Source organism: Mesoplodon mirus (genome assembly GCF_964341445.2).
Source record: "Mesoplodon mirus genome assembly, chromosome: 8".
In the NCBI taxonomy this organism is placed as follows: Eukaryota; Metazoa; Chordata; class Mammalia; order Artiodactyla; family Ziphiidae; genus Mesoplodon; species Mesoplodon mirus.
In genome coordinates, this window is record NC_138984.1 from 115,382,899 (window position 1) to 115,454,629 (window position 71,731).

Here is a 71,731-nt window from a genome sequence, read left to right on the forward strand (position 1 = left end):
GTCATTCCAGGTTGCATCCGAGACCCTGAAGGAATTGTAAAGAATTTCCCTGTTTCTTTGTTCTGTTTTTGAAATTCCTTTTTAGAGTGGGTTTGAGCTGATTCTCGCTGCCATGTTTATGCCAGTCTAGACACACTTGATTCCCTTACGGAGACATATCAATACATAGGTTTTAAGATTCTTACTAGTCAGATCTATTCCTCTGCGGGAAATATGGGGTTTTGAGTCCCTTTCACTGAGGAAGGTGGAGGTCTTGTCTATTCCATAGTTGGTTTTTGGAACGGTACCTGTGCTTATATCCAACTCGGGTTTGATGCATCACCCCACCTCTCCTTCCCCCTTAAGCAGGCATAAGAGTGTTTTCTAAATGTGAGACTCTGTTCTCTTGCCTAACTCAGTTCATGTGTAGCCATGTTTACAGGATCTTCCTAAGTGATATCTTATGATAAGTTTCTTTTCCTGTGTGACTTCTTTCACTTAGAATCATCGTACCTGAATCCACTCATTTTGCTGCTACTGGTCTTATGACATTGATTCCGTGGCTGAGGGATATTCCATCGTACGTAAGTTCCACAATGTTTGGAACCATTTTTATATTTCCTGGGATATTTCAGGTGTACCCAGGTTGAGGTTCTTGTAAGCAGTGCAGCCCTCAATTTGGGGGTGGCTCTGTCTTATGGATTTTCAGTTTTCCCAAGGTATATTCCCTAGACTGGAAGTGCCCTTGGCTCTGTAGCTCTGTTGTTTACTTGTTTTAGGGAACACAATGCACTCCTCCAGTGAGGCAGTTGGCAACTTACATCCCGCCCAGCAGCATAACAAGGCTCCCTGTTCTCCAGGGCCCGTCTTGCCTTTCTGGTTTTTACACATTTTGTGGATGTCCCTTTTGACCGGTGGGAAGTGATACTTCTTTGTAGTGCAGATTTGCATTGCCCGCTTGCTTGCTTGGCCAAAAAGGGCGTATGCGTTTTCTCCTGAATATATTCAGGAGAAAACGCATACGCCCTTTTTGGCCAAGTGCATCATTGTCGAAGTTGTGCCCCTCTTCCTGTGCTTTACAGGCGAGTCCAACGTACCTCTTGAAATCTGTTTCCTGCTATTCTGCCTCGCTTTCAAGTCCGCCTCGTTGCCTTCCCTCAACAGATTTTTGGACGATAGTTGGCCTTGATTACTCTGCCAGTTTGTGAATTGCTGTGCCCCTGAGCTCCATTTTTCAACTCGTTTTATGTGAGCTGAACGCAAGTCCAAACTTTTGGTTCAGGACCTATACTGGTTCCCGGTGGGTGGCTGAGACTTTGGTTAATTCTTCTTCCTGCCGGGAAATTAGAGTGACATGTGCCCATCCAAATGCCTAGCAGCTACTCTCTCATTGGTTCTCCCTCTTCCCTTTCATCCTCTGCCAAATTGGCAACCTGTGCGAACCAGGAGCTTAAAGGGGCTGTCTCTCCAAGTTGGGAGATTGATAGGAAAGCAGTTGGAAAGTCAAACCGGAGCACCAGGAGAGGGGCTCTTCGTTGAGTTTTAGAAACCTGTCGTATTCACAGTGTGTCCATTCTCTAGGTTTCCCGTACACGTTATAGCTGTAGTAATATTCCCTCCAACCTGGAGAGCTGGGACCCATGGAATGGGTGCCATGCATTATTGCTTTAAAGGGTCTGCATTTGCTCACCCAATCTCACCAATCCTCTCAGTCCCAAGTGTCCAGCCTTATGCCACATCCAGCTGTCATTGTAGATAGGGTCATTCCAGGTTGCATCAGAGACCCTGAAGGAATTGTAAAGAATTTCCCTGTTTCTTTGTTCTGTTTTTGAAATTCCTTTTTAGAGTGGGTTTGAGCTGATTCTCGCTGCCATGTTTATGCCAGTCTAGACACACTTGATTCCCTTACGGAGACATATCAATACATAGGTTTTAAGATTCTTACTAGTCAGATCTATTCCTCTGCAGGAAATATGGGGTTTTGAGTCCCTTTCACTGAGGAAGGTGGAGGTCTTGTCTATTCCATAGTTGGTTTTTGGAACGGTACCTGTGCTTATATCCAACTCGGGTTTGATGCATCACCCCACCTCTCCTTCCCCCTTAAGCAGGCATAAGAGTGTTTTCTAAATGTGAGACTCTGTTCTCTTGCCTAACTCAGTTCATGTGTAGCCATGTTTACAGGATCTTCCTAAGTGATATCTTATGATAAGTTTCTTTTCCTGTGTGACTTCTTTCACTTAGAATCATCGTACCTGAATCCACTCATTTTGCTTCTACTGGTCTTATGACATTGATTCCGTGGCTGAGGGATATTCCATCGTACGTAAGTTCCACAATGTTTGGAACCATTTTTATATTTCCTGGGATATTTCAGGTGTACCCAGGTTGAGGTTCTTGTAAGCAGTGCAGCCCTCAATTTGGGGGTGGCTCTGTCTTATGGATTTTCAGTTTTCCCAAGGTATATTCCCTAGACTGGAAGTGCCGTTGGCTCTGTAGCTCTGTTGTTTACTTGTTTTAGGGAACACAATGCACTCCTCCAGTGAGGCAGTTGGCAACTTACATCCCGCCCAGCAGCATAACAAGGCTCCCTGTTCTCCAGGGCCTGTCTTGCCTTTCTGGTTTTTACACATTTTGTGGATGTCCCTTTTGACCGGTGGGAAGTGATACTTCTTTGTAGTGCAGATTTGCATTGCCCGCTTGCTTGCTTGGCCAAAAAGGGCGTATGCGTTTTCTCCTGAATATATTCAGGAGAAAACGCATACGCCCTTTTTGGCCAAGTGCATCATTGTCGAAGTTGTGCCCCTCTTCCTGTGCTTTACAGGCGATTTCAACGTACCTCTTGAAATCTGTTTCCTGCTATTCTGCCTCGCTTTCAAGTCCGCCGCGTTGCCTTCCCTCAACAGATTTTTGGACGATAGTTGGCCTTGATTACTCTGCCAGTTTGTGAATTGCTGTGCCTCTGAGCTCCATTTTTCAAATCGTTTTTTGTGAGCTGAACGCAAGTCCAAACTTTTGGTTCAGGACCTATACTGGTTCCCGGTGGGTGGCTGAGACTTTGGTTAATTCTTCTTCCTGCCTGGAAATTAGAGTGACATGTGCCCATCCAAATGCCTAGCAGCTACTCTCTCATTGGTTCTCCCTCTTCCCTTTCATCCTCTGCCAAATTGGCAACCTGTGCGAACCAGGAGCTTAAAGGGGCTGTCTCTCCAAGTTGGGAGATTGATAGGAAAGCAGTTGGAAAGTCAAACCGGAGCACCAGGAGAGGGGCTCTTCGTTGAGTTTTAGAAACCTTTTGTATTCACAGTGTGTCCATTCTCTAGGTTTCCCGTACACGTTATAGCTGTAGTAATATTCCCTTCAACCTGGAGAGCTGGGACCCATGGAATGGGTGCCATGCATTATTGCTTTAAAGGGTCTGCATTTGCTCACCCAATCTCACCAATCCTCTCAGTCCCAAGTGTCCAGCCTTATGCCACATCCAGCTGTCATTGTAGATAGGGTCATTCCAGGTTGCATCAGAGACCCTGAAGGAATTGTAAAGAATTTCCCTGTTTCTTTGTTCTGTTTTTGAAATTCCTTTTTAGAGTGGGTTTGAGCTGATTCTCGCTGCCATGTTTATGCCAGTCTAGACACACTTGATTCCCTTACGGAGACATATCAATACATAGGTTTTAAGATTCTTACTAGTCAGATCTATTCCTCTGCGGGAAATATGGGGTTTTGAGTCCCTTTCACTGAGGAAGGTGGAGGTCTTGTCTATTCCATAGTTGGTTTTTGGAACGGTACCTGTGCTTATATCCAACTCGGGTTTGATGCATCACCCCACCTCTCCTTCCCCCTTAAGCAGGCATAAGAGTGTTTTCTAAATGTGAGACTCTGTTCTCTTGCCTAACTCAGTTCATGTGTAGCCATGTTTACAGGATCTTCCTAAGTGATATCTTATGATAAGTTTCTTTTCCTGTGTGACTTCTTTCACTTAGAATCATCGTACCTGAATCCACTCATTTTGCTGCTACTGGTGTTATGACATTGATTTCGTGGCTGAGGGATATTCCATCGTACGTAAGTTCCACAATGTTTGGAACCATTTTTATATTGCCTGGGATATTTCAGGTGTACCCATGTTGAGGTTCTTGTAAGCAGTGCAGCCCTCAATTTGGGGGTGGCTCTGTCTTATGGATTTTCAGTTTTCCCAAGGTATATTCCCTAGACTGGAAGTGCCCTTGGCTCTGTAGCTCTGTTGTTTACTTGTTTTAGGGAACACAATGCACTCCTCCAGTGAGGCAGTTGGCAACTTACATCCCGCCCAGCAGCATAACAAGGCTCCCTGTTCTCCAGGGCCCGTCTTGCCTTTCTGGTTTTTACACATTTTGTGGATGTCCCTTTTGACCGGTGGGAAGTGATACTTCTTTGTAGTGCAGATTTGCATTGCCCGCTTGCTTGCTTGGCCAAAAAGGGCGTATGCGTTTTCTCCTGAATATATTCAGGAGAAAACGCATACGCCCTTTTTGGCCAAGTGCATCATTGTCGAAGTTGTGCCCCTCTTCCTGTGCTTTACAGGCGAGTCCAACGTACCTCTTGAAATCTGTTTCCTGCTATTCTGCCTCGCTTTCAAGTCCGCCTCGTTGCCTTCCCTCAACAGATTTTTGGACGATAGTTGGCCTTGATTACTCTGCCAGTTTGTGAATTGCTGTGCCCCTGAGCTCCATTTTTCAACTCGTTTTATGTGAGCTGAACGCAAGTCCAAACTTTTGGTTCAGGACCTATACTGGTTCCCTGTGGGTGGCTGAGACTTTGGTTAATTCTTCTTCCTGCCGGGAAATTAGAGTGACATGTGCCCATCCAAATGCCTAGCAGCTACTCTCTCATTGGTTCTCCCTCTTCCCTTTCATCCTCTGCCAAATTGGCAACTTGTGCGAACCAGGAGCTTAAAGGGGCTGTCTCTCCAAGTTGGGAGATTGATAGGAAAGCAGTTGGAAAGTCAAACCGGAGCACCAGGAGAGGGGCTCTTCGTTGAGTTTTAGAAACCTTTTGTATTCACAGTGTGTCCATTCTCTAGGTTTCCCGTACACGTTATAGCTGTAGTAATATTCCCTCCAACCTGGAGAGCTGGGACCCATGGAATGGGTGCCATGCATTATTGCTTTAAAGGGTCTGCATTTGCTCACCCAATCTCACCAATCCTCTCAGTCCCAAGTGTCCAGCCTTATGCCACATCCAGCTGTCATTGTAGATAGGGTCATTCCAGGTTGCATCCGAGACCCTGAAGGAATTGTAAAGAATTTCCCTGTTTCTTTGTTCTGTTTTTGAAATTCCTTTTTAGAGTGGGTTTGAGCTGATTCTCGCTGCCATGTTTATGCCAGTCTAGACACACTTGATTCCCTTACGGAGACATATCAATACATAGGTTTTAAGATTCTTACTAGTCAGATCTATTCCTCTGCGGGAAATATGGGGTTTTGAGTCCCTTTCACTGAGGAAGGTGGAGGTCTTGTCTATTCCATAGTTGGTTTTTGGAACGGTACCTGTGCTTATATCCAACTCGGGTTTGATGCATCACCCCACCTCTCCTTCCCCCTTAAGCAGGCATAAGAGTGTTTTCTAAATGTGAGACTCTGTTCTCTTGCCTAACTCAGTTCATGTGTAGCCATGTTTACAGGATCTTCCTAAGTGATATCTTATGATAAGTTTCTTTTCCTGTGTGACTTCTTTCCCTTAGAATCATCGTACCTGAAGCCACTCATTTTGCTGCTACTGGTCTTATGACATTGATTTCGTGGCTGAGGGATATTCCATCGTACGTAAGTTCCACAATGTTTGGAACCATTTTTATATTTCCTGGGATATTTCAGGTGTACCCAGGTTGAGGTTCTTGTAAGCAGTGCAGCCCTCAATTTGGGGGTGGCTCTGTCTTATGGATTTTCAGTTTTCCCAAGGTATATTCCCTAGACTGGAGGTGCCCTTGGCTCTGTAGCTCTGTTGTTTACTTGTTTTAGGGAACACAATGCACTCCTCCAGTGAGGCAGTTGGCAACTTACATCCCGCCCAGCAGCATAACAAGGCTCCCTGTTCTCCAGGGCCTGTCTTGCCTTTCTGGTTTTTACACATTTTGTGGATGTCCCTTTTGACCGGTGGGAAGTGATACTTCTTTGTAGTGCAGATTTGCATTGCCCGCTTGCTTGCTTGGCCAAAAAGGGCGTATGCGTTTTCTCCTGAATATATTCAGGAGAAAACGCATACGCCCTTTTTGGCCAAGTGCATCATTGTCGAAGTTGTGCCCCTCTTCCTGTGCTTTACAGGCGAGTCCAACGTACCTCTTGAAATCTGTTTCCTGCTATTCTGCCTCGCTTTCAAGTCCGCCTCGTTGCCTTCCCTCAACAGATTTTTGGACGATAGTTGGCCTTGATTACTCTGCCAGTTTGTGAATTGCTGTGCCCCTGAGCTCCATTTTTCAACTCGTTTTATGTGAGCTGAACGCAAGTCCAAACTTTTGGTTCAGGACCTATACTGGTTCCCGGTGGGTGGCTGAGACTTTGGTTAATTCTTCTTCCTGCCGGGAAATTAGAGTGACATGTGCCCATCCAAATGCCTAGCAGCTACTCTCTCATTGGTTCTCCCTCTTCCCTTTCATCCTCTGCCAAATTGGCAACCTGTGCGAACCAGGAGCTTAAAGGGGCTGTCTCTCCAAGTTGGGAGATTGATAGGAAAGCAGTTGGAAAGTCAAACCGGAGCACCAGGAGAGGGGCTCTTCGTTGAGTTTTAGAAACCTGTCGTATTCACAGTGTGTCCATTCTCTAGGTTTCCCGTACACGTTATAGCTGTAGTAATATTCCCTTCAACCTGGAGAGCTGGGACCCATGGAATGGGTGCCATGCATTATTGCTTTAAAGGGTCTGCATTTGCTCACCCAATCTCACCAATCCTCTCAGTCCCAAGTGTCCAGCCTTATGCAACATCCAGCTGTCATTGTAGATAGGGTCATTCCAGGTTGCATCAGAGACCCTGAAGGAATTGTAAAGAATTTCCCTGTTTCTTTGTTCTGTTTTTGAAATTCCTTTTTAGAGTGGGTTTGAGCTGATTCTCGCTGGCATGTTTATGCCAGTCTAGACACACTTGATTCCCTTACGGAGACATATCAATACATAGGTTTTAAGATTCTTACTAGTCAGATCTATTCCTCTGCGGGAAATATGGGGTTTTGAGTCCCTTTCACTGAGGAAGGTGGAGGTCTTGTCTATTCCATAGTTGGTTTTTGGAACGGTACCTGTGCTTATATCCAACTCGGGTTTGATGCATCACCCCACCTCTCCTTCCCCCTTAAGCAGGCATAAGAGTGTTTTCTAAATGTGAGACTCTGTTCTCTTGCCTAACTCAGTTCATGTGTAGCCATGTTTACAGGATCTTCCTAAGTGATATCTTATAATAAGTTTCTTTTCCTGTGTGACTTCTTTCACTTAGAATCATCGTACCTGAATCCACTCATTTTGCTGCTACTGGTCTTATGGCATTGATTCCGTGGCTGAGGGATATTCCATCGTACGTAAGTTCCACAATGTTTGGAACCATTTTTATATTTCCTGGGATATTTCAGGTGTACCCAGGTTGAGGTTCTTGTAAGCAGTGCAGCCCTCAATTTGGGGGTGGCTCTGTCTTATGGATTTTCAGTTTTCCCAAGGTATATTCCCTAGACTGGAAGTGCCGTTGGCTCTGTAGCTCTGTTGTTTACTTGTTTTAGGGAACACAATGCACTCCTCCAGTGAGGCAGTTGGCAACTTACATCCCGCCCAGCAGCATAACAAGGCTCCCTGTTCTCCAGGGCCTGTCTTGCCTTTCTGGTTTTTACACATTTTGTGGATGTCCCTTTTGACCGGTGGGAAGTGATACTTCTTTGTAGTGCAGATTTGCATTGCCCGCTTGCTTGCTTGGCCAAAAAGGGCGTATGCGTTTTCTCCTGAATATATTCAGGAGAAAACGCATACGCCCTTTTTGGCCAAGTGCATCATTGTCGAAGTTGTGCCCCTCTTCCTGTGCTTTACAGGTGATTTCAACGTACCTCTTGAAATCTGTTTCCTGCTATTCTGCCTCGCTTTCAAGTCCGCCTCGTTGCCTTCCCTCAACAGATTTTTGGACGATAGTTGGCCTTGATTACTCTGCCAGTTTGTGAATTGCTGTGCCTCTGAGCTCCATTTTTCAACTAGTTTTTTGTGAGCTGAACGCAAGTCCAAACTTTTGGTTCAGGACCTATACTGGTTCCCGGTGGGTGGCTGAGACTTTGGTTAATTCTTCTTCCTGCCTGGAAATTAGAGTGACATGTGCCCATCCAAATGCCTAGCAGCTACTCTCTCATTGGTTCTCCCTCTTCCCTTTCATCCTCTGCCAAATTGGCAACCTGTGCGAACCAGGAGCTTAAAGGGGCTGTCTCTCCAAGTTGGGAGATTGATAGGAAAGCAGTTGGAAAGTCAAACCGGAGCACCAGGAGAGGGGCTCTTCGTTGAGTTTTAGAAACCTGTCGTATTCACAGTGTGTCCATTCTCTAGGTTTCCCGTACACGTTATAGCTGTAGTAATATTCCCTTCAACCTGGAGAGCTGGGACCCATGGAATGGGTGCCATGCATTATTGCTTTAAAGGGTCTGCATTTGCTCACCCAATCTCACCAATCCTCTCAGTCCCAAGTGTCCAGCCTCATGCCACATCCAGCTGTCATTGTAGATAGGGTCATTCCAGGTTGCATCAGAGACCCTGAAGGAATTGTAAAGAATTTCCCTGTTTCTTTGTTCTGTTTTTGAAATTCCTTTTTAGAGTGGGTTTGAGCTGATTCTCGCTGCCATGTTTATGCCAGTCTAGACACACTTGATTCCCTTACGGAGACATATCAATACATAGGTTTTAAGATTCTTACTAGTCAGATCTATTCCTCTGCGGGAAATATGGGGTTTTGAGTCCCTTTCACTGAGGAAGGTGGAGGTCTTGTCTATTCCATAGTTGGTTTTTGGAACGGTACCTGTGCTTATATCCAACTCGGGTTTGATGCATCACCCCACCTCTCCTTCCCCCTTAAGCAGGCATAAGAGTGTTTTCTAAATGTGAGACTCTGTTCTCTTGCCTAACTCAGTTCATGTGTAGCCATGTTTACAGGATCTTCCTAAGTGATATCTTATGATAAGTTTCTTTTCCTGTGTGACTTCTTTCACTTAGAATCATCGTACCTGAATCCACTCATTTTGCTGCTACTGGTCTTATGACATTGATTTCGTGGCTGAGGGATATTCCATCGTACGTAAGTTCCACAATGTTTGGAACCATTTTTATATTGCCTGGGATATTTCAGGTGTACCCATGTTGAGGTTCTTGTAAGCAGTGCAGCCCTCAATTTGGGGGTGGCTCTGTCTTATGGATTTTCAGTTTTCCCAAGGTATATTCCCTAGACTGGAAGTGCCCTTGGCTCTGTAGCTCTGTTGTTTACTTGTTTTAGGGAACACAATGCACTCCTCCAGTGAGGCAGTTGGCAACTTACATCCCGCCCAGCAGCATAACAAGGCTCCCTGTTCTCCAGGGCCCGTCTTGCCTTTCTGGTTTTTACACATTTTGTGGATGTCCCTTTTGACCGGTGGGAAGTGATACTTCTTTGTAGTGCAGATTTGCATTGCCCGCTTGCTTGCTTGGCCAAAAAGGGCGTATGCGTTTTCTCCTGAATATATTCAGGAGAAAACGCATACGCCCTTTTTGGCCAAGTGCATCATTGTCGAAGTTGTGCCCCTCTTCCTGTGCTTTACAGGCGAGTCCAACGTACCTCTTGAAATCTGTTTCCTGCTATTCTGCCTCGCTTTCAAGTCCGCCTCGTTGCCTTCCCTCAACAGATTTTTGGACGATAGTTGGCCTTGATTACTCTGCCAGTTTGTGAATTGCTGTGCCCCTGAGCTCCATTTTTCAACTCGTTTTATGTGAGCTGAACGCAAGTCCAAACTTTTGGTTCAGGACCTATACTGGTTCCCGGTGGGTGGCTGAGACTTTGGTTAATTCTTCTTCCTGCCGGGAAATTAGAGTGACATGTGCCCATCCAAATGCCTAGCAGCTACTCTCTCATTGGTTCTCCCTCTTCCCTTTCATCCTCTGCCAAATTGGCAACCTGTGCGAACCAGGAGCTTAAAGGGGCTGTCTCTCCAAGTTGGGAGATTGATAGGAAAGCAGTTGGAAAGTCAAACCGGAGCACCAGGAGAGGGGCTCTTCGTTGAGTTTTAGAAACCTGTCGTATTCACAGTGTGTCCATTCTCTAGGTTTCCCGTACACGTTATAGCTGTAGTAATATTCCCTCCAACCTGGAGAGCTGGGACCCATGGAATGGGTGCCATGCATTATTGCTTTAAAGGGTCTGCATTTGCTCACCCAATCTCACCAATCCTCTCAGTCCCAAGTGTCCAGCCTTATGCCACATCCAGCTGTCATTGTAGATAGGGTCATTCCAGGTTGCATCAGAGACCCTGAAGGAATTGTAAAGAATTTCCCTGTTTCTTTGTTCTGTTTTTGAAATTCCTTTTTAGAGTGGGTTTGAGCTGATTCTCGCTGCCATGTTTATGCCAGTCTAGACACACTTGATTCCCTTACGGAGACATATCAATACATAGGTTTTAAGATTCTTACTAGTCAGATCTATTCCTCTGCGGGAAATATGGGGTTTTGAGTCCCTTTCACTGAGGAAGGTGGAGGTCTTGTCTATTCCATAGTTGGTTTTTGGAACGGTACCTGTGCTTATATCAAACTCGGGTTTGATGCATCACCCCACCTCTCCTTCCCCCTTAAGCAGGCATAAGAGTGTTTTCTAAATGTGAGACTCTGTTCTCTTGCCTAACTCAGTTCATGTGTAGCCATGTTTACAGGATCTTCCTAAGTGATATCTTATGATAAGTTTCTTTTCCTGTGTGACTTCTTTCACTTAGAATCATCGTACCTGAATCCACTCATTTTGCTGCTACTGGTCTTATGACATTGATTCCGTGGCTGAGGGATATTCCATCGTACGTAAGTTCCACAATGTTTGGAACCATTTTTATATTGCCTGGGATATTTCAGGTGTACCCATGTTGAGGTTCTTGTAAGCAGTGCAGCCCTCAATTTGGGGGTGGCTCTGTCTTATGGATTTTCAGTTTTCCCAAGGTATATTCCCTAGACTGGAAGTGCCCTTGGCTCTGTAGCTCTGTTGTTTACTTGTTTTAGGGAACACAATGCACTCCTCCAGTGAGGCAGTTGGCAACTTACATCCCGCCCAGCAGCATAACAAGGCTCCCTGTTCTCCAGGGCCCGTCTTGCCTTTCTGGTTTTTACACATTTTGTGGATGTCCCTTTTGACCGGTGGGAAGTGATACTTCTTTGTAGTGCAGATTTGCATTGCCCGCTTGCTTGCTTGGCCAAAAAGGGCGTATGCGTTTTCTCCTGAATATATTCAGGAGAAAACGCATACGCCCTTTTTGGCCAAGTGCATCATTGTCGAAGTTGTGCCCCTCTTCCTGTGCTTTACAGGCGAGTCCAACGTACCTCTTGAAATCTGTTTCCTGCTATTCTGCCTCGCTTTCAAGTCCGCCTCGTTGCCTTCCCTCAACAGATTTTTGGACGATAGTTGGCCTTGATTACTCTGCCAGTTTGTGAATTGCTGTGCCCCTGAGCTCCATTTTTCAACTCGTTTTATGTGAGCTGAACGCAAGTCCAAACTTTTGGTTCAGGACCTATACTGGTTCCCGGTGGGTGGCTGAGACTTTGGTTAATTCTTCTTCCTGCCGGGAAATTAGAGTGACATGTGCCCATCCAAATGCCTAGCAGCTACTCTCTCATTGGTTCTCCCTCTTCCCTTTCATCCTCTGCCAAATTGGCAACCTGTGCGAACCAGGAGCTTAAAGGGGCTGTCTCTCCAAGTTGGGAGATTGATAGGAAAGCAGTTGGAAAGTCAAACCGGAGCACCAGGAGAGGGGCTCTTCGTTGAGTTTTAGAAACCTGTCGTATTCACAGTGTGTCCATTCTCTAGGTTTCCCGTACACGTTATAGCTGTAGTAATATTCCCTTCAACCTGGAGAGCTGGGACCCATGGAATGGGTGCCATGCATTATTGCTTTAAAGGGTCTGCATTTGCTCACCCAATCTCACCAATCCTCTCAGTCCCAAGTGTCCAGCCTTATGCCACATCCAGCTGTCATTGTAGATAGGGTCATTCCAGGTTGCATCCGAGACCCTGAAGGAATTGTAAAGAATTTCCCTGTTTCTTTGTTCTGTTTTTGAAATTCCTTTTTAGAGTGGGTTTGAGCTGATTCTCGCTGCCATGTTTATGCCAGTCTAGACACACTTGATTCCCTTACGGAGACATATCAATACATAGGTTTTAAGATTCTTACTAGTCAGATCTATTCCTCTGCGGGAAATATGGGGTTTTGAGTCCCTTTCACTGAGGAAGGTGGAGGTCTTGTCTATTCCATAGTTGGTTTTTGGAACGGTACCTGTGCTTATATCCAACTCGGGTTTGATGCATCACCCCACCTCTCCTTCCCCCTTAAGCAGGCATAAGAGTGTTTTCTAAATGTGAGACTCTGTTCTCTTGCCTAACTCAGTTCATGTGTAGCCATGTTTACAGGATCTTCCTAAGTGATATCTTATGATAAGTTTCTTTTCCTGTGTGACTTCTTTCACTTAGAATCATCGTACCTGAATCCACTCATTTTGCTGCTACTGGTCTTATGACATTGATTCCGTGGCTGAGGGATATTCCATCGTACGTAAGTTCCACAATGTTTGGAACCATTTTTATATTTCCTGGGATATTTCAGGTGTACCCAGGTTGAGGTTCTTGTAAGCAGTGCAGCCCTCAATTTGGGGGTGGCTCTGTCTTATGGATTTTCAGTTTTCCCAAGGTATATTCCCTAGACTGGAAGTGCCGTTGGCTCTGTAGCTCTGTTGTTTACTTGTTTTAGGGAACACAATGCACTCCTCCAGTGAGGCAGTTGGCAACTTACATCCCGCCCAGCAGCATAACAAGGCTCCCTGTTCTCCAGGGCCTGTCTTGCCTTTCTGGTTTTTACACATTTTGTGGATGTCCCTTTTGACCGGTGGGAAGTGATACTTCTTTGTAGTGCAGATTTGCATTGCCCGCTTGCTTGCTTGGCCAAAAAGGGCGTATGCGTTTTCTCCTGAATATATTCAGGAGAAAACGCATACGCCCTTTTTGGCCAAGTGCATCATTGTCGAAGTTGTGCCCCTCTTCCTGTGCTTTACAGGCGATTTCAACGTACCTCTTGAAATCTGTTTCCTGCTATTCTGCCTCGCTTTCAAGTCCGCCTCGTTGCCTTCCCTCAACAGATTTTTGGACGATAGTTGGCCTTGATTACTCTGCCAGTTTGTGAATTGCTGTGCCTCTGAGCTCCATTTTTCAACTAGTTTTTTGTGAGCTGAACGCAAGTCCAAACTTTTGGTTCAGGACCTATACTGGTTCCCGGTGGGTGGCTGAGACTTTGGTTAATTCTTCTTCCTGCCTGGAAATTAGAGTGACATGTGCCCATCCAAATGCCTAGCAACTACTCTCTCATTGGTTCTCCCTCTTCCCTTTCATCCTCTGCCAAATTGGCAACCTGTGCGAACCAGGAGCTTAAAGGGGCTGTCTCTCCAAGTTGGGAGATTGATAGGAAAGCAGTTGGAAAGTCAAACCGGAGCACCAGGAGAGGGGCTCTTCGTTGAGTTTTAGAAACCTGTCGTATTCACAGTGTGTCCATTCTCTAGGTTTCCCGTACACGTTATAGCTGTAGTAATATTCCCTTCAACCTGGAGAGCTGGGACCCATGGAATGGGTGCCATGCATTATTGCTTTAAAGGGTCTGCATTTGCTCACCCAATCTCACCAATCCTCTCAGTCCCAAGTGTCCAGCCTTATGCCACATCCAGCTGTCATTGTAGATAGGGTCATTCCAGGTTGCATCAGAGACCCTGAAGGAATTGTAAAGAATTTCCCTGTTTCTTTGTTCTGTTTTTGAAATTCCTTTTTAGAGTGGGTTTGAGCTGATTCTCGCTGCCATGTTTATGCCAGTCTAGACACACTTGATTCCCTTACGGAGACATATCAATACATAGGTTTTAAGATTCTTACTAGTCAGATCTATTCCTCTGCGGGAAATATGGGGTTTTGAGTCCCTTTCACTGAGGAAGGTGGAGGTCTTGTCTATTCCATAGTTGGTTTTTGGAACGGTACCTGTGCTTATATCCAACTCGGGTTTGATGCATCACCCCACCTCTCCTTCCCCCTTAAGCAGGCATAAGAGTGTTTTCTAAATGTGAGACTCTGTTCTCTTGCCTAACTCAGTTCATGTGTAGCCATGTTTACAGGATCTTCCTAAGTGATATCTTATGATAAGTTTCTTTTCCTGTGTGACTTCTTTCACTTAGAATCATCGTACCTGAATCCACTCATTTTGCTGCTACTGGTCTTATGACATTGATTTCGTGGCTGAGGGATATTCCATCGTACGTAAGTTCCACAATGTTTGGAACCATTTTTATATTGCCTGGGATATTTCAGGTGTACCCATGTTGAGGTTCTTGTAAGCAGTGCAGCCCTCAATTTGGGGGTGGCTCTGTCTTATGGATTTTCAGTTTTCCCAAGGTATATTCCCTAGACTGGAAGTGCCCTTGGCTCTGTAGCTCTGTTGTTTACTTGTTTTAGGGAACACAATGCACTCCTCCAGTGAGGCAGTTGGCAACTTACATCCCGCCCAGCAGCATAACAAGGCTCCCTGTTCTCCAGGGCCCGTCTTGCCTTTCTGGTTTTTACACATTTTGTGGATGTCCCTTTTGACCGGTGGGAAGTGATACTTCTTTGTAGTGCAGATTTGCATTGCCCGCTTGCTTGCTTGGCCAAAAAGGGCGTATGCGTTTTCTCCTGAATATATTCAGGAGAAAACGCATACGCCCTTTTTGGCCAAGTGCATCATTGTCGAAGTTGTGCCTCTCTTCCTGTGCTTTACAGGCGAGTCCAACGTACCTCTTGAAATCTGTTTCCTGCTATTCTGCCTCGCTTTCAAGTCCGCCTCGTTGCCTTCCCTCAACAGATTTTTGGACGATAGTTGGCCTTGATTACTCTGCCAGTTTGTGAATTGCTGTGCCCCTGAGCTCCATTTTTCAACTCGTTTTATGTGAGCTGAACGCAAGTCCAAACTTTTGGTTCAGGACCTATACTGGTTCCCGGTGGGTGGCTGAGACTTTGGTTAATTCTTCTTCCTGCCGGGAAATTAGAGTGACATGTGCCCATCCAAATGCCTAGCAGCTACTCTCTCATTGGTTCTCCCTCTTCCCTTTCATCCTCTGCCAAATTGGCAACCTGTGCGAACCAGGAGCTTAAAGGGGCTGTCTCTCCAAGTTGGGAGATTGATAGGAAAGCAGTTGGAAAGTCAAACCGGAGCACCAGGAGAGGGGCTCTTCGTTGAGTTTTAGAAACCTGTCGTATTCACAGTGTGTCCATTCTCTAGGTTTCCCGTACACGTTATAGCTGTAGTAATATTCCCTCCAACCTGGAGAGCTGGGACCCATGGAATGGGTGCCATGCATTATTGCTTTAAAGGGTCTGCATTTGCTCACCCAATCTCACCAATCCTCTCAGTCCCAAGTGTCCAGCCTTATGCCACATCCAGCTGTCATTGTAGATAGGGTCATTCCAGGTTGCATCAGAGACCCTGAAGGAATTGTAAAGAATTTCCCTGTTTCTTTGTTCTGTTTTTGAAATTCCTTTTTAGAGTGGGTTTGAGCTGATTCTCGCTGCCATGTTTATGCCAGTCTAGACACACTTGATTCCCTTACGGAGACATATCAATACATAGGTTTTAAGATTCTTACTAGTCAGATCTATTCCTCTGCGGGAAATATGGGGTTTTGAGTCCCTTTCAGTGAGGAAGGTGGAGGTCTTGTCTATTCCATAGTTGGTTTTTGGAACGGTACCTGTGCTTATATCCAACTCGGGTTTGATGCATCACCCCACCTCTCCTTCCCCCTTAAGCAGGCATAAGAGTGTTTTCTAAATGTGAGACTCTGTTCTCTTGCCTAACTCAGTTCATGTGTAGCCATGTTTACAGGATCTTCCTAAGTGATATCTTATGATAAGTTTCTTTTCCTGTGTGACTTCTTTCACTTAGAATCATCGTACCTGAATCCACTCATTTTGCTGCTACAGGTCTTATGACATTGATTTCGTGGCTGAGGGATATTCCATCGTACGTAAGTTCCACAATGTTTGGAACCATTTTTATATTTCCTGGGATATTTCAGGTGTACCCAGGTTGAGGTTCTTGTAAGCAGTGCAGCCCTCAATTTGGGGGTGGCTCTGTCTTATGGATTTTCAGTTTTCCCAAGGTATATTCCCTAGACTGGAAGTGCCCTTGGCTCTGTAGCTCTGTTGTTTACTTGTTTTAGGGAACACAATGCACTCCTCCAGTGAGGCAGTTGGCAACTTACATCCCGCCCAGCAGCATAACAAGGCTCCCTGTTCTCCAGGGCCTGTCTTGCCTTTCTGGTTTTTACACATTTTGTGGATGTCCCTTTTGACCGGTGGGAAGTGATACTTCTTTGTAGTGCAGATTTGCATTGCCCGCTTGCTTGCTTGGCCAAAAAGGGCGTATGCGTTTTCTCCTGAATATATTCAGGAGAAAACGCATACGCCCTTTTTGGCCAAGTGCATCATTGTCGAAGTTGTGCCCCTCTTCCTGTGCTTTACAGGCGAGTCCAACGTACCTCTTGAAATCTGTTTCCTGCTATTCTGCCTCGCTTTCAAGTCCGCCTCGTTGCTTTCCCTCAACAGATTTTTGGACGATAGTTGGCCTTGATTACTCTGCCAGTTTGTGAATTGCTGTGCCCCTGAGCTCCATTTTTCAACTCGTTTTATGTGAGCTGAACGCAAGTCCAAACTTTTGGTTCAGGACCTATACTGGTTCCCGGTGGGTGGCTGAGACTTTGGTTAATTCTTCTTCCTGCCGGGAAATTAGAGTGACATGTGCCCATCCAAATGCCTAGCAGCTACTCTCTCATTGGTTCTCCCTCTTCCCTTTCATCCTCTGCCAAATTGGCAACCTGTGCGAACCAGGAGCTTAAAGGGGCTGTCTCTCCAAGTTGGGAGATTGATAGGAAAGCAGTTGGAAAGTCAAACCGGAGCACCAGGAGAGGGGCTCTTCGTTGAGTTTTAGAAACCTGTCGTATTCACAGTGTGTCCATTCTTTAGGTTTCCCGTACACGTTATAGCTGTAGTAATATTCCCTCCAACCTGGAGAGCTGGGACCCATGGAATGGGTGCCATGCATTATTGCTTTAAAGGGTCTGCATTTGCTCACCCAATCTCACCAATCCTCTCAGTCCCAAGTGTCCAGCCTTATGCCACATCCAGCTGTCATTGTAGATAGGGTCATTCCAGGTTGCATCAGAGACCCTGAAGGAATTGTAAAGAATTTCCCTGTTTCTTTGTTCTGTTTTTGAAATTCCTTTTTAGAGTGGGTTTGAGCTGATTCTCGCTGCCATGTTTATGCCAGTCTAGACACACTTGATTCCCTTACGGAGACATATCAATACATAGGTTTTAAGATTCTTACTAGTCAGATCTATTCCTCTGCGGGAAATATGGGGTTTTGAGTCCCTTTCAGTGAGGAAGGTGGAGGTCTTGTCTATTCCATAGTTGGTTTTTGGAACGGTACCTGTGCTTATATCCAACTCGGGTTTGATGCATCACCCCACCTCTCCTTCCCCCTTAAGCAGGCATAAGAGTGTTTTCTAAATGTGAGACTCTGTTCTCTTGCCTAACTCAGTTCATGTGTAGCCATGTTTACAGGATCTTCCTAAGTGATATCTTATGATAAGTTTCTTTTCCTGTGTGACTTCTTTCACTTAGAATCATCGTACCTGAATCCACTCATTTTGCTGCTACTGGTCTTATGACATTGATTCCGTGGCTGAGGGATATTCCATCGTACGTAAGTTCCACAATGTTTGGAACCATTTTTATATTGCCTGGGATATTTCAGGTGTACCCATGTTGAGGTTCTTGTAAGCAGTGCAGCCCTCAATTTGGGGGTGGCTCTGTCTTATGGATTTTCAGTTTTCCCAAGGTATATTCCCTAGACTGGAAGTGCCCTTGGCTCTGTAGCTCTGTTGTTTACTTGTTTTAGGGAACACAATGCACTCCTCCAGTGAGGCAGTTGGCAACTTACATCCCGCCCAGCAGCATAACAAGGCTCCCTGTTCTCCAGGGCCCGTCTTGCCTTTCTGGTTTTTACACATTTTGTGGATGTCCCTTTTGACCGGTGGGAAGTGATACTTCTTTGTAGTGCAGATTTGCATTGCCCGCTTGCTTGCTTGGCCAAAAAGGGCGTATGCGTTTTCTCCTGAATATATTCAGGAGAAAACGCATACGCCCTTTTTGGCCAAGTGCATCATTGTCGAAGTTGTGCCCCTCTTCCTGTGCTTTACAGGCGAGTCCAACGTACCTCTTGAAATCTGTTTCCTGCTATTCTGCCTCGCTTTCAAGTCCGCCTCGTTGCCTTCCCTCAACAGATTTTTGGACGCTAGTTGGCCTTGATTACTCTGCCAGTTTGTGAATTGCTGTGCCCCTGAGCTCCATTTTTCAACTCGTTTTATGTGAGCTGAACGCAAGTCCAAACTTTTGGTTCAGGACCTATACTGGTTCCCGGTGGGTGGCTGAGACTTTGGTTAATTCTTCTTCCTGCCGGGAAATTAGAGTGACATGTGCCCATCCAAATGCCTAGCAGCTACTCTCTCATTGGTTCTCCCTCTTCCCTTTCATCCTCTGCCAAATTGGCAACGTGTGCGAACCAGGAGCTTAAAGGGGCTGTCTCTCCAAGTTGGGAGATTGATAGGAAAGCAGTTGGAAAGTCAAACCGGAGCACCAGGAGAGGGGCTCTTCGTTGAGTTTTAGAAACCTGTCGTATTCACAGTGTGTCCATTCTCTAGGTTTCCCGTACACGTTATAGCTGTAGTAATATTCCCTCCAACCTGGAGAGCTGGGACCCATGGAATGGGTGCCATGCATTATTGCTTTAAAGGGTCTGCATTTGCTCACCCAATCTCACCAATCCTCTCAGTCCCAAGTGTCCAGCCTTATGCCACATCCAGCTGTCATTGTAGATAGGGTCATTCCAGGTTGCATCAGAGACCCTGAAGGAATTGTAAAGAATTTCCCTGTTTCTTTGTTCTGTTTTTGAAATTCCTTTTTAGAGTGGGTTTGAGCTGATTCTCGCTGCCATGTTTATGCCAGTCTAGACACACTTGATTCCCTTACGGAGACATATCAATACATAGGTTTTAAGATTCTTACTAGTCAGATCTATTCCTCTGCGGGAAATATGGGGTTTTGAGTCCCTTTCACTGAGGAAGGTGGAGGTCTTGTCTATTCCATAGTTGGTTTTTGGAACGGTACCTGTGCTTATATCAAACTCGGGTTTGATGCATCACCCCACCTCTCCTTCCCCCTTAAGCAGGCATAAGAGTGTTTTCTAAATGTGAGACTCTGTTCTCTTGCCTAACTCAGTTCATGTGTAGCCATGTTTACAGGATCTTCCTAAGTGATATCTTATGATAAGTTTCTTTTCCTGTGTGACTTCTTTCACTTAGAATCATCGTACCTGAATCCACTCATTTTGCTGCTACTGGTCTTATGACATTGATTCCGTGGCTGAGGGATATTCCATCGTACGTAAGTTCCACAATGTTTGGAACCATTTTTATATTGCCTGGGATATTTCAGGTGTACCCAGGTTGAGGTTCTTGTAAGCAGTGCAGCCCTCAATTTGGGCGTGGCTCTGTCTTATGGATTTTCAGTTTTCCCAAGGTATATTCCCTAGACTGGAAGTGCCCTTGGCTCTGTAGCTCTGTTGTTTACTTGTTTTAGGGAACACAATGCACTCCTCCAGTGAGGCAGTTGGCAACTTACATCCCGCCCAGCAGCATAACAAGGCTCCCTGTTCTCCAGGGCCCGTCTTGCCTTTCTGGTTTTTACACATTTTGTGGATGTCCCTTTTGACCGGTGGGAAGTGATACTTCTTTGTAGTGCAGATTTGCATTGCCCGCTTGCTTGCTTGGCCAAAAAGGGCGTATGCGTTTTCTCCTGAATATATTCAGGAGAAAACGCATACGCCCTTTTTGGCCAAGTGCATCATTGTCGAAGTTGTGCCCCTCTTCCTGTGCTTTACAGGCGAGTCCAACGTACCTCTTGAAATCTGTTTCCTGCTATTCTGCCTCGCTTTCAAGTCCGCCTCGTTGCCTTCCCTCAACAGATTTTTGGACGCTAGTTGGCCTTGATTACTCTGCCAGTTTGTGAATTGCTGTGCCCCTGAGCTCCATTTTTCAACTCGTTTTATGTGAGCTGAACGCAAGTCCAAACTTTTGGTTCAGGACCTATACTGGTTCCCGGTGGGTGGCTGAGACTTTGGTTAATTCTTCTTCCTGCCGGGAAATTAGAGTGACATGTGCCCATCCAAATGCCTAGCAGCTACTCTCTCATTGGTTCTCCCTCTTCCCTTTCATCCTCTGCCAAATTGGCAACGTGTGCGAACCAGGAGCTTAAAGGGGCTGTCTCTCCAAGTTGGGAGATTGATAGGAAAGCAGTTGGAAAGTCAAACCGGAGCACCAGGAGAGGGGCTCTTCGTTGAGTTTTAGAAACCTGTCGTATTCACAGTGTGTCCATTCTCTAGGTTTCCCGTACACGTTATAGCTGTAGTAATATTCCCTCCAACCTGGAGAGCTGGGACCCATGGAATGGGTGCCATGCATTATTGCTTTAAAGGGTCTGCATTTGCTCACCCAATCTCACCAATCCTCTCAGTCCCAAGTGTCCAGCCTTATGCCACATCCAGCTGTCATTGTAGATAGGGTCATTCCAGGTTGCATCAGAGACCCTGAAGGAATTGTAAAGAATTTCCCTGTTTCTTTGTTCTGTTTTTGAAATTCCTTTTTAGAGTGGGTTTGAGCTGATTCTCGCTGCCATGTTTATGCCAGTCTAGACACACTTGATTCCCTTACGGAGACATATCAATACATAGGTTTTAAGATTCTTACTAGTCAGATCTATTCCTCTGCGGGAAATATGGGGTTTTGAGTCCCTTTCACTGAGGAAGGTGGAGGTCTTGTCTATTCCATAGTTGGTTTTTGGAACGGTACCTGTGCTTATATCAAACTCGGGTTTGATGCATCACCCCACCTCTCCTTCCCCCTTAAGCAGGCATAAGAGTGTTTTCTAAATGTGAGACTCTGTTCTCTTGCCTAACTCAGTTCATGTGTAGCCATGTTTACAGGATCTTCCTAAGTGATATCTTATGATAAGTTTCTTTTCCTGTGTGACTTCTTTCACTTAGAATCATCGTACCTGAATCCACTCATTTTGCTGCTACTGGTCTTATGACATTGATTCCGTGGCTGAGGGATATTCCATCGTACGTAAGTTCCACAATGTTTGGAACCATTTTTATATTGCCTGGGATATTTCAGGTGTACCCAGGTTGAGGTTCTTGTAAGCAGTGCAGCCCTCAATTTGGGCGTGGCTCTGTCTTATGGATTTTCAGTTTTCCCAAGGTATATTCCCTAGACTGGAAGTGCCCTTGGCTCTGTAGCTCTGTTGTTTACTTGTTTTAGGGAACACAATGCACTCCTCCAGTGAGGCAGTTGGCAACTTACATCCCGCCCAGCAGCATAACAAGGCTCCCTGTTCTCCAGGGCCCATCTTGCCTTTCTGGTTTTTACACATTTTGTGGATGTCCCTTTTGACCGGTGGGAAGTGATACTTCTTTGTAGTGCAGATTTGCATTGCCCGCTTGCTTGCTTGGCCAAAAAGGGCGTATGCGTTTTCTCCTGAATATATTCAGGAGAAAACGCATACGCCCTTTTTGGCCAAGTGCATCATTGTCGAAGTTGTGCCCCTCTTCCTGTGCTTTACAGGCGATTCCAACGTACCTCTTGAAATCTGTTTCCTGCTATTCTGCCTCGCTTTCAAGTCCGCCTCGTTGCCTTCCCTCAACAGATTTTTGGACGATAGTTGGCCTTGATTACTCTGCCAGTTTGTGAATTGCTGTGCCCCTGAGCTCCATTTTTCAACTCGTTTTATGTGAGCTGAACGCAAGTCCAAACTTTTGGTTCAGGACCTATACTGGTTCCCGGTGGGTGGCTGAGACTTTGGTTAATTCTTCTTCCTGCCGGGAAATTAGAGTGACATGTGCCCATCCAAATGCCTAGCAGCTACTCTCTCATTGGTTCTCCCTCTTCCCTTTCATCCTCTGCCAAATTGGCAACCTGTGCGAACCAGGAGCTTAAAGGGGCTGTCTCTCCAAGTTGGGAGATTGATAGGAAAGCAGTTGGAAAGTCAAACCGGAGCACCAGGAGAGGGGCTCTTCGTTGAGTTTTAGAAACCTGTCGTATTCACAGTGTGTCCATTCTCTAGGTTTCCCGTACACGTTATAGCTGTAGTAATATTCCCTCCAACCTGGAGAGCTGGGACCCATGGAATGGGTGCCATGCATTATTGCTTTAAAGGGTCTGCATTTGCTCACCCAATCTCACCAATCCTCTCAGTCCCAAGTGTCCAGCCTTATGCCACATCCAGCTGTCATTGTAGATAGGGTCATTCCAGGTTGCATCAGAGACCCTGAAGGAATTGTAAAGAATTTCCCTGTTTCTTTGTTCTGTTTTTGAAATTCCTTTTTAGAGTGGGTTTGAGCTGATTCTCGCTGCCATGTTTATGCCAGTCTAGACACACTTGATTCCCTTACGGAGACATATCAATACATAGGTTTTAAGATTCTTACTAGTCAGATCTATTCCTCTGCGGGAAATATGGGGTTTTGAGTCCCTTTCAGTGAGGAAGGTGGAGGTCTTGTCTATTCCATAGTTGGTTTTTGGAACGGTACCTGTGCTTATATCCAACTCGGGTTTGATGCATCACCCCACCTCTCCTTCCCCCTTAAGCAGGCATAAGAGTGTTTTCTAAATGTGAGACTCTGTTCTCTTGCCTAACTCAGTTCATGTGTAGCCATGTTTACAGGATCTTCCTAAGTGATATCTTATGATAAGTTTCTTTTCCTGTGTGACTTCTTTCACTTAGAATCATCGTACCTGAATCCACTCATTTTGCTGCTACAGGTCTTATGACATTGATTTCGTGGCTGAGGGATATTCCATCGTACGTAAGTTCCACAATGTTTGGAACCATTTTTATATTTCCTGGGATATTTCAGGTGTACCCAGGTTGAGGTTCTTGTAAGCAGTGCAGCCCTCAATTTGGGGGTGGCTCTGTCTTATGGATTTTCAGTTTTCCCAAGGTATATTCCCTAGACTGGAAGTGCCCTTGGCTCTGTAGCTCTGTTGTTTACTTGTTTTAGGGAACACAATGCACTCCTCCAGTGAGGCAGTTGGCAACTTACATCCCGCCCAGCAGCATAACAAGGCTCCCTGTTCTCCAGGGCCTGTCTTGCCTTTCTGGTTTTTACACATTTTGTGGATGTCCCTTTTGACCGGTGGGAAGTGATACTTCTTTGTAGTGCAGATTTGCATTGCCCGCTTGCTTGCTTGGCCAAAAAGGGCGTATGCGTTTTCTCCTGAATATATTCAGGAGAAAACGCATACGCCCTTTTTGGCCAAGTGCATCATTGTCGAAGTTGTGCCCCTCTTCCTGTGCTTTACAGGCGAGTCCAACGTACCTCTTGAAATCTGTTTCCTGCTATTCTGCCTCGCTTTCAAGTCCGCCTCGTTGCTTTCCCTCAACAGATTTTTGGACGATAGTTGGCCTTGATTACTCTGCCAGTTTGTGAATTGCTGTGCCCCTGAGCTCCATTTTTCAACTCGTTTTATGTGAGCTGAACGCAAGTCCAAACTTTTGGTTCAGGACCTATACTGGTTCCCGGTGGGTGGCTGAGACTTTGGTTAATTCTTCTTCCTGCCGGGAAATTAGAGTGACATGTGCCCATCCAAATGCCTAGCAGCTACTCTCTCATTGGTTCTCCCTCTTCCCTTTCATCCTCTGCCAAATTGGCAACCTGTGCGAACCAGGAGCTTAAAGGGGCTGTCTCTCCAAGTTGGGAGATTGATAGGAAAGCAGTTGGAAAGTCAAACCGGAGCACCAGGAGAGGGGCTCTTCGTTGAGTTTTAGAAACCTGTCGTATTCACAGTGTGTCCATTCTTTAGGTTTCCCGTACACGTTATAGCTGTAGTAATATTCCCTCCAACCTGGAGAGCTGGGACCCATGGAATGGGTGCCATGCATTATTGCTTTAAAGGGTCTGCATTTGCTCACCCAATCTCACCAATCCTCTCAGTCCCAAGTGTCCAGCCTTATGCCACATCCAGCTGTCATTGTAGATAGGGTCATTCCAGGTTGCATCAGAGACCCTGAAGGAATTGTAAAGAATTTCCCTGTTTCTTTGTTCTGTTTTTGAAATTCCTTTTTAGAGTGGGTTTGAGCTGATTCTCGCTGCCATGTTTATGCCAGTCTAGACACACTTGATTCCCTTACGGAGACATATCAATACATAGGTTTTAAGATTCTTACTAGTCAGATCTATTCCTCTGCGGGAAATATGGGGTTTTGAGTCCCTTTCAGTGAGGAAGGTGGAGGTCTTGTCTATTCCATAGTTGGTTTTTGGAACGGTACCTGTGCTTATATCCAACTCGGGTTTGATGCATCACCCCACCTCTCCTTCCCCCTTAAGCAGGCATAAGAGTGTTTTCTAAATGTGAGACTCTGTTCTCTTGCCTAACTCAGTTCATGTGTAGCCATGTTTACAGGATCTTCCTAAGTGATATCTTATGATAAGTTTCTTTTCCTGTGTGACTTCTTTCACTTAGAATCATCGTACCTGAATCCACTCATTTTGCTGCTACTGGTCTTATGACATTGATTCCGTGGCTGAGGGATATTCCATCGTACGTAAGTTCCACAATGTTTGGAACCATTTTTATATTGCCTGGGATATTTCAGGTGTACCCATGTTGAGGTTCTTGTAAGCAGTGCAGCCCTCAATTTGGGGGTGGCTCTGTCTTATGGATTTTCAGTTTTCCCAAGGTATATTCCCTAGACTGGAAGTGCCCTTGGCTCTGTAGCTCTGTTGTTTACTTGTTTTAGGGAACACAATGCACTCCTCCAGTGAGGCAGTTGGCAACTTACATCCCGCCCAGCAGCATAACAAGGCTCCCTGTTCTCCAGGGCCCGTCTTGCCTTTCTGGTTTTTACACATTTTGTGGATGTCCCTTTTGACCGGTGGGAAGTGATACTTCTTTGTAGTGCAGATTTGCATTGCCCGCTTGCTTGCTTGGCCAAAAAGGGCGTATGCGTTTTCTCCTGAATATATTCAGGAGAAAACGCATACGCCCTTTTTGGCCAAGTGCATCATTGTCGAAGTTGTGCCCCTCTTCCTGTGCTTTACAGGCGAGTCCAACGTACCTCTTGAAATCTGTTTCCTGCTATTCTGCCTCGCTTTCAAGTCCGCCTCGTTGCCTTCCCTCAACAGATTTTTGGACGATAGTTGGCCTTGATTACTCTGCCAGTTTGTGAATTGCTGTGCCCCTGAGCTCCATTTTTCAACTCGTTTTATGTGAGCTGAACGCAAGTCCAAACTTTTGGTTCAGGACCTATACTGGTTCCCGGTGGGTGGCTGAGACTTTGGTTAATTCTTCTTCCTGCCGGGAAATTAGAGTGACATGTGCCCATCCAAATGCCTAGCAGCTACTCTCTCATTGGTTCTCCCTCTTCCCTTTCATCCTCTGCCAAATTGGCAACGTGTGCGAACCAGGAGCTTAAAGGGGCTGTCTCTCCAAGTTGGGAGATTGATAGGAAAGCAGTTGGAAAGTCAAACCGGAGCACCAGGAGAGGGGCTCTTCGTTGAGTTTTAGAAACCTGTCGTATTCACAGTGTGTCCATTCTCTAGGTTTCCCGTACACGTTATAGCTGTAGTAATATTCCCTCCAACCTGGAGAGCTGGGACCCATGGAATGGGTGCCATGCATTATTGCTTTAAAGGGTCTGCATTTGCTCACCCAATCTCACCAATCCTCTCAGTCCCAAGTGTCCAGCCTTATGCCACATCCAGCTGTCATTGTAGATAGGGTCATTCCAGGTTGCATCAGAGACCCTGAAGGAATTGTAAAGAATTTCCCTGTTTCTTTGTTCTGTTTTTGAAATTCCTTTTTAGAGTGGGTTTGAGCTGATTCTCGCTGCCATGTTTATGCCAGTCTAGACACACTTGATTCCCTTACGGAGACATATCAATACATAGGTTTTAAGATTCTTACTAGTCAGATCTATTCCTCTGCGGGAAATATGGGGTTTTGAGTCCCTTTCACTGAGGAAGGTGGAGGTCTTGTCTATTCCATAGTTGGTTTTTGGAACGGTACCTGTGCTTATATCAAACTCGGGTTTGATGCATCACCCCACCTCTCCTTCCCCCTTAAGCAGGCATAAGAGTGTTTTCTAAATGTGAGACTCTGTTCTCTTGCCTAACTCAGTTCATGTGTAGCCATGTTTACAGGATCTTCCTAAGTGATATCTTATGATAAGTTTCTTTTCCTGTGTGACTTCTTTCACTTAGAATCATCGTACCTGAATCCACTCATTTTGCTGCTACTGGTCTTATGACATTGATTCCGTGGCTGAGGGATATTCCATCGTACGTAAGTTCCACAATGTTTGGAACCATTTTTATATTGCCTGGGATATTTCAGGTGTACCCAGGTTGAGGTTCTTGTAAGCAGTGCAGCCCTCAATTTGGGCGTGGCTCTGTCTTATGGATTTTCAGTTTTCCCAAGGTATATTCCCTAGACTGGAAGTGCCCTTGGCTCTGTAGCTCTGTTGTTTACTTGTTTTAGGGAACACAATGCACTCCTCCAGTGAGGCAGTTGGCAACTTACATCCCGCCCAGCAGCATAACAAGGCTCCCTGTTCTCCAGGGCCCATCTTGCCTTTCTGGTTTTTACACATTTTGTGGATGTCCCTTTTGACCGGTGGGAAGTGATACTTCTTTGTAGTGCAGATTTGCATTGCCCGCTTGCTTGCTTGGCCAAAAAGGGCGTATGCGTTTTCTCCTGAATATATTCAGGAGAAAACGCATACGCCCTTTTTGGCCAAGTGCATCATTGTCGAAGTTGTGCCCCTCTTCCTGTGCTTTACAGGCGATTCCAACGTACCTCTTGAAATCTGTTTCCTGCTATTCTGCCTCGCTTTCAAGTCCGCCTCGTTGCCTTCCCTCAACAGATTTTTGGACGATAGTTGGCCTTGATTACTCTGCCAGTTTGTGAATTGCTGTGCCCCTGAGCTCCATTTTTCAACTCGTTTTATGTGAGCTGAACGCAAGTCCAAACTTTTGGTTCAGGACCTATACTGGTTCCCGGTGGGTGGCTGAGACTTTGGTTAATTCTTCTTCCTGCCGGGAAATTAGAGTGACATGTGCCCATCCAAATGCCTAGCAGCTACTCTCTCATTGGTTCTCCCTCTTCCCTTTCATCCTCTGCCAAATTGGCAACCTGTGCGAACCAGGAGCTTAAAGGGGCTGTCTCTCCAAGTTGGGAGATTGATAGGAAAGCAGTTGGAAAGTCAAACCGGAGCACCAGGAGAGGGGCTCTTCGTTGAGTTTTAGAAACCTGTCGTATTCACAGTGTGTCCATTCTCTAGGTTTCCCGTACACGTTATAGCTGTAGTAATATTCCCTCCAACCTGGAGAGCTGGGACCCATGGAATGGGTGCCATGCATTATTGCTTTAAAGGGTCTGCATTTGCTCACCCAATCTCACCAATCCTCTCAGTCCCAAGTGTCCAGCCTTATGCCACATCCAGCTGTCATTGTAGATAGGGTCATTCCAGGTTGCATCAGAGACCCTGAAGGAATTGTAAAGAATTTCCCTGTTTCTTTGTTCTGTTTTTGAAATTCCTTTTTAGAGTGGGTTTGAGCTGATTCTCGCTGCCATGTTTATGCCAGTCTAGACACACTTGATTCCCTTACGGAGACATATCAATACATAGGTTTTAAGATTCTTACTAGTCAGATCTATTCCTCTGCGGGAAATATGGGGTTTTGAGTCCCTTTCACTGAGGAAGGTGGAGGTCTTGTCTATTCCATAGTTGGTTTTTGGAACGGTACCTGTGCTTATATCCAACTCGGGTTTGATGCATCACCCCACCTCTCCTTCCCCCTTAAGCAGGCATAAGAGTGTTTTCTAAATGTGAGACTCTGTTCTCTTGCCTAACTCAGTTCATGTGTAGCCATGTTTACAGGATCTTCCTAAGTGATATCTTATGATAAGTTTCTTTTCCTGTGTGACTTCTTTCACTTAGAATCATCGTACCTGAATCCACTCATTTTGCTGCTACAGGTCTTATGACATTGATTTCGTGGCTGAGGGATATTCCATCGTACGTAAGTTCCACAATGTTTGGAACCATTTTTATATTTCCTGGGATATTTCAGGTGTACCCAGGTTGAGGTTCTTGTAAGCAGTGCAGCCCTCAATTTGGGGGTGGCTCTGTCTTATGGATTTTCAGTTTTCCCAAGGTATATTCCCTAGACTGGAAGTGCCCTTGGCTCTGTAGCTCTGTTGTTTACTTGTTTTAGGGAACACAATGCACTCCTCCAGTGAGGCAGTTGGCAACTTACATCCCGCCCAGCAGCATAACAAGGCTCCCTGTTCTCCAGGGCCTGTCTTGCCTTTCTGGTTTTTACACATTTTGTGGATGTCCCTTTTGACCGGTGGGAAGTGATACTTCTTTGTAGTGCAGATTTGCATTGCCCGCTTGCTTGCTTGGCCAAAAAGGGCGTATGCGTTTTCTCCTGAATATATTCAGGAGAAAACGCATACGCCCTTTTTGGCCAAGTGCATCATTGTCGAAGTTGTGCCCCTCTTCCTGTGCTTTACAGGCGATTCCAACGTACCTCTTGAAATCTGTTTCCTGCTATTCTGCCTCGCTTTCAAGTCCGCCTCGTTGCCTTCCCTCAACAGATTTTTGGACGATAGTTGGCCTTGATTACTCTGCCAGTTTGTGAATCGCAGTGCCCCTGAGCTCCATTTTTCAACTCGTTTTATGTGAGCTGAACGCAAGTGCAAACTTTTGGTTCAGGACCTATACTGGTTCCCGGTGGGTGGCTGAGACTTTGGTTAATTCTTCTTCCTGCCGGGAAATTAGAGTGACATGTGCCCATCCAAATGCCTAGCAGCTACTCTCTCATTGGTTCTCCCTCTTCCCTTTCATCCTCTGCCAAATTGGCAACCTGTGCGAACCAGGAGCTTAAAGGGGCTGTCTCTCCAAGTTGGGAGATTGATAGGAAAGCAGTTGGAAAGTCAAACCGGAGCACCAGGAGAGGGGCTCTTCATTGAGTTTTAGAAACCTGTCGTATTCACAGTGTGTCCATTCTCTAGGTTTCCCGTACACGTTATAGCTGTAGTAATATTCCCTCCAACCTGGAGAGCTGGGACCCATGGAATGGGTGCCATGCATTATTGCTTTAAAGGGTCTGCATTTGCTCACCCAATCTCACCAATCCTCTCAGTCCCAAGTGTCCAGCCTTATGCCACATCCAGCTGTCATTGTAGATAGGGTCATTCCAGGTTGCATCAGAGACCCTGAAGGAATTGTAAAGAATTTCCCTGTTTCTTTGTTCTGTTTTTGAAATTCCTTTTTAGAGTGGGTTTGAGCTGATTCTCGCTGCCATGTTTATGCCAGTCTAGACACACTTGATTCCCTTACGGAGACATATCAATACATAGGTTTTAAGATTCTTACTAGTCAGATCTATTCCTCTGCGGGAAATATGGGGTTTTGAGTCCCTTTCACTGAGGAAGGTGGAGGTCTTGTCTATTCCATAGTTGGTTTTTGGAACGGTACCTGTGCTTATATCAAACTCGGGTTTGATGCATCACCCCACCTCTCCTTCCCCCTTAAGCAGGCATAAGAGTGTTTTCTAAATGTGAGACTCTGTTCTCTTGCCTAACTCAGTTCATGTGTAGCCATGTTTACAGGATCTTCCTAAGTGATATCTTATGATAAGTTTCTTTTCCTGTGTGACTTCTTTCACTTAGAATCATCGTACCTGAATCCACTCATTTTGCTGCTACAGGTCTTATGACATTGATTTCGTGGCTGAGGGATATTCCATCGTACGTAAGTTCCACAATGTTTGGAACCATTTTTATATTTCCTGGGATATTTCAGGTGTACCCAGGTTGAGGTTCTTGTAAGCAGTGCAGCCCTCAATTTGGGGGTGGCTCTGTCTTATGGATTTTCAGTTTTCCCAAGGTATATTCCCTAGACTGGAAGTGCCCTTGGCTCTGTAGCTCTGTTGTTTACTTGTTTTAGGGAACACAATGCACTCCTCCAGTGAGGCAGTTGGCAACTTACATCCCGCCCAGCAGCATAACAAGGCTCCCTGTTCTCCAGGGCCTGTCTTGCCTTTCTGGTTTTTACACATTTTGTGGATGTCCCTTTTGACCGGTGGGAAGTGATACTTCTTTGTAGTGCAGATTTGCATTGCCCGCTTGCTTGCTTGGCCAAAAAGGGCGTATGCGTTTTCTCCTGAATATATTCAGGAGAAAACGCATACGCCCTTTTTGGCCAAGTGCATCATTGTCGAAGTTGTGCCCCTCTTCCTGTGCTTTACAGGCGATTCCAACGTACCTCTTGAAATCTGTTTCCTGCTATTCTGCCTCGCTTTCAAGTCCGCCTCGTTGCCTTCCCTCAACAGATTTTTGGACGATAGTTGGCCTTGATTACTCTGCCAGTTTGTGAATTGCTGTGCCCCTGAGCTCCATTTTTCAACTCGTTTTATGTGAGCTGAACGCAAGTCCAAACTTTTGGTTCAGGACCTATACTGGTTCCCGGTGGGTGGCTGAGACTTTGGTTAATTCTTCTTCCTGCCGGGAAATTAGAGTGACATGTGCCCATCCAAATGCCTAGCAGCTACTCTCTCATTGGTTCTCCCTCTTCCCTTTCATCCTCTGCCAAATTGGCAACCTGTGCGAACCAGGAGCTTAAAGGGGCTGTCTCTCCAAGTTGGGAGATTGATAGGAAAGCAGTTGGAAAGTCAAACCGGAGCACCAGGAGAGGGGCTCTTCGTTGAGTTTTAGAAACCTGTCGTATTCACAGTGTGTCCATTCTCTAGGTTTCCCGTACACGTTATAGCTGTAGTAATATTCCCTCCAACCTGGAGAGCTGGGACCCATGGAATGGGTGCCATGCATTATTGCTTTAAAGGGTCTGCATTTGCTCACCCAATCTCACCAATCCTCTCAGTCCCAAGTGTCCAGCCTTATGCCACATCCAGCTGTCATTGTAGATAGGGTCATTCCAGGTTGCATCCGAGACCCTGAAGGAATTGTAAAGAATTTCCCTGTTTCTTTGTTCTGTTTTTGAAATTCCTTTTTAGAGTGGGTTTGAGCTGATTCTCGCTGCCATGTTTATGCCAGTCTAGACACACTTGATTCCCTTACGGAGACATATCAATACATAGGTTTTAAGATTCTTACTAGTCAGATCTATTCCTCTGCGGGAAATATGGGGTTTTGAGTCCCTTTCACTGAGGAAGGTGGAGGTCTTGTCTATTCCATAGTTGGTTTTTGGAACGGTACCTGTGCTTATATCAAACTCGGGTTTGATGCATCACCCCACCTCTCCTTCCCCCTTAAGCAGGCATAAGAGTGTTTTCTAAATGTGAGACTCTGTTCTCTTGCCTAACTCAGTTCATGTGTAGCCATGTTTACAGGATCTTCCTAAGTGATATCTTATGATAAGTTTCTTTTCCTGTGTGACTTCTTTCACTTCGAATCATCGTACCTGAATCCACTCATTTTGCTGCTACTGGTCTTATGACATTGATTCCGTGGCTGAGGGATATTCCATCGTACGTAAGTTCCACAATGTTTGGAACCGTTTTTATATTTCCTGGGATATTTCAGGTGTACCCAGGTTGAGGTTCTTGTAAGCAGTGCAGCCCTCAATTTGGGGGTGGCTCTGTCTTATGGATTTTCAGTTTTCCCAAGGTATATTCCCTAGACTGGAAGTGCCCTTGGCTCTGTAGCTCTGTTGTTTACTTGTTTTAGGGAACACAATGCACTCCTCCAGTGAGGCAGTTGGCAACTTACATCCCGCCCAGCAGCATAACAAGGCTCCCTGTTCTCCAGGGCCTGTCTTGCCTTTCTGGTTTTTACACATTTTGTGGATGTCCCTTTTGACCGGTGGGAAGTGATACTTCTTTGTAGTGCAGATTTGCATTGCCCGCTTGCTTGCTTGGCCAAAAAGGGCGTATGCGTTTTCTCCTGAATATATTCAGGAGAAAACGCATACGCCCTTCTTGGCCAAGTGCATCATTGTCGAAGTTGTGCCCCTCTTCCTGTGCTTTACAGGCGATTCCAACGTACCTCTTGAAATCTGTTTCCTGCTATTCTGCCTCGCTTTCAAGTCCGCCTCGTTGCCTTCCCTCAACAGATTTTTGGACGATAGTTGGCCTTGATTACTCTGCCAGTTTGTGAATTGCTGTGCCCCTGAGCTCCATTTTTCAACTCGTTTTATGTGAGCTGAACGCAAGTCCAAACTTTTGGTTCAGGACCTATACTGGTTCCCGGTGGGTGGCTGAGACTTTGGTTAATTCTTCTTCCTGCCGGGAAATTAGAGTGACATGTGCCCATCCAAATGCCTAGCAGCTACTCTCTCATTGGTTCTCCCTCTTCCCTTTCATCCTCTGCCAAATTGGCAACCTGTGCGAACCAGGAGCTTAAAGGGGCTGTCTCTCCAAGTTGGGAGATTGATAGGAAATCAGTTGGAAAGTCAAACCGGAGCACCAGGAGAGGGGCTCTTCGTTGAGTTTTAGAAACCTGTCGTATTCACAGTGTGTCCATTCTCTAGGTTTCCCGTACACGTTATAGCTGTAGTAATATTCCCTCCAACCTGGAGAGCTGGGACCCATGGAATGGGTGCCATGCATTATTGCTTTAAAGGGTCTGCATTTGCTCACCCAATCTCACCAATCCTCTCAGTCCCAAGTGTCCAGCCTTATGCCACATCCAGCTGTCATTGTAGATAGGGTCATTCCAGGTTGCATCAGAGACCCTGAAGGAATTGTAAAGAATTTCCCTGTTTCTTTGTTCTGTTTTTGAAATTCCTTTTTAGAGTGGGTTTGAGCTGATTCTCGCTGCCATGTTTATGCCAGTCTAGACACACTTGATTCCCTTACGGAGACATATCAATACATAGGTTTTAAGATTCTTACTAGTCAGATCTATTCCTCTGCGGGAAATATGGGGTTTTGAGTCCCTTTCACTGAGGAAGGTGGAGGTCTTGTCTATTCCATAGTTGGTTTTTGGAACGGTACCTGTGCTTATATCAAACTCGGGTTTGATGCATCACCCCACCTCTCCTTCCCCCTTAAGCAGGCATAAGAGTGTTTTCTAAATGTGAGACTCTGTTCTCTTGCCTAACTCAGTTCATGTGTAGCCATGTTTACAGGATCTTCCTAAGTGATATCTTATGATAAGTTTCTTTTCCTGTGTGACTTCTTTCACTTCGAATCATCGTACCTGAATCCACTCATTTTGCTGCTACTGGTCTTATGACATTGATTCCGTGGCTGAGGGATATTCCATCGTACGTAAGTTCCACAATGTTTGGAACCATTTTTATATTGCCTGGGATATTTCAGGTGTACCCAGGTTGAGGTTCTTGTAAGCAGTGCAGCCCTCAATTTGGGGGTGGCTCTGTCTTATGGATTTTCAGTTTTCCCAAGGTATATTCCCTAGACTGGAAGTGCCCTTGGCTCTGTAGCTCTGTTGTTTACTTGTTTTAGGGAACACAATGCACTCCTCCAGTGAGGCAGTTGGCAACTTACATCCCGCCCAGCAGCATAACAAGGCTCCCTGTTCTCCAGGGCCTGTCTTGCCTTTCTGGTTTTTACACATTTTGTGGATGTCCCTTTTGACCGGTGGGAAGTGATACTTCTTTGTAGTGCAGATTTACATTGCCCGCTTGCTTGCTTGGCCAAAAAGGGCGTATGCGTTTTCTCCTGAATATATTCAGGAGAAAACGCATACGCCCTTTTTGGCCAAGTGCATCATTGTCGAAGTTGTGCCCCTCTTCCTGTGCTTTACAGGCGATTCCAACGTACCTCTTGAAATCTGTTTCCTGCTATTCTGCCTCGCTTTCAAGTCCGCCTCGTTGCCTTCCCTCAACAGATTTTTGGACGATAGTTGGCCTTGATTACTCTGCCAGTTTGTGAATTGCTGTGCCCCTGAGCTCCATTTTTCAACTCGTTTTATGTGAGCTGAACGCAAGTCCAAACTTTTGGTTCAGGACCTATACTGGTTCCCGGTGGGTGGCTGAGACTTTGGTTAATTCTTCTTCCTGCCGGGAAATTAGAGTGACATGTGCCCATCCAAATGCCTAGCAGCTACTCTCTCATTGGTTCTCCCTCTTCCCTTTCATCCTCTGCCAAATTGGCAACCTGTGCGAACCAGGAGTTTAAAGGGGCTCTCTCTCCAAGTTGGGAGATTGATAGGAAAGCAGTTGGAAAGTCAAACCGGAGCACCAGGAGAGGGGCTCTTCGTTGAGTTTTAGAAACCTTTTGTATTCACAGTGTGTCCATTCTCTAGGTTTCCCGTACACGTTATAGCTGTAGTAATATTCCCTTCAACCTGGAGAGCTGGGACCCATGGAATGGGTGCCATGCATTATTGCTTTAAAGGGTCTGCATTTGCTCACCCAATCTCACCAATCCTCTCAGTCCCAAATGTCCAGCCTTATGCCACATCCAGCTGTCATTGTAGATAGGGTCATTCCAGGTTGCATCAGAGACCCTGAAGGAATTGTAAAGAATTTCCCTGTTTCTTTGTTCTGTTTTTGAAATTCCTTTTTAGAGTGGGTTTGAGCTGATTCTCGCTGCCATGTTTATGCCAGTCTAGACACACTTGATTCCCTTACGGAGACATATCAATACATAGGTTTTAAGATTCTTACTAGTCAGATTTATTCCTCTGCGGGAAATATGGGGTTTTGAGTCCCTTTCACTGAGGAAGGTGGAGGTCTTGTCTATTCCATAGTTGGTTTTTGGAACGGTACCTGTGCTTATATCAAACTCGGGTTTGATGCATCACCCCACCTCTCCTTCCCCCTTAAGCAGGCATAAGAGTGTTTTCTAAATGTGAGACTCTGTTCTCTTGCCTAACTCAGTTCATGTGTAGCCATGTTTACAGGACCTTCCTAAGTGATATCTTATGATAAGTTTCTTTTCCTGTGTGACTTCTTTCACTTAGAATCATCGTACCTGAATCCACTCATTTTGCTGCTACAGGTCTTATGACATTGATTTCGTGGCTGAGGGATATTCCATCGTACGTAAGTTCCACAATGTTTGGAACCATTTTTATATTTCCTGGGATATTTCAGGTGTACCCAGGTTGAGGTTCTTGTAAGCAGTGCAGCCCTCAATTTGGGGGTGGCTCTGTCTTATGGATTTTCAGTTTTCCCAAGGTATATTCCCTAGACTGGAAGTGCCCTTGGCTCTGTAGCTCTGTTGTTTACTTGTTTTAGGGAACACAATGCACTCCTCCAGTGAGGAAGTTGGCAACTTACATCCCGCCCAGCAGCATAACAAGGCTCCCTGTTCTCCAGGGCCTGTCTTGCCTTTCTGGTTTTTACACATTTTGTGGATGTCCCTTTTGACCGGTGGGAAGTGATACTTCTTTGTAGTGCAGATTTGCATTGCCCGCTTGCTTGCTTGGCCAAAAAGGGCGTATGCGTTTTCTCCTGAATATATTCAGGAGAAAACGCATACGCCCTTTTTGGCCAAGTGCATGATTGTCGAAGTTGTGCCCCTCTTCCTGTGCTTTACAGGCGATTCCAACGTACCTCTTGAAATCTGTTTCCTGCTATTCTGCCTCGCTTTCAAGTCCGCCTCGTTGCCTTCCCTCAACAGATTTTTGGACGATAGTTGGCCTTGATTACTCTGCCAGTTTGTGAATTGCTGTGCCTCTGAGCTCCATTTTTCAACTCGTTTTATGTGAGCTGAACGCAAGTCCAAACTTTTGGTTCAGGACCTATACTGGTTCCCGGTGGGTGGCTGAGACTTTGGTTAATTCTTCTTCCTGCCGGGAAATTAGAGTGACATGTGCCCATCCAAATGCCTAGCAGCTACTCTCTCATTGGTTCTCCCTCTTCCCTTTCATCCTCTGCCAAATTGGCAACCTGTGCGAACCAGGAGTTTAAAGGGGCTCTCTCTCCAAGTTGGGAGATTGATAGGAAAGCAGTTGGAAAGTCAAACCGGAGCACCAGGAGAGGGGCTCTTCGTTGAGTTTTAGAAACCTTTTGTATTCACAGTGTGTCCATTCTCTAGGTTTCCCGTACACGTTATAGCTGTAGTAATATTCCCTTCAACCTGGAGAGCTGGGACCCATGGAATGGGTGCCATGCATTATTGCTTTAAAGGGTCTGCATTTGCTCACCCAATCTCACCAATCCTCTCAGTCCCAAGTGTCCAGCCTTATGCCACATCCAGCTGTCATTGTAGATAGGGTCATTCCAGGTTGCATCCGAGACCCTGAAGGAATTGTAAAGATTTTCCCTGTTTCTTTGTTCTGTTTTTGAAATTCCTTTTTAGAGTGGGTTTGAGCTGATTCTCGCTGCCATGTTTATGCCAGTCTAGACACACTTGATTCCCTTATGGAGACATATCAATACATAGGTTTTAAGATTCTTACTATTCAGATCTATTCCTCTGCGGGAAATATGGGGTTTTGAGTCCCTTTCACTGAGGAAGGTGGAGATCTTGTCTATTCCATAGTTGGTTTTTGGAACGGTACCTGTGCTTATATCAAACTCTGGTTTGATGCATCACCCCACCTCTCCTTCCCCCTTAAGCAGGCATAAGAGTGTTTTCTAAATGTGAGACTCTGTTCTCTTGCCTAACTCAGTTCATGTGTAGCCATGTTTACAGGATCTTCCTAAGTGATATCTTATGATAAGTTTCTTTTCCTGTGTGAATTCTTTCACTTAGAATCATCGTACCTGAATCCACTCATTTTGCTGCTACTGGTCTTATGACATTGATTTCGTGGCTGAGGGATATTCCATTGTACGTAAGTTCCACAATGTTTGGAACCATTTTTATATTTCCTGGGATATTTCAGGTGTACCCAGGTTGAGGTTCTTGTAAGCAGTGCAGCCCTCAATTTGGGGGTGGCTCTGTCTTATGGATTTTCAGTTTTCCCAAGGTATATTCCCTAGACTGGAAGTGCCCTTGGCTCTGTAGCTCTGTTGTTTACTTGTTTTAGGGAACACAATGCACTCCTCCAGTGAGGCAGTTGGCAACTTACATCCCGCCCACAGCATAACAAGGCTCCCTGTTCTCCAGGGCCCGTCTTGCCTTTCTGGTTTTTACACATTTTGTGGATGTCCCTTTTGACCGGTGGGAAGTGATACTTCTTGGTAGTGCAGATTTGCATTGCCCGCTTGCTTGCTTGGCCAAAATGGGCGTATGCGTTTTCCCTGAATATATTCAGGAGAAAACGCATACGCCCTTTTTGGCCAAGTGCATCATTGTCGAAGTTGTGCCCCTCTTCCTGTGCTTTACAGGCGATTTCAACGTACCTCTTGAAATCTGTTTCCTGCTATTCTGCCTCGCTTTCAAGTCCGCCTCGTTGCCTTCCCTCAACAGATTTTTGGACGATAGTTGGCCTTGATTACTCTGCCAGTTTGTGAATTGCTGTGCCCCTGAGCTCCATTTCTCAACTCGTTATTTGTGAGCTGAACGCAAGTGCAAACTTTTGGATCAGGACCTATACTGGTTCCCGGTGGGTGGCTGAGTATTTGGTTAATTCTTCTTCCTGCCGGGAAATTAGAGTGACATGTGCCCATCCAAATGCCTAGCAGCTACTCTCTCATTGGTTCTCCCTCTTCCCTTTCATCCTCTGCCAAATTGGCAACCTGTGCGAACCAGGAGCTTAAAGGGGCTGTCTCTCCAAGTTGGGAGATTGATAGGAAAGCAGTTGGAAAGTCAAACCGGAGCACCAGGAGAGGGGCTCTTCGTTGAGTTTTAGAAACCTGTCGTATTCACAGTGTGTCCATTCTCTAGGTTTCCCGTACACGTTATAGCTGTAGTAAAGTTCCCTTCAACCTGGAGAGCTGGGACCCATGGAATGGGTGCCATGCATTATTGCTTTAAAGGGTCTGCATTTGCTCACCCAATCTCACCAATCCTCTCAGTCCCAAGTGTCCAGCCTTATGCCACATCCAGCTGTCATTGTAGATAGGGTCATTCCAGGTTGCATCAGAGACCCTGAAGGAATTGTAAAGAATTTCCCTGTTTCTTTGTTCTGTTTTTGAAATTCCTTTTTAGAGTGGGTTTGAGCTGATTCTCGCAGCCCTGTTTATGCCAGTCTAGACACACTTGATTCCCTTACGGAGACATATCAGTACATAGGTTTTAAGATTCTTACTAGTCAGATCTATTCCTCTGCGGGAAATATGGGGTTTTGAGTCCCTTTCACTGAGGAAGGTGGAGGTCTTGTCTATTCCATAGTTGGTTTTTGGAACGGTACCTGTGCTTATATCAAACTTGGGTTTGATGCATCACCCCACCTCTCCTTCCCCCTTAAGCAGGCATAAGAGTGTTTTCTAAATGTGAGACTCTGTTCTCTTGCCTAACTCAGTTCATGTGTAGCCATGTTTACAGGATCTTCCTAAGTGATATCTTATGATAAGTTTCTTTTCCTGTGTGACTTCTTTCACTTAGAATCATCGTACCTGAATCCACTCATTTTGCTGCTACTGGTCTTATGACATTGATTTCGTGGCTGAGGGATATTCCATCGTACGTAAGTTCCACAATGTTTGGAACCATTTTTATATTTCCTGGGATATTTCAGGTGTACCCAGGTTGAGGTTCTTGTAAGCAGTGCAGCCCTCAATTTGGGGGTGGCTCTGTCTTATGGATTTTCAGTTTTCCCAAGGTATATTCCCTATACCGGAAGTGCCCTTGGCTCTGTAGCTCTGTTGTTTACTTGTTTTAGGGAACACAATGCACTCCTCCAGTGAGGCAGTTGGCAACTTACATCCCGCCCACAGCATAACAAGGCTCCCTGTTCTCCAGGGCCCGTCTTGCCTTTCTGGTTTTTACACATTTTGTGGATGTCCCTTTTGACCGGTGGGAAGTGATACTTCTTTGTAGTGCAGATTTGCATTGCCCGCTTGCTTGCTTGGCCAAAAAGGGCGTATGCGTTTTCTCCTGAATATATTCAGGAGAAAACGCATACGCCCTTTTTGGCCAAGTGCATCATTGTCGAAGTTGTGTCCCTCTTCCTGTGCTTTACAGGCGATTCCAACGTACCTCTTGAAATCTGTTTCCTGCTATTCTGCCTCGCTTTCAAGTCCGCCTCGTTGCCTTCCCTCAACAGATTTTTGGACGATAGTTGGCCTTGATTACTCTGCCAGTTTGTGAATTGCTGTGCCCCTGAGCTCCATTTTTCAACTCGTTTTTTGTGAGCTGAACGCAAGTCCAAACTTTTGGTTCAGGACCTATACTGGTTCCCGGTGGGTGGCTGAGACTTTGGTTAATTCTTCTTCCTGCCTGGAAATTAGAGTGACATGTGCCCATCCAAATGCCTAACAGCTACTCTCTCATTGGTTCTCCCTCTTCCCTTTCATCCTCTGCCAAATTGGCAACCTGTGCGAACCAGGAGCTTAAAGGGGCTGTCTCTCCAAGTTGGGAGATTGATAGGAAAGCAGTTGGAAAGTCAAACCGGAGCACCAGGAGAGGGGCTCTTCGTTGAGTTTTAGAAACCTGTCATATTCACAGTGTGTCCATTCTCTAGGTTTCCCGTACACGTTATAGCTGTAGTAATATTCCCTTCAACCTGGAGAGCTGGGACCCATGGAATGGGTGCCATGCATTATTGCTTTAAAGGGTCTGCATTTGCTCACCCAATCTCACCAATCCTCTCAGTCCCAAGTGTCCAGCCTTATGCCACATCCAGCTGTCATTGTAGATAGGGTCATTCCAGGTTGCATCAGAGACCCTGAAGGAATTGTAAAGAATTTCTCTGTTTCTTTGTTCTGTTTTTGAAATTCCTTTTTAGAGTGGGTTTGAGCTGATTCTCGCTGCCATGTTTATGCCAGTCTAGACACACTTGATTCCCTTACAGAGACATATCAATACATAGGTTTTAAGATTCTTACTAGTCAGATCTATTCCTCTGCGGGAAATATGGGGTTTTGAGTCCCTTTCACTGAGGAAGGTGTAGGTCTTGTCTATTCCATAGTTGGTTTTTGGAACGGTACCTGTGCTTATATCAAACTCGGGTTTGATGCATCACCCCACCTCTCCTTCCCCCTTAAGCAGGCATAAGAGTGTTTTCTAAATGTGAGACTCTGTTCTCTTGCCTAACTCAGTTCATGTGTAGCCATGTTTACAGGATCTTCCTAAGTGATATCTTATGATAAGTTTCTTTTCCTGTGTGACTTCTTTCACTTAGAATCATCGTACCTGAATCCACTCATTTTGCTGCTACAGGTCTTATGACATTGATTTCGTGGCTGAGGGATATTCCATCGTACGTAAGTTCCACAATGTTTGGAACCATTTTTATATTTCCTGGGATATTTCAGGTGTACCCAGGTTGAGGTTCTTGTAAGCAGTGCAGCCCTCAATTTGGGGGTGGCTCTGTCTTATGGATTTTCAGTTTTCCCAAGGTATATTCCCTAGACTGGAAGTGCCCTTGGCTCTGTAGCTCTGTTGTTTACTTGTTTTAGGGAACACAATGCACTCCTCCAGTGAGGAAGTTGGCAACTTACATCCCGCCCAGCAGCATAACAAGGCTCCCTGTTCTCCAGGGCCTGTCTTGCCTTTCTGGTTTTTACACATTTTGTGGATGTCCCTTTTGACCGGTGGGAAGTGATACTTCTTTGTAGTGCAGATTTGCATTGCCCGCTTGCTTGCTTGGCCAAAAAGGGCGTATGCGTTTTCTCCTGAATATATTCAGGAGAAAACGCATACGCCCTTTTTGGCCAAGTGCATGATTGTCGAAGTTGTGCCCCTCTTCCTGTGCTTTACAGGCGATTCCAACGTACCTCTTGAAATCTGTTTCCTGCTATTCTGCCTCGCTTTCAAGTCCGCCTCGTTGCCTTCCCTCAACAGATTTTTGGACGATAGTTGGCCTTGATTACTCTGCCAGTTTGTGAATTGCTGTGCCTCTGAGCTCCATTTTTCAACTCGTTTTATGTGAGCTGAACGCAAGTCCAAACTTTTGGTTCAGGACCTATACTGGTTCCCGGTGGGTGGCTGAGACTTTGGTTAATTCTTCTTCCTGCCGGGAAATTAGAGTGACATGTGCCCATCCAAATGCCTAGCAGCTACTCTCTCATTGGTTCTCCCTCTTCCCTTTCATCCTCTGCCAAATTGGCAACCTGTGCGAACCAGGAGTTTAAAGGGGCTCTCTCTCCAAGTTGGGAGATTGATAGGAAAGCAGTTGGAAAGTCAAACCGGAGCACCAGGAGAGGGGCTCTTCGTTGAGTTTTAGAAACCTTTTGTATTCACAGTGTGTCCATTCTCTAGGTTTCCCGTACACGTTATAGCTGTAGTAATATTCCCTTCAACCTGGAGAGCTGGGACCCATGGAATGGGTGCCATGCATTATTGCTTTAAAGGGTCTGCATTTGCTCACCCAATCTCACCAATCCTCTCAGTCCCAAGTGTCCAGCCTTATGCCACATCCAGCTGTCATTGTAGATAGGGTCATTCCAGGTTGCATCCGAGACCCTGAAGGAATTGTAAAGATTTTCCCTGTTTCTTTGTTCTGTTTTTGAAATTCCTTTTTAGAGTGGGTTTGAGCTGATTCTCGCTGCCATGTTTATGCCAGTCTAGACACACTTGATTCCCTTATGGAGACATATCAATACATAGGTTTTAAGATTCTTACTATTCAGATCTATTCCTCTGCGGGAAATATGGGGTTTTGAGTCCCTTTCACTGAGGAAGGTGGAGATCTTGTCTATTCCATAGTTGGTTTTTGGAACGGTACCTGTGCTTATATCAAACTCTGGTTTGATGCATCACCCCACCTCTCCTTCCCCCTTAAGCAGGCATAAGAGTGTTTTCTAAATGTGAGACTCTGTTCTCTTGCCTAACTCAGTTCATGTGTAGCCATGTTTACAGGATCTTCCTAAGTGATATCTTATGATAAGTTTCTTTTCCTGTGTGAATTCTTTCACTTAGAATCATCGTACCTGAATCCACTCATTTTGCTGCTACTGGTCTTATGACATTGATTTCGTGGCTGAGGGATATTCCATTGTACGTAAGTTCCACAATGTTTGGAACCATTTTTATATTTCCTGGGATATTTCAGGTGTACCCAGGTTGAGGTTCTTGTAAGCAGTGCAGCCCTCAATTTGGGGGTGGCTCTGTCTTATGGATTTTCAGTTTTCCCAAGGTATATTCCCTAGACTGGAAGTGCCCTTGGCTCTGTAGCTCTGTTGTTTACTTGTTTTAGGGAACACAATGCACTCCTCCAGTGAGGCAGTTGGCAACTTACATCCCGCCCACAGCATAACAAGGCTCCCTGTTCTCCAGGGCCCGTCTTGCCTTTCTGGTTTTTACACATTTTGTGGATGTCCCTTTTGACCGGTGGGAAGTGATACTTCTTGGTAGTGCAGATTTGCATTGCCCGCTTGCTTGCTTGGCCAAAATGGGCGTATGCGTTTTCCCTGAATATATTCAGGAGAAAACGCATACGCCCTTTTTGGCCAAGTGCATCATTGTCGAAGTTGTGCCCCTCTTCCTGTGCTTTACAGGCGATTTCAACGTACCTCTTGAAATCTGTTTCCTGCTATTCTGCCTCGCTTTCAAGTCCGCCTCGTTGCCTTCCCTCAACAGATTTTTGGACGATAGTTGGCCTTGATTACTCTGCCAGTTTGTGAATTGCTGTGCCCCTGAGCTCCATTTCTCAACTCGTTATTTGTGAGCTGAACGCAAGTGCAAACTTTTGGATCAGGACCTATACTGGTTCCCGGTGGGTGGCTGAGTATTTGGTTAATTCTTCTTCCTGCCGGGAAATTAGAGTGACATGTGCCCATCCAAATGCCTAGCAGCTACTCTCTCATTGGTTCTCCCTCTTCCCTTTCATCCTCTGCCAAATTGGCAACCTGTGCGAACCAGGAGCTTAAAGGGGCTGTCTCTCCAAGTTGGGAGATTGATAGGAAAGCAGTTGGAAAGTCAAACCGGAGCACCAGGAGAGGGGCTCTTCGTTGAGTTTTAGAAACCTGTCGTATTCACAGTGTGTCCATTCTCTAGGTTTCCCGTACACGTTATAGCTGTAGTAAAGTTCCCTTCAACCTGGAGAGCTGGGACCCATGGAATGGGTGCCATGCATTATTGCTTTAAAGGGTCTGCATTTGCTCACCCAATCTCACCAATCCTCTCAGTCCCAAGTGTCCAGCCTTATGCCACATCCAGCTGTCATTGTAGATAGGGTCATTCCAGGTTGCATCAGAGACCCTGAAGGAATTGTAAAGAATTTCCCTGTTTCTTTGTTCTGTTTTTGAAATTCCTTTTTAGAGTGGGTTTGAGCTGATTCTCGCAGCCCTGTTTATGCCAGTCTAGACACACTTGATTCCCTTACGGAGACATATCAGTACATAGGTTTTAAGATTCTTACTAGTCAGATCTATTCCTCTGCGGGAAATATGGGGTTTTGAGTCCCTTTCACTGAGGAAGGTGGAGGTCTTGTCTATTCCATAGTTGGTTTTTGGAACGGTACCTGTGCTTATATCAAACTTGGGTTTGATGCATCACCCCACCTCTCCTTCCCCCTTAAGCAGGCATAAGAGTGTTTTCTAAATGTGAGACTCTGTTCTCTTGCCTAACTCAGTTCATGTGTAGCCATGTTTACAGGATCTTCCTAAGTGATATCTTATGATAAGTTTCTTTTCCTGTGTGACTTCTTTCACTTAGAATCATCGTACCTGAATCCACTCATTTTGCTGCTACTGGTCTTATGACATTGATTTCGTGGCTGAGGGATATTCCATCGTACGTAAGTTCCACAATGTTTGGAACCATTTTTATATTTCCTGGGATATTTCAGGTGTACCCAGGTTGAGGTTCTTGTAAGCAGTGCAGCCCTCAATTTGGGGGTGGCTCTGTCTTATGGATTTTCAGTTTTCCCAAGGTATATTCCCTATACCGGAAGTGCCCTTGGCTCTGTAGCTCTGTTGTTTACTTGTTTTAGGGAACACAATGCACTCCTCCAGTGAGGCAGTTGGCAACTTACATCCCGCCCACAGCATAACAAGGCTCCCTGTTCTCCAGGGCCCGTCTTGCCTTTCTGGTTTTTACACATTTTGTGGATGTCCCTTTTGACCGGTGGGAAGTGATACTTCTTTGTAGTGCAGATTTGCATTGCCCGCTTGCTTGCTTGGCCAAAAAGGGCGTATGCGTTTTCTCCTGAATATATTCAGGAGAAAACGCATACGCCCTTTTTGGCCAAGTGCATCATTGTCGAAGTTGTGTCCCTCTTCCTGTGCTTTACAGGCGATTCCAACGTACCTCTTGAAATCTGTTTCCTGCTATTCTGCCTCGCTTTCAAGTCCGCCTCGTTGCCTTCCCTCAACAGATTTTTGGACGATAGTTGGCCTTGATTACTCTGCCAGTTTGTGAATTGCTGTGCCCCTGAGCTCCATTTTTCAACTCGTTTTTTGTGAGCTGAACGCAAGTCCAAACTTTTGGTTCAGGACCTATACTGGTTCCCGGTGGGTGGCTGAGACTTTGGTTAATTCTTCTTCCTGCCTGGAAATTAGAGTGACATGTGCCCATCCAAATGCCTAACAGCTACTCTCTCATTGGTTCTCCCTCTTCCCTTTCATCCTCTGCCAAATTGGCAACCTGTGCGAACCAGGAGCTTAAAGGGGCTGTCTCTCCAAGTTGGGAGATTGATAGGAAAGCAGTTGGAAAGTCAAACCGGAGCACCAGGAGAGGGGCTCTTCGTTGAGTTTTAGAAACCTGTCATATTCACAGTGTGTCCATTCTCTAGGTTTCCCGTACACGTTATAGCTGTAGTAATATTCCCTTCAACCTGGAGAGCTGGGACCCATGGAATGGGTGCCATGCATTATTGCTTTAAAGGGTCTGCATTTGCTCACCCAATCTCACCAATCCTCTCAGTCCCAAGTGTCCAGCCTTATGCCACATCCAGCTGTCATTGTAGATAGGGTCATTCCAGGTTGCATCAGAGACCCTGAAGGAATTGTAAAGAATTTCTCTGTTTCTTTGTTCTGTTTTTGAAATTCCTTTTTAGAGTGGGTTTGAGCTGATTCTCGCTGCCATGTTTATGCCAGTCTAGACACACTTGATTCCCTTACAGAGACATATCAATACATAGGTTTTAAGATTCTTACTAGTCAGATCTATTCCTCTGCGGGAAATATGGGGTTTTGAGTCCCTTTCACTGAGGAAGGTGTAGGTCTTGTCTATTCCATAGTTGGTTTTTGGAACGGTACCTGTGCTTATATCAAACTCGGGTTTGATGCATCACCCCACCTCTCCTTCCCCCTTAAGCAGGCATAAGAGTGTTTTCTAAATGTGAGACTCTGTTCTCTTGCCTAACTCAGTTCATGTGTAGCCATGTTTACAGGATCTTCCTAAGTGATATCTTATGATAAGTTTCTTTTCCTGTGTGACTTCTTTCACTTAGAATCATCGTACCTGAATCCACTCATTTTGCTGCTACTGGTCTTATGACATTGATTTCGTGGCTGAGGGATATTCCATCGTACGTAAGTTCCACAATGTTTGGAACCATTTTTATATTTCCTGGGATATTTCAGGTGTACCCAGGTTGAGGTTCTTGTAAGCAGTGCAGCCCTCAATTTGGGGGTGGCTCTGTCTTATGGATTTTCAGTTTTCCCAAGGTATATTCCCTAGACTGGAAGTGCCCTTGGCTCTGTAGCTCTGTTGTTTACTTGTTTTAGGGAACACAATGCACTCCTCCAGTGAGGCAGTTGGCAACTTACATCCCGCCCACAGCATAACAAGGCTCCCTGTTCTCCAGGGCCCGTCTTGCCTTTCTGGTTTTTACACATTTTGTGGATGTCCCTTTTGACCGGTGGGAAGTTATACTTCTTGGTAGTGCAGATTTGCATTGCCCGCTTGCTTGCTTGGCCAAAATGGGCGTATGCGTTTTCCCTGAATATATTCAGGAGAAAACGCATACGCCCTTTTTGGCCAAGTGCATCATTGTCGAAGTTGTGCCCCTCTTCCTGTGCTTTACAGGCGATTTCAACGTACCTCTTGAAATCTGTTTCCTGCTATTTTACCTCGCTTTCAAGTCCGCCTCGTTGCCTTCCCTCAACAGATTTTTGGACGATAGTTGGCCTTGATTACTCTGCCAGTTTGTGAATTGCTGTGCCCCTGAGCTCCATTTCTCAACTCGTTATTTGTGAGCTGAACGCAAGTGCAAACTTTTGGTTCAGGACCTATACTGGTTCCCGGTGGGTGGCTGAGTATTTGGTTAATTCTTCTTCCTGCCGGGAAATTAGAGTGACATGTGCCCATCCAAATGCCTAGCAGCTACTCTCTCATTGGTTCTCCCTCTTCCCTTTCATCCTCTGCCAAATTGGCAACCTGTGCGAACCAGGAGCTTAAAGGGGCTGTCTCTCCAAGTTGGGAGATTGATAGGAAAGCAGTTGGAAAGTCAAACCGGAGCACCAGGAGAGGGGCTCTTCGTTGAGTTTTAGAAACCTGTCGTATTCACAGTGTGTCCATTCTCTAGGTTTCCCGTACACGTTATAGCTGTAGTAAAATTCCCTTCAACCTGGAGAGCTGGGACCCATTGAATGGGTGCCATGCATTATTGCTTTAAAGGGTCTGCATTTGCTCACCCAATCTCACCAATCCTCTCAGTCCCACGTGTCCAGCCTTATGCCACATCCAGCTGTCATTGTAGATAGGGTCATTCCAGGTTGCATCAGAGACCCTGAAGGAATTGTAAAGAATTTCCCTGTTTCTTTGTTCTGTTTTTGAAATTCCTTTTTAGAGTGGGTTTGAGCTGATTCTCGCAGCCCTGTTTATGCCAGTCTAGACACACTTGATTCCCTTACGGAGACATATCAGTACATAGGTTTTAAGATTCTTACTAGTCAGATCTATTCCTCTGCGGGAAATATGGGGTTTTGAGTCCCTTTCACTGAGGAAGGTGGAGGTCTTGTCTATTCCATAGTTGGTTTTTGGAACGGTACCTGTGCTTATATCAAACTCGGGTTTGATGCATCACCCCACCTCTCCTTCCCCCTTAAGCAGGCATAAGAGTGTTTTCTAAATGTGAGACTCTGTTCTCTTGCCTAACTCAGTTCATGTGTAGCCATGTTTACAGGATCTTCCTAAGTGATATCTTATGATAAGTTTCTTTTCCTGTGTGACTTCTTTCACTTAGAATCATCGTACCTGAATCCACTCATTTTGCTGCTACTGGTCTTATGACATTGATTTCGTGGCTGAGGGATATTCCATCGTACGTAAGTTCCACAATGTTTGGAACCATTTTTATATTTCCTGGGATATTTCAGGTGTACCCAGGTTGAGGTTCTTGTAAGCAGTGCAGCCCTCAATTTGGGGGTGGCTCTGTCTTATGGATTTTCAGTTTTCCCAAGGTATATTCCCTAGACTGGAAGTGCCCTTGGCTCTGTAGCTCTGTTGTTTACTTGTTTTAGGGAACACAATGCACTCCTCCAGTGAGGCAGTTGGCAACTTACATCCCGCCCAGCAGCATAACAAGGCTCCCTGTTCTCCAGGGCCTGTCTTGCCTTTCTGGTTTTTACACATTTTGTGGATGTCCCTTTTGACCGGTGGGAAGTGATACTTCTTTGTAGTGCAGATTTGCATTGCCCGCTTGCTTGCTTGGCCAAAAAGGGCGTATGCGTTTTCTCCTGAATATATTCAGGAGAAAACGCATACGCCCTTTGTGGCCAAGTGCATCATTGTCGAAGTTGTGCCGCTCTTCCAGTGCTTTACAGGCGATTCCAACGTACCTCTTGAAATCTGTTGCCTGCTATTCTGCCTCGCTTTCAAGTCCGCCTCGTTGCCTTCCCTCAACAGATTTTTGGACGATAGTTGGCCTTGATTACTCTGCCAGTTTGTGAATTGCTGTGCCCCTGAGCTCCATTTTTCAACTCGTTTTTTGTGAGCTGAACGCAAGTCCAAACTTTTGGTTCAGGACCTATACTGGTTCCCGGTGGGTGGCTGAGTCTTTGGTTAATTCTTCTTCCTGCCGGGAAATTAGAGTGACATGTGCCCATCCAAATGCCTAGCAGCTACTCTCTCATTGGTTCTCCCTCTTCCCTTTCATCCTCTGCCAAATTGGCAACCTGTGCGAACCAGGAGCTTAAAGGGGCTGTCTCTCCAAGTTGGGAGATTGATAGGAAAGCAGTTGGAAAGTCAAACCGGAGCACCAGGAGAGGGGCTCTTCGTTGAGTTTTAGAAACCTGTCGTATTCACAGTGTGTCCATTCTCTAGGTTTCCCGTACACGTTATAGCTGTAGTAATATTCCCTTCAACCTGGAGAGCTGGGACCCATGGAATGGGTGCCATGCATTATTGCTTTAAAGGGTCTGCATTTGCTCACCCAATCTCACCAATCCTCTCAGCCCCACGTGTCCAGCCTTATGCCACATCCAGCTGTCATTGTAGATAGGGTCATTCCAGGTTGCATCAGAGACCCTGAAGGAATTGTAAAGAATTTCCCTGTTTCTTTGTTCTGTTTTTGAAATTCCTTTTTAGAGTGGGTTTGAGCTGATTCTCGCTGCCATGTTTATGCCAGTCTAGACACACTTAATTCCCTTATGGAGACATATCAATACATAGGTTTTAAGATTCTTACTATTCAGATCTATTCCTCTGCGGGAAATATGGGGTTTTGAGTCCCTTTCACTGAGGAAGGTGGAGATCTTGTCTATTCCATAGTTGGTTTTTGGAACGGTACCTGTGCTTATATCAAACTCGGGTTTGATGCATCACCCCACCTCTCCTTCCCCCTTAAGCAGGCATAAGAGTGTTTTCTAAATGTGAGACTCTGTTCTCTTGCCTAACTCAGTTCATGTGTAGCCATGTTTACAGGATCTTCCTAAGTGATATCTTATGATAAGTTTCTTTTCCTGTGTGAATTCTTTCACTTAGAATCATCGTACCTGAATCCACTCATTTTGCTGCTACTGGTCTTATGACATTGATTTCGTGGCTGAGGGATATTCCATCGTACATAAGTTCCACAATGTTTGGAACCATTTTTATATTTCCTGGGATATTTCAGGTGTACCCAGGTTGAGGTTCTTGTAAGCAGTGCAGCCCTCAATTTGGGGGTGGCTCTGTCTTATGGATTTTCAGTTTTCCCAAGGTATATTCCCTAGACTGGAAGTGCCCTTGGCTCTGTAGCTCTGTTGTTTACTTGTTTTAGGGAACACAATGCACTCCTCCAGTGAGGCAGTTGGCAACTTACATCCCGCCCACAGCATAACAAGGCTCCCTGTTCTCCAGGGCCCGTCTTGCCTTTCTGGTTTTTACACATTTTGTGGATGTCCCTTTTGACCGGTGGGAAGTTATACTTCTTGGCAGTGCAGATTTGCATTGCCCGCTTGCTTGCTTGGCCAAAATGGGCGTATGCGTTTTCCCTGAATATATTCAGGAGAAAACGCATACGCCCTTTTTGGCCAAGTGCATCATTGTCGAAGTTGTGCCCCTCTTCCTGTGCTTTACAGGCGATTTCAACGTACCTCTTGAAATCTGTTTCCTGCTATTCTGCCTCGCTTTCAAGTCCGCCTCGTTGCCTTCCCTCAACAGATTTTTGGACGATAGTTGGCCTTGATTACTCTGCCAGTTTGTGAATTGCTGTGCCCCTGAGCTCCATTTCTCAACTCGTTATTTGTGAGCTGAACGCAAGTGCAAACTTTTGGTTCAGGACCTATACTGGTTCCCGGTGGGTGGCTGAGTATTTGGTTAATTCTTCTTCCTGCCGGGAAATTAGAGTGACATGTGCCCATCCAAATGCCTAGCAGCTACTCTCTCATTGGTTCTCCCTCTTCCCTTTCATCCTCTGCCAAATTGGCAACCTGTGCGAACCAGGAGCTTAAAGGGGCTGTCTCTCCAAGTTGGGAGATTGATAGGAAAGCAGTTGGAAAGTCAAACCGGAGCACCAGGAGAGGGGCTCTTCGTTGAGTTTTAGAAACCTGTCGTATTCACAGTGTGTCCATTCTCTAGGTTTCCCGTAAACGTTATAGCTGTAGTAAAGTTCCCTTCAACCTGGAGCGCTGGGACCCATGGAATGGGTGCCATGCATTATTGCTTTAAAGGGTCTGCATTTGCTCACCCAATCTCACCAATCCTCTCAGTCCCAAGTGTCCAGCCTTATGCCACATCCAGCTGTCATTGTAGATAGGGTCATTCCAGGTTGCATCAGAGACCCTGAAGGAATTGTAAAGAATTTCCCTGTTTCTTTGTTCTGTTTTTGAAATTCCTTTTTAGAGTGGGTTTGAGCTGATTCTCGCAGCCCTGTTTATGCCAGTCTAGACACACTTGATTCCCTTACGGAGACATATCAGTACATAGGTTTTAAGATTCTTACTAGTCAGATCTATTCCTCTGCGGGAAATATGGGGTTTTGAGTCCCTTTCACTGAGGAAGGTGGAGGTCTTGTCTATTCCATAGTTGGTTTTTGGAACGGTACCTGTGCTTATATCAAACTCGGGTTTGATGCATCACCCCACCTCTCCTTCCCCCTTAAGCAGGCATAAGAGTGTTTTCTAAATGTGAGACTCTGTTCTCTTGCCTAACTCAGTTCATGTGTAGCCATGTTTACAGGATCTTCCTAAGTGATATCTTATGATAAGTTTCTTTTCCTGTGTGACTTCTTTCACTTAGAATCATCGTACCTGAATCCACTCATTTTGCTGCTACTGGTCTTATGACATTGATTTCGTGGCTGAGGGATATTCCATCGTACGTAAGTTCCACAATGTTTGGAACCATTTTTATATTGCCTGGGATATTTCAGGTGTACCCAGGTTGAGGTTCTTGTAAGCAGTGCAGCCCTCAATTTGGGGGTGGCTCTGTCTTATGGATTTTCAGTTTTCCCAAGGTATATTCCCTAGACTGGAAGTGCCCTTGGCTCTGTAGCTCTGTTGTTTACTTGTTTTAGGGAACACAATGCACTCCTCCAGTGAGGCAGTTGGCAACTTACATCCCGCCCAGCAGCATAACAAGGCTCCCTGTTCTCCAGGGCCTGTCTTGCCTTTCTGGTTTTTACACATTTTGTGGATGTCCCTTTTGACCGGTGGGAAGTGATACTTCTTTGTAGTGCAGATTTGCATTGCCCGCTTGCTTGCTTGGCCAAAAAGGGCGTATGCGTTTTCTCCTGAATATATTCAGGAGAAAACGCATACGCCCTTTGTGGTCAAGTGCATCATTGTCGAAGTTGTGCCCCTCTTCCTGTGCTTTACAGGCGATTCCAACGTACCTCTTGAAATCTGTTTCCTGCTATTCTGCCTCGCTTTCAAGTCCGCCTCGTTGCCTTCCCTCAACAGATTTTTGGACGATAGTTGGCCTTGATTACTCTGCCAGTTTGTGAATTGCTGTGCCCCTGAGCTCCATTTTTCAACTCGTTTTTTGTGAGCTGAACGCAAGTCCAAACTTTTGGTTCAGGACCTATACTGGTTCCCGGTGGGTGGCTGAGTCTTTGGTTAATTCTTCTTCCTGCCGGGAAATTAGAGTGACATGTGCCCATCCAAATGCCTAGCAGCTACTCTCTCATTGGTTCTCCCTCTTCCCTTTCATCCTCTGCCAAATTGGCAACCTGTGCGAACCAGGAGCTTAAAGGGGCTGTCTCTCCAAGTTGGGAGATTGATAGGAAAGCAGTTGGAAAGTCAAACCGGAGCACCAGGAGAGGGGCTCTTCGTTGAGTTTTAGAAACCTGTCGTATTCACAGTGTGTCCATTCTCTAGGTTTCCCGTACACGTTATAGCTGTAGTAATATTCCCTTCAACCTGGAGAGCTGGGACCCATGGAATGGGTGCCATGCATTATTGCTTTAAAGGGTCTGCATTTGCTCACCCAATCTCACCAATCCTCTCAGTCCCAAGTGTCCAGCCTTATGCCACATCCAGCTGTCATTGTAGATAGGGTCATTCCAGGTTGCATCAGAGACCCTGAAGGAATTGTAAAGAATTTCCCTGTTTCTTTGTTCTGTTTTTGAAATTCCTTTTTAGAGTGGGTTTGAGCTGATTCTCGCTGCCATGTTTATGCCAGTCTAGACACACTTGATTCCCTTATGGAGACATATCAATACATAGGTTTTAAGATTCTTACTAGTCAGATCTATTCCTCTGCGGGAAATATGGGGTTTTGAGTCCCTTTCACTGAGGAAGGTGGAGGTCTTGTCTATTCCATAGTTGGTTTTTGGAACGGTACCTGTGCTTATATCAAACTCGGGTTTGATGCATCAACCCACCTCTCCTTCCCCCTTAAGCAGGCATAAGAGTGTTTTCTAAATGTGAGACTCTGTTCTCTTGCCTAACTCAGTTCATGTGTAGCCATGTTTACAGGATCTTCCTAAGTGATATCTTATGATAAGTTTCTTTTCCTGTGTGACTTCTTTCACTTAGAATCATCGTACCTGAATCCACTCATTTTGCTGCTACTGGTCTTATGACATTGATTTCGTGGCTGAGGGATATTCCATCGTACGTAAGTTCCACAATGTTTGGAACCATTTTTATATTTCCTGGGATATTTCAGGTGTACCCAGGTTGAGGTTCTTGTAAGCAGTGCAGCCCTCAATTTGGGGGTGGCTCTGTCTTATGGATTTTCAGTTTTCCCAAGGTATATTCCCTAGACTGGAAGTGCCCTTGGCTCTGTAGCTCTGTTGTTTACTTGTCTTAGGGAACACAATGCACTCCTCCAGTGAGGCAGTTGGCAACTTACATCCCGCCCATCAGCATAACAGGGCTCCCTGTTCTCCAGGGCCTGTCTTGCCTTTCTGGTTTTTACACATTTTGTGGATGTCCCTTTTGACCGGTGGGAAGTGATACTTCTTTGTAGTGCAGATTTGCATTGCCCGCTTGCTTGCTTGGCCAAAAAGGGCGTATGCGTTTTCTCCTGAATATATTCAGGAGAAAACGCATACGCCCTTTTTGGCCAAGTGCATCATTGTCGAAGTTGTGCCCCTCTTCCTGTGCTTTACAGGCGATTCCAACGTACCTCTTGAAATCTGTTTCCTGCTATTCTGCCTCGCTTTCAAGTCCGCCTCGTTGCCTTCCCTCAACAGATTTTTGGACGATAGTTGGCCTTGATTACTCTGCCAGTTTGTGAATTGCTGTGCCCCTGAGCTCCATTTTTCAACTCGTTTTTTGTGAGCTGAACGCAAGTCCAAACTTTTGGTTCAGGACCTATACTGGTTCCCGGTGGGTGGCTGAGTCTTTGGTTAATTCTTCTTCCTGCCGGGAAATTAGAGTGACATGTGCCCATCCAAATGCCTAGCAGCTACTCTCTCATTGGTTCTCCCTCTTCCCTTTCATCCTCTGCCAAATTGGCAACCTGTGCGAACCAGGAGCTTAAAGGGGCTGTCTCTCCAAGTTGGGAGATTGATAGGAAAGCAGTTGGAAAGTCAAACCGGAGCACCCGGAGAGGGGCTCTTCGTTGAGTTTTAGAAACCTGTCGTATTCACAGTGTGTCCATTCTCTAGGTTTCCCGTACACGTTATAGCTGTAGTAATATTCCCTTCAACCTGGAGAGCTGGGACCCATGGAATGGGTGCCATGCATTATTGCTTTAAAGGGTCTGCATTTGCTCACCCAATCTCACCAATCCTCTCAGCCCCACGTGTCCAGCCTTATGCCACATCCAGCTGTCATTGTAGATAGGGTCATTCCAGGTTGCATCAGAGACCCTGAAGGAATTGTAAAGAATTTCCCTGTTTCTTTGTTCTGTTTTTGAAATTCCTTTTTAGAGTGGGTTTGAGCTGATTCTCGCTGCCATGTTTATGCCAGTCTAGACACACTTAATTCCCTTATGGAGACATATCAATACATAGGTTTTAAGATTCTTACTAGTCAGATCTATTCCTCTGCGGGAAATATGGGGTTTTGAGTCCCTTTCACTGAGGAAGGTGGAGATCTTGTCTATTCCATAGTTGGTTTTTGGAACGGTACCTGTGCTTATATCAAACTCGGGTTTGATGCATCACCCCACCTCTCCTTCCCCCTTAAGCAGGCATAAGAGTGTTTTCTAAATGTGAGACTCTGTTCTCTTGCCTAACTCAGTTCATGTGTAGCCATGTTTACAGGATCTTCCTAAGTGATATCTTATGATGTTTCTTTTCCTGTGTGAATTCTTTCACTTAGAATCATCGTACCTGAATCCACTCATTTTGCTGCTACTGGTCTTATGACATTGATTTCGTGGCTGAGGGATATTCCATCGTACGTAAGTTCCACAATGTTTGGAACCATTTTTATATTTCCTGGGATATTTCAGGTGTACCCAGGTTGAGGTTCTTGTAAGCAGTGCAGCCCTCAATTTGGGGGTGGCTCTGTCTTATGGATTTTCAGTTTTCCCAAGGTATATTCCCTAGACTGGAAGTGCCCTTGGCTCTGTAGCTCTGTTGTTTACTTGTTTTAGGGAACACAATGCACTCCTCCAGTGAGGCAGTTGGCAACTTACATGCCGCCCATCAGCATAACAGGGCTCCCTGTTCTCCAGGGCCTGTCTTGCCTTTCTGGTTTTTACACATTTTGTGGATGTCCCTTTTGACCGGTGGGAAGTGATACTTCTTTGTAGTGCAGATTTGCATTGCCCGCTTGCTTGCTTGGCCAAAAAGGGCGTATGCGTTTTCTCCTGAATATATTCAGGAGAAAACGCATACGCCCTTTTTGGCCAAGTGCATCATTGTCGATGTTGTGCCCCTCTTCCTGTGCTTTATAGGCGATTCCAACGTACCTCTTGAAATCTGTTTCCTGCTATTCTGCCTCGCTTTCAAGTCCGCCTCGTTGCCTTCCCTCAACAGATTTTTGGACGATAGTTGGCCTTGATTACTCTGCCAGTTTGTGAATTGCTGTGCCCCTGAGCTCCATTTCTCAACTCGTTATTTGTGAGCTGAACGCAAGTCCAAACTTTTGGTTCAGGACCTATACTGGTTCCCGGTGGGTGGCTGAGTATTTGGGTAATTCTTCTTCCTGCCGGGAAATTAGAGTGACATGTGCCCATCCAAATGCCTAGCAGCTACTCTCTCATTGGTTCTCCCTCTTCCCTTTCATCCTCTGCCAAATTGGCAACCTGTGCGAACCAGGAGCTTAAAGGGGCTGTCTCTCCAAGTTGGGAGATTGATAGGAAAGCAGTTGGAAAGTCAAACCGGAGCACCAGGAGAGGGGCTCTTCGTTGAGTTTTAGAAACCTGTCGTATTCACAGTGTGTCCATTCTCTAGGTTTCCCGTACACGTTATAGCTGTAGTAATATTCCCTTCAACCTGGAGAGCTGGGACCCATGGAATGGGTGCCATGCATTATTGCTTTAAAGGGTCTGCATTTGCTCACCCAATCTCACCAATCCTCTCAGTCCCAAGTGTCCAGCCTTATGCCACATCCAGCTGTCATTGTAGATAGGGTCATTCCAGGTTGCATCAGAGACCCTGAAGGAATTGTAAAGAATTTCTCTGTTTCTTTGTTCTGTTTTTGAAATTCCTTTTTAGAGTGGGTTTGAGCTGATTCTCGCTGCCATGTTTATGCCAGTCTAGACACACTTGATTCCCTTACGGAGACATATCAATACATAGGTTTTAAGATTCTTACTAGTCAGATCTATTCCTCTGCGGGAAATATGGGGTTTTGAGTCCCTTTCACTGAGGAAGGTGGAGGTCTTGTCTATTCCATAGTTGGTTTTTGGAACGGTACCTGTGCTTATATCAAACTCGGGTTTGATGCATCAACCCACCTCTCCTTCCCCCTTAAGCAGGCATAAGAGTGTTTTCTAAATGTGAGACTCTGTTCTCTTGCCTAACTCAGTTCATGTGTAGCCATGTTTACAGGATCTTCCTAAGTGATATCTTATGATAAGTTTCTTTTCCTGTGTGACTTCTTTCACTTAGAATCATCGTACCTGAATCCACTCATTTTGCTGCTACTGGTCTTATGACATTGATTTCGTGGCTGAGGGATATTCCATCGTACATAAGTTCCACAATGTTTGGAACCATGTTTAATTGCCTGGGATATTTCAGGTGTACCCAGGTTGAGGTTCTTGTAAGCAGTGCAGCCCTCAATTTGGGGGTGGCTCTGTCTTATGGATTTTCAGTTTTCCCAAGGTATATTCCCTAGACTGGAAGTGCCCTTGGCTCTGTAGCTCTGTTGTTTACTTGTTTTAGGGAACACAATGCACTCCTCCAGTGAGGCAGTTGGCAACTTACATGCCGCCCATCAGCATAACAGGGCTCCCTGTTCTCCAGGGCCTGTCTTGCCTTTCTGGTTTTTACACATTTTGTGGATGTCCCTTTTGACCGGTGGGAAGTGATACTTCTTTGTAGTGCAGATTTGCATTGCCCGCTTGCTTGCTTGGCCAAAAAGGGCGTATGCGTTTTCTCCTGAATATATTCAGGAGAAAACGCATACGCCCTTTGTGGCCAAGTGCATCATTGTCGAAGTTGTGCCCCTCTTCCTGTGCTTTACAGGCGATTCCAACGTACCTCTTGAAATCTGTTTCCTGCTATTCTGCCTCGCTTTCAAGTCCGCCTCGTTGCCTTCCCTCAACAGATTTTTGGACGATAGTTGGCCTTGATTACTCTGCCAGTTTGTGAATTGCTGTGCCCCTGAGCTCCATTTTTCAACTCGTTTTTTTGTGAGCTGAACGCAAGTCCAAACTTTTGGTTCAGGACCTATACTGGTTCCCGGTGGGTGGCTGAGTCTTTGGTTAATTCTTCTTCCTGCCGGGAAATTAGAGTGACATGTGCCCATCCAAATGCCTAGCAGCTACTCTCTCATTGGTTCTCCCTCTTCCCTTTCATCCTCTGCCAAATTGGCAACCTGTGCGAACCAGGAGCTTAAAGGGGCTGTCTCTCCAAGTTGGGAGATTGATAGGAAAGCAGTTGGAAAGTCAAACCGGAGCACCAGGAGAGGGGCTCTTCGTTGAGTTTTAGAAACCTGTCGTATTCACAGTGTGTCCATTCTCTAGGTTTCCCGTACACGTTATAGCTGTAGTAATATTCCCTTCAACCTGGAGAGCTGGGACCCATGGAATGGGTGCCATGCATTATTGCTTTAAAGGGTCTGCATTTGCTCACCCAATCTCACCAATCCTCTCAGTCCCACGTGTCCAGCCTTATGCCACATCCAGCTGTCATTGTAGATAGGGTCATTCCAGGTTGCATCAGAGACCCTGAAGGAATTGTAAAGAATTTCCCTGTTTCTTTGTTCTGTTTTTGAAATTCCTTTTTAGAGTGGGTTTGAGCTGATTCTCGCTGCCATGTTTATGCCAGTCTAGACACACTTGATTCCCTTACGGAGACATATCAGTACATAGGTTTTAAGATTCTTACTAGTCAGATCTATTCCTCTGCGGGAAATATGGGGTTTTGAGTCCCTTTCACTGAGGAAGGTGGAGGTCTTGTCTATTCCATAGTTGGTTTTTGGAACGGTACCTGTGCTTATATCAAACTCGGGTTTGATGCATCACCCCACCTCTCCTTCCCCCTTAAGCAGGCATAAGAGTGTTTTCTAAATGTGAGACTCTGTTCTCTTGCCTAACTCAGTTCATGTGTAGCCATGTTTACAGGATCTTCCTAAGTGATATCTTATGATAAGTTTCTTTTCCTGTGTGACTTCTTTCACTTAGAATCATCGTACCTGAATCCACTCATTTTGCTGCTACTGGTCTTATGACATTGATTTCGTGGCTGAGGGATATTCCATCGTACGTAAGTTCCACAATGTTTGGAACCATTTTTATATTTCCTGGGATATTTCAGGTGTACCCAGGTTGAGGTTCTTGTAAGCAGTGCAGCCCTCAATTTGGGGGTGGCTCTGTCTTATGGATTTTCAGTTTTCCCAAGGTATATTCCCTAGACTGGAAGTGCCCTTGGCTCTGTAGCTCTGTTGTTTACTTGTTTTAGGGAACACAATGCACTCCTCCAGTGAGGCAGTTGGCAACTTACATCCCGCCCAGCAGCATAACAAGGCTCCCTGTTCTCCAGGGCCTGTCTTGCCTTTCTGGTTTTTACACATTTTGTGGATGTCCCTTTTGACCGGTGGGAAGTGATACTTCTTTGTAGTGCAGATTTGCATTGCCCGCTTGCTTGCTTGGCCAAAAAGGGCGTATGCGTTTTCTCCTGAATATATTCAGGAGAAAACGCATACGCCCTTTTTGGCCAAGTGCATCATTGTCGAAGTTGTGCCCCTCTTCCTGTGCTTTACAGGCGATTCCAACGTACCTCTTGAAATCTGTTTCCTGCTATTCTGCCTCGCTTTCAAGTCCGCCTCGTTGCCTTCCCTCAACAGATTTTTGGACGATAGTTGGCCTTGATTACTCTGCCAGTTTGTGAATTGCTGTGCCCCTGAGCTCCATTTTTCAACTCGTTTTTTGTGAGCTGAACGCAAGTCCAAACTTTTGGTTCAGGACCTATACTGGTTCCCGGTGGGTGGCTGAGTCTTTGGTTAATTCTTCTTCCTGCCGGGAAATTAGAGTGACATGTGCCCATCCAAATGCCTAGCAGCTACTCTCTCATTGGTTCTCCCTCTTCCCTTTCATCCTCTGCCAAATTGGCAACCTGTGCGAACCAGGAGCTTAAAGGGGCTGTCTCTCCAAGTTGGGAGATTGATAGGAAAGCAGTTGGAAAGTCAAACCGGAGCACCAGGAGAGGGGCTCTTCGTTGAGTTTTAGAAACCTGTCGTATTCACAGTGTGTCCATTCTCTAGGTTTCCCGTACACGTTATAGCTGTAGTAATATTCCCTTCAACCTGGAGAGCTGGGACCCATGGAATGGGTGCCATGCATTATTGCTTTAAAGGGTCTGCATTTGCTCACCCAATCTCACCAATCCTCTCAGTCCCAAGTGTCCAGCCTTATGCCACATCCAGCTGTCATTGTAGATAGGGTCATTCCAGGTTGCATCAGAGACCCTGAAGGAATTGTAAAGAATTTCCCTGTTTCTTTGTTCTGTTTTTGAAATTCCTTTTTAGAGTGGGTTTGAGCTGATTCTCGCTGCCATGTTTATGCCAGTCTAGACACACTTGATTCCCTTATGGAGACATATCAATACATAGGTTTTAAGATTCTTACTAGTCAGATCTATTCCTCTGCGGGAAATATGGGGTTTTGAGTCCCTTTCACTGAGGAAGGTGGAGGTCTTGTCTATTCCATAGTTGGTTTTTGGAACGGTACCTGTGCTTATATCAAACTCGGGTTTGATGCATCAACCCACCTCTCCTTCCCCCTTAAGCAGGCATAAGAGTGTTTTCTAAATGTGAGACTCTGTTCTCTTGCCTAACTCAGTTCATGTGTAGCCATGTTTACAGGATCTTCCTAAGTGATATCTTATGATAAGTTTCTTTTCCTGTGTGACTTCTTTCACTTAGAATCATCGTACCTGAATCCACTCATTTTGCTGCTACTGGTCTTATGACATTGATTTCGTGGCTGAGGGATATTCCATCGTACGTAAGTTCCACAATGTTTGGAACCATTTTTATATTTCCTGGGATATTTCAGGTGTACCCAGGTTGAGGTTCTTGTAAGCAGTGCAGCCCTCAATTTGGGGGTGGCTCTGTCTTATGGATTTTCAGTTTTCCCAAGGTATATTCCCTAGACTGGAAGTGCCCTTGGCTCTGTAGCTCTGTTGTTTACTTGTCTTAGGGAACACAATGCACTCCTCCAGTGAGGCAGTTGGCAACTTACATCCCGCCCATCAGCATAACAGGGCTCCCTGTTCTCCAGGGCCTGTCTTGCCTTTCTGGTTTTTACACATTTTGTGGATGTCCCTTTTGACCGGTGGGAAGTGATACTTCTTTGTAGTGCAGATTTGCATTGCCCGCTTGCTTGCTTGGCCAAAAAGGGCGTATGCGTTTTCTCCTGAATATATTCAGGAGAAAACGCATACGCCCTTTTTGGCCAAGTGCATCATTGTCGAAGTTGTGCCCCTCTTCCTGTGCTTTACAGGCGATTCCAACGTACCTCTTGAAATCTGTTTCCTGCTATTCTGCCTCGCTTTCAAGTCCGCCTCGTTGCCTTCCCTCAACAGATTTTTGGACGATAGTTGGCCTTGATTACTCTGCCAGTTTGTGAATTGCTGTGCCCCTGAGCTCCATTTTTCAACTCGTTTTTTGTGAGCTGAACGCAAGTGCAAACTTTTGGTTCAGGACCTATACTGGTTCCCGGTGGGTGACTGAGTCTTTGGTTAATTCTTCTTTCTGCCGGGAAATTAGAGTGACATGTGCCCATCCAAATGCCTAGCAGCTACTCTCTCATTGGTTCTCCCTCTTCCCTTTCATCCTCTGCCAAATTGGCAACCTGTGCGAACCAGGAGCTTAAAGGGGCTGTCTCTCCAAGTTGGGAGATTGATAGGAAAGCAGTTGGAAAGTCAAACCGGAGCACCCGGAGAGGGGCTCTTCGTTGAGTTTTAGAAACCTGTCGTATTCACAGTGTGTCCATTCTCTAGGTTTCCCGTACACGTTATAGCTGTAGTAATATTCCCTTCAACCTGGAGAGCTGGGACCCATGGAATGGGTGCCATGCATTATTGCTTTAAAGGGTCTGCATTTGCTCACCCAATCTCACCAATCCTCTCAGCCCCACGTGTCCAGCCTTATGCCACATCCAGCTGTCATTGTAGATAGGGTCATTCCAGGTTGCATCAGAGACCCTGAAGGAATTGTAAAGAATTTCCCTGTTTCTTTGTTCTGTTTTTGAAATTCCTTTTTAGAGTGGGTTTGAGCTGATTCTCGCTGCCATGTTTATGCCAGTCTAGACACACTTAATTCCCTTATGGAGACATATCAATACATAGGTTTTAAGATTCTTACTAGTCAGATCTATTCCTCTGCGGGAAATATGGGGTTTTGAGTCCCTTTCACTGAGGAAGGTGGAGATCTTGTCTATTCCATAGTTGGTTTTTGGAACGGTACCTGTGCTTATATCAAACTCGGGTTTGATGCATCACCCCACCTCTCCTTCCCCCTTAAGCAGGCATAAGAGTGTTTTCTAAATGTGAGACTCTGTTCTCTTGCCTAACTCAGTTCATGTGTAGCCATGTTTACAGGATCTTCCTAAGTGATATCTTATGATGTTTCTTTTCCTGTGTGAATTCTTTCACTTAGAATCATCGTACCTGAATCCACTCATTTTGCTGCTACTGGTCTTATGACATTGATTTCGTGGCTGAGGGATATTCCATCGTACGTAAGTTCCACAATGTTTGGAACCATTTTTATATTTCCTGGGATATTTCAGGTGTACCCAGGTTGAGGTTCTTGTAAGCAGTGCAGCCCTCAATTTGGGGGTGGCTCTGTCTTATGGATTTTCAGTTTTCCCAAGGTATATTCCCTAGACTGGAAGTGCCCTTGGCTCTGTAGCTCTGTTGTTTACTTGTTTTAGGGAACACAATGCACTCCTCCAGTGAGGCAGTTGGCAACTTACATCCCGCCCAGCAGCATAACAAGGCTCCCTGTTCTCCAGGGCCTGTCTTGCCTTTCTGGTTTTTACACATTTTGTGGATGTCCCTTTTGACCGGTGGGAAGTGATACTTCTTTGTAGTGCAGATTTGCATTGCCCGCTTGCTTGCTTGGCCAAAAAGGGCGTATGCGTTTTCTCCTGAATATATTCAGGAGAAAACGCATACGCCCTTTTTGGCCAAGTGCATCATTGTCGATGTTGTGCCCCTCTTCCTGTGCTTTATAGGCGATTCCAACGTACCTCTTGAAATCTGTTTCCTGCTATTCTGCCTCGCTTTCAAGTCCGCCTCGTTGCCTTCCCTCAACAGATTTTTGGACGATAGTTGGCCTTGATTACTCTGCCAGTTTGTGAATTGCTGTGCCCCTGAGCTCCATTTCTCAACTCGTTATTTGTGAGCTGAACGCAAGTCCAAACTTTTGGTTCAGGACCTATACTGGTTCCCGGTGGGTGGCTGAGTATTTGGGTAATTCTTCTTCCTGCCGGGAAATTAGAGTGACATGTGCCCATCCAAATGCCTAGCAGCTACTCTCTCATTGGTTCTCCCTCTTCCCTTTCATCCTCTGCCAAATTGGCAACCTGTGCGAACCAGGAGCTTAAAGGGGCTGTCTCTCCAAGTTGGGAGATTGATAGGAAAGCAGTTGGAAAGTCAAACCGGAGCACCAGGAGAGGGGCTCTTCGTTGAGTTTTAGAAACCTGTCGTATTCACAGTGTGTCCATTCTCTAGGTTTCCCGTACACGTTATAGCTGTAGTAATATTCCCTTCAACCTGGAGAGCTGGGACCCATGGAATGGGTGCCATGCATTATTGCTTTAAAGGGTCTGCATTTGCTCACCCAATCTCACCAATCCTCTCAGTCCCAAATGTCCAGCCTTATGCCACATCCAGCTGTCATTGTAGATAGGGTCATTCCAGGTTGCATCAGAGACCCTGAAGGAATTGTAAAGAATTTCTCTGTTTCTTTGTTCTGTTTTTGAAATTCCTTTTTAGAGTGGGTTTGAGCTGATTCTCGCTGCCATGTTTATGCCAGTCTAGACACACTTGATTCCCTTACGGAGACATATCAATACATAGGTTTTAAGATTCTTACTAGTCAGATCTATTCCTCTGCGGGAAATATGGGGTTTTGAGTCCCTTTCACTGAGGAAGGTGGAGGTCTTGTCTATTCCATAGTTGGTTTTTGGAACGGTACCTGTGCTTATATCAAACTCGGGTTTGATGCATCAACCCACCTCTCCTTCCCCCTTAAGCAGGCATAAGAGTGTTTTCTTAATGTGAGACTCTGTTCTCTTGCCTAACTCAGTTCATGTGTAGCCATGTTTACAGGATCTTCCTAAGTGATATCTTATGATAAGTTTCTTTTCCTGTGTGACTTCTTTCACTTAGAATCATCGTACCTGAATCCACTCATTTTGCTGCTACTGGTCTTATGACATTGATTTCGTGGCTGAGGGATATTCCATCGTACATAAGTTCCACAATGTTTGGAACCATGTTTAATTGCCTGGGATATTTCAGGTGTACCCAGGTTGAGGTTCTTGTAAGCAGTGCAGCCCTCAATTTGGGGGTGGCTCTGTCTTATGGATTTTCAGTTTTCCCAAGGTATATTCCCTAGACTGGAAGTGCCCTTGGCTCTGTAGCTCTGTTGTTTACTTGTTTTAGGGAACACAATGCACTCCTCCAGTGAGGCAGTTGGCAACTTACATCCTGCCCAGCAGCATAACAAGGCTCCCTGTTCTCCAGGGCCTGTCTTGCCTTTCTGGTTTTTACACATTTTGTGGATGTCCCTTTTGACCGGTGGGAAGTGATACTTCTTTGTAGTGCAGATTTGCATTGCCCGCTTGCTTGCTTGGCCAAAAAGGGCGTATGCGTTTTCTCCTGAATATATTCAGGAGAAAACGCATACGCCCTTTGTGGCCAAGTGCATCATTGTCGAAGTTGTGCCCCTCTTCCTGTGCTTTACAGGCGATTCCAACGTACCTCTTGAAATCTGTTTCCTGCTATTCTGCCTCGCTTTCAAGTCCGCCTCGTTGCCTTCCCTCAACAGATTTTTGGACGATAGTTGGCCTTGATTACTCTGCCAGTTTGTGAATTGCTGTGCCCCTGAGCTCCATTTTTCAACTCGTTTTTTGTGAGCTGAACGCAAGTCCAAACTTTTGGTTCAGGACCTATACTGGTTCCCGGTGGGTGGCTGAGTCTTTGGTTAATTCTTCTTCCTGCCGGGAAATTAGAGTGACATGTGCCCATCCAAATGCCTAGCAGCTACTCTCTCATTGGTTCTCCCTCTTCCCTTTCATCCTCTGCCAAATTGGCAACCTGTGCGAACCAGGAGCTTAAAGGGGCTGTCTCTCCAAGTTGGGAGATTGATAGGAAAGCAGTTGGAAAGTCAAACCGGAGCACCAGGAGAGGGGCTCTTCGTTGAGTTTTAGAAACCTGTCGTATTCACAGTGTGTCCATTCTCTAGGTTTCCCGTACACGTTATAGCTGTAGTAATATTCCCTTCAACCTGGAGAGCTGGGACCCATGGAATGGGTGCCATGCATTATTGCTTTAAAGGGTCTGCATTTGCTCACCCAATCTCACCAATCCTCTCAGTCCCACGTGTCCAGCCTTATGCCACATCCAGCTGTCATTGTAGATAGGGTCATTCCAGGTTGCATCAGAGACCCTGAAGGAATTGTAAAGAATTTCCCTGTTTCTTTGTTCTGTTTTTGAAATTCCTTTTTAGAGTGGGTTTGAGCTGATTCTCGCTGCCATGTTTATGCCAGTCTAGACACACTTGATTCCCTTACGGAGACATATCAATACATAGGTTTTAAGATTCTTACTAGTCAGATCTATTCCTCTGCGGGAAATATGGGGTTTTGAGTCCCTTTCACTGAGGAAGGTGGAGGTCTTGTCTATTCCATAGTTGGTTTTTGGAACGGTACCTGTGCTTATATCAAACTCGGGTTTGATGCATCACCCCACCTCTCCTTCCCCCTTAAGCAGGCATAAGAGTGTTTTCTAAATGTGAGACTCTGTTCTCTTGCCTAACTCAGTTCATGTGTAGCCATGTTTACAGGATCTTCCTAAGTGATATCTTATGATAAGTTTCTTTTCCTGTGTGACTTCTTTCACTTAGAATCATCGTACCTGAATCCACTCATTTTGCTGCTACTGGTCTTATGACATTGATTTCGTGGCTGAGGGATATTCCATCGTACGTAAGTTCCACAATGTTTGGAACCATTTTTATATTGCCTGGGATATTTCAGGTGTACCCAGGTTGAGGTTCTTGTAAGCAGTGCAGCCCTCAATTTGGGGGTGGCTCTGTCTTATGGATTTTCAGTTTTCCCAAGGTATATTCCCTAGACTGGAAGTGCCCTTGGCTCTGTAGCTCTGTTGTTTACTTGTTTTAGGGAACACAATGCACTCCTCCAGTGAGGCAGTTGGCAACTTACATCCCGCCCAGCAGCATAACAAGGCTCCCTGTTCTCCAGGGCCTGTCTTGCCTTTCTGGTTTTTACACATTTTGTGGATGTCCCTTTTGACCGGTGGGAAGTGATACTTCTTTGTAGTGCAGATTTGCATTGCCCGCTTGCTTGCTTGGCCAAAAAGGGCGTATGCGTTTTCTCCTGAAAATATTCAGGAGAAAACGCATACGCCCTTTTTGGCCAAGTGCATCATTGTCGAAGTTGTGCCCCTCTTCCTGTGCTTTACAGGCGATTCCAACGTACCTCTTGAAATCTGTTTCCTGCTATTCTGCCTCGCTTTCAAGTCCGCCTCGTTGCCTTCCCTCAACAGATTTTTGGACGATAGTTGGCCTTGATTACTCTGCCAGTTTGTGAATTGCTGTGCCTCTGAGCTCCATTTTTCAAATCGTTTTTTGTGAGCTGAACGCAAGTCCAAACTTTTGGTTCAGGACCTATACTGGTTCCCGGTGGGTGGCTGAGACTTTGGTTAATTCTTCTTCCTGCCTGGAAATTAGAGTGACATGTGCCCATCCAAATGCCTAGCAGCTACTCTCTCATTGGTTCTCCCTCTTCCCTTTCATCCTCTGCCAAATTGGCAACCTGTGCGAACCAGGAGCTTAAAGGGGCTGTCTCTCCAAGTTGCTAGATTGATAGGAAAGCAGTTGGAATGTCAAACCGGAGCACCAGGAGAGGGGCTCTTCGTTGAGTTTTAGAAACCTGTCGTATTCACAGTGTGTCCATTCTCTAGGTTTCCCGTACACGTTATAGCTGTAGTAATATTCCCTTCAACCTGGAGAGCTGGGACCCATGGAATGGGTGCCATGCATTATTGCTTTAAAGGGTCTGCATTTGCTCACCCAATCTCACCAATCCTCTCAGTCCCAAGTGTCCAGCCTTATGCCACATCCAGCTGTCATTGTAGATAGGGTCATTCCAGGTTGCATCAGAGACCCTGAAGGAATTGTAAAGAATTTCTCTGTTTCTTTGTTCTGTTTTTGAAATTCCTTTTTAGAGTGGGTTTGAGATGATTCTCGCTGCCATGTTTATGCCAGTCTAGACACACTTGATTCCCTTACGGAGACATATCAATACATAGGTTTTAAGATTCTTACTAGTCAGATCTATTCCTCTGCGGGAAATATGGGGTTTTGAGTCCCTTTCACTGAGGAAGGTGGAGGTCTTGTCTATTCCATAGTTGGTTTTTGGAACGGTACCTGTGCTTATATCCAACTCGGGTTTGATGCATCACCCCACCTCTCCTTCCCCCTTAAGCAGGCATAAGAGTGTTTTCTAAATGTGAGACTCTGTTCTCTTGCCTAACTCAGTTCATGTGTAGCCATGTTTACAGGATCTTCCTAAGTGATATCTTATGATAAGTTTCTTTTCCTGTGTGACTTCTTTCACTTAGAATCATCGTACCTGAATCCACTCATTTTGCTGCTACTGGTCTTATGACATTGATTTCGTGGCTGAGGGATATTCCATCGTACGTAAGTTCCACAATGTTTGGAACCATTTTTATATTTCCTGGGATATTTCAGGTGTACCCAGGTTGAGGTTCTTGTAAGCAGTGCAGCCCTCAATTTGGGGGTGGCTCTGTCTTATGGATTTTCAGTTTTCCCAAGGTATATTCCCTAGACTGGAAGTGCCCTTGGCTCTGTAGCTCTGTTGTTTACTTGTTTTAGGGAACACAATGCACTCCTCCAGTGAGGCAGTTGGCAACTTACATGCCGCCCATCAGCATAACAGGGCTCCCTGTTCTCCAGGGCCTGTCTTGCCTTTCTGGTTTTTACACATTTTGTGGATGTCCCTTTTGACCGGTGGGAAGTGATACTTCTTTGTAGTGCAGATTTGCATTGCCCGCTTGCTTGCTTGGCCAAAAAGGGCGTATGCGTTTTCTCCTGAATATATTCAGGAGAAAACGCATACGCCCTTTTTGGCCAAGTGCATCATTGTCGATGTTGTGCCCCTCTTCCTGTGCTTTATAGGCGATTCCAACGTACCTCTTGAAATCTGTTTCCTGCTATTCTGCCTCGCTTTCAAGTCCGCCTCGTTGCCTTCCCTCAACAGATTTTTGGACGATAGTTGGCCTTGATTACTCTGCCAGTTTGTGAATTGCTGTGCCCCTGAGCTCCATTTCTCAACTCGTTATTTGTGAGCTGAACGCAAGTCCAAACTTTTGGTTCAGGACCTATACTGGTTCCCGGTGGGTGGCTGAGTATTTGGGTAATTCTTCTTCCTGCCGGGAAATTAGAGTGACATGTGCCCATCCAAATGCCTAGCAGCTACTCTCTCATTGGTTCTCCCTCTTCCCTTTCATCCTCTGCCAAATTGGCAACCTGTGCGAACCAGGAGCTTAAAGGGGCTGTCTCTCCAAGTTGGGAGATTGATAGGAAAGCAGTTGGAAAGTCAAACCGGAGCACCAGGAGAGGGGCTCTTCGTTGAGTTTTAGAAACCTGTCGTATTCACAGTGTGTCCATTCTCTAGGTTTCCCGTACACGTTATAGCTGTAGTAATATTCCCTTCAACCTGGAGAGCTGGGACCCATGGAATGGGTGCCATGCATTATTGCTTTAAAGGGTCTGCATTTGCTCACCCAATCTCACCAATCCTCTCAGTCCCAAGTGTCCAGCCTTATGCCACATCCAGCTGTCATTGTAGATAGGGTCATTCCAGGTTGCATCAGAGACCCTGAAGGAATTGTAAAGAATTTCTCTGTTTCTTTGTTCTGTTTTTGAAATTCCTTTTTAGAGTGGGTTTGAGCTGATTCTCGCTGCCATGTTTATGCCAGTCTAGACACACTTGATTCCCTTACGGAGACATATCAATACATAGGTTTTAAGATTCTTACTAGTCAGATCTATTCCTCTGCGGGAAATATGGGGTTTTGAGTCCCTTTCACTGAGGAAGGTGGAGGTCTTGTCTATTCCATAGTTGGTTTTTGGAACGGTACCTGTGCTTATATCAAACTCGGGTTTGATGCATCAACCCACCTCTCCTTCCCCCTTAAGCAGGCATAAGAGTGTTTTCTTAATGTGAGACTCTGTTCTCTTGCCTAACTCAGTTCATGTGTAGCCATGTTTACAGGATCTTCCTAAGTGATATCTTATGATAAGTTTCTTTTCCTGTGTGACTTCTTTCACTTAGAATCATCGTACCTGAATCCACTCATTTTGCTGCTACTGGTCTTATGACATTGATTTCGTGGCTGAGGGATATTCCATCGTACATAAGTTCCACAATGTTTGGAACCATGTTTAATTGCCTGGGATATTTCAGGTGTACCCAGGTTGAGGTTCTTGTAAGCAGTGCAGCCCTCAATTTGGGGGTGGCTCTGTCTTATGGATTTTCAGTTTTCCCAAGGTATATTCCCTAGACTGGAAGTGCCCTTGGCTCTGTAGCTCTGTTGTTTACTTGTTTTAGGGAACACAATGCACTCCTCCAGTGAGGCAGTTGGCAACTTACATCCCGCCCAGCAGCATAACAAGGCTCCCTGTTCTCCAGGGCCTGTCTTGCCTTTCTGGTTTTTACACATTTTGTGGATGTCCCTTTTGACCGGTGGGAAGTGATACTTCTTTGTAGTGCAGATTTGCATTGCCCGCTTGCTTGCTTGGCCAAAAAGGGCGTATGCGTTTTCTCCTGAATATATTCAGGAGAAAACGCATACGCCCTTTGTGGCCAAGTGCATCATTGTCGAAGTTGTGCCCCTCTTCCTGTGCTTTACAGGCGATTCCAACGTACCTCTTGAAATCTGTTTCCTGCTATTCTGCCTCGCTTTCAAGTCCGCCTCGTTGCCTTCCCTCAACAGATTTTTGGACGATAGTTGGCCTTGATTACTCTGCCAGTTTGTGAATTGCTGTGCCCCTGAGCTCCATTTTTCAACTCGTTTTTTGTGAGCTGAACGCAAGTCCAAACTTTTGGTTCAGGACCTATACTGGTTCCCGGTGGGTGGCTGAGTCTTTGGTTAATTCTTCTTCCTGCCGGGAAATTAGAGTGACATGTGCCCATCCAAATGCCTAGCAGCTACTCTCTCATTGGTTCTCCCTCTTCCCTTTCATCCTCTGCCAAATTGGCAACCTGTGCGAACCAGGAGCTTAAAGGGGCTGTCTCTCCAAGTTGGGAGATTGATAGGAAAGCAGTTGGAAAGTCAAACCGGAGCACCAGGAGAGGGGCTCTTCGTTGAGTTTTAGAAACCTGTCGTATTCACAGTGTGTCCATTCTCTAGGTTTCCCGTACACGTTATAGCTGTAGTAATATTCCCTTCAACCTGGAGAGCTGGGACCCATGGAATGGGTGCCATGCATTATTGCTTTAAAGGGTCTGCATTTGCTCACCCAATCTCACCAATCCTCTCAGTCCCACGTGTCCAGCCTTATGCCACATCCAGCTGTCATTGTAGATAGGGTCATTCCAGGTTGCATCAGAGACCCTGAAGGAATTGTAAAGAATTTCCCTGTTTCTTTGTTCTGTTTTTGAAATTCCTTTTTAGAGTGGGTTTGAGCTGATTCTCGCTGCCATGTTTATGCCAGTCTAGACACACTTGATTCCCTTACGGAGACATATCAATACATAGGTTTTAAGATTCTTACTAGTCAGATCTATTCCTCTGCGGGAAATATGGGGTTTTGAGTCCCTTTCACTGAGGAAGGTGGAGGTCTTGTCTATTCCATAGTTGGTTTTTGGAACGGTACCTGTGCTTATATCAAACTCGGGTTTGATGCATCACCCCACCTCTCCTTCCCCCTTAAGCAGGCATAAGAGTGTTTTCTAAATGTGAGACTCTGTTCTCTTGCCTAACTCAGTTCATGTGTAGCCATGTTTACAGGATCTTCCTAAGTGATATCTTATGATAAGTTTCTTTTCCTGTGTGACTTCTTTCACTTAGAATCATCGTACCTGAATCCACTCATTTTGCTGCTACTGGTCTTATGACATTGATTTCGTGGCTGAGGGATATTCCATCGTACGTAAGTTCCACAATGTTTGGAACCATTTTTATATTGCCTGGGATATTTCAGGTGTACCCAGGTTGAGGTTCTTGTAAGCAGTGCAGCCCTCAATTTGGGGGTGGCTCTGTCTTATGGATTTTCAGTTTTCCCAAGGTATATTCCCTAGACTGGAAGTGCCCTTGGCTCTGTAGCTCTGTTGTTTACTTGTTTTAGGGAACACAATGCACTCCTCCAGTGAGGCAGTTGGCAACTTACATCCCGCCCAGCAGCATAACAAGGCTCCCTGTTCTCCAGGGCCTGTCTTGCCTTTCTGGTTTTTACACATTTTGTGGATGTCCCTTTTGACCGGTGGGAAGTGATACTTCTTTGTAGTGCAGATTTGCATTGCCCGCTTGCTTGCTTGGCCAAAAAGGGCGTATGCGTTTTCTCCTGAAAATATTCAGGAGAAAACGCATACGCCCTTTTTGGCCAAGTGCATCATTGTCGAAGTTGTGCCCCTCTTCCTGTGCTTTACAGGCGATTCCAACGTACCTCTTGAAATCTGTTTCCTGCTATTCTGCCTCGCTTTCAAGTCCGCCTCGTTGCCTTCCCTCAACAGATTTTTGGACGATAGTTGGCCTTGATTACTCTGCCAGTTTGTGAATTGCTGTGCCTCTGAGCTCCATTTTTCAAATCGTTTTTTGTGAGCTGAACGCAAGTCCAAACTTTTGGTTCAGGACCTATACTGGTTCCCGGTGGGTGGCTGAGACTTTGGTTAATTCTTCTTCCTGCCTGGAAATTAGAGTGACATGTGCCCATCCAAATGCCTAGCAGCTACTCTCTCATTGGTTCTCCCTCTTCCCTTTCATCCTCTGCCAAATTGGCAACCTGTGCGAACCAGGAGCTTAAAGGGGCTGTCTCTCCAAGTTGCTAGATTGATAGGAAAGCAGTTGGAATGTCAAACCGGAGCACCAGGAGAGGGGCTCTTCGTTGAGTTTTAGAAACCTGTCGTATTCACAGTGTGTCCATTCTCTAGGTTTCCCGTACACGTTATAGCTGTAGTAATATTCCCTTCAACCTGGAGAGCTGGGACCCATGGAATGGGTGCCATGCATTATTGCTTTAAAGGGTCTGCATTTGCTCACCCAATCTCACCAATCCTCTCAGTCCCAAGTGTCCAGCCTTATGCCACATCCAGCTGTCATTGTAGATAGGGTCATTCCAGGTTGCATCAGAGAACCTGAAGGAATTGTAAAGAATTTCCCTGTTTCTTTGTTCTGTTTTTGAAATTCCTTTTTAGAGTGGGTTTGAGCTGATTCTCGCTGCCATGTTTATGCCAGTCTAGACACACTTAATTCCCTTATGGAGACATATCAATACATAGGTTTTAAGATTCTTACTATTCAGATCTATTCCTCTGCGGGAAATATGGGGTTTTGAGTCCCTTTCACTGAGGAAGGTGGAGGTCTTGTCTATTCCATAGTTGGTTTTTGGAACGGTACCTGTGCTTATATCAAACTCGGGTTTGATGCATCACCCCACCTCTCCTTCCCCCTTAAGCAGGCATAAGAGTGTTTTCTAAATGTGAGACTCTGTTCTCTTGCCTAACTCAGTTCATGTGTAGCCATGTTTACAGGATCTTCCTAAGTGATATCTTATGATA